Genomic DNA, 72089 nt, shown 5'->3' with positions numbered 1-72089 from the left:
ACTCTAAAATGCGACCTTTGATAAATAACCCCCTATATATATGCCCAGGAAAGCTTGTTCCCACATTCAGGCTGATTTACTATATTTTTTCATTTTAATTTGCATATTAATGACCTTTATTTACAAGTATTAATATTTTTACAATTTATGAAATCCTGAGTTGTGAGCACACAACAGTATTTAGTCATAGAATATAATGAGAATCCATGGAAAAGTCTTGCACACGACATAATATATTTTGTGTATTTTGACATGGGAGCAAATTGTACAATTGAGCAATTGACTGGCCCAGTGGAGCTTACACTCTAAGTTCTGTATCACGTTCACACACACTATGCTCAAATTTATCAGGAACAGTGATGGGCAAATCTGTCCTGTTTAACTTAGCTGAAAAATTAGCAAAATGTCGATAAAATTCGCAAAGAGGTAAAAAATTCACAAAACGCATTGAAGTCATTGGGTGTCAACATTATTTTGACATAAGCGACAATTTTTATATGCGCAACTATATTGTCCAAAAATGCATTAAAGTCAATGGGCGTCCTAATAATTTCGGCACCCGACAATTTTTATGCGCATGTCAATTTTGATGCAGGACAGTTTTTTTTGGCGCGTCCAAATTTTTCACCAGAGAGTTTTTGCCACAGTTGCACAAAAACATTTGCTGGAGGCAAACGCGTAAATTTGGCGCAAATCCATGCCTTGGGAATAAATTCACCCATCACTAATCAGGAACCAATTAACCTGCCTGAATGTTTTTGGAGTGTGGAAACGAATTTTGAATTCATTCATTCATCTGCCAGCACTAGTAGCAATATGTGCATTCGTTTGCGTGATTAGTGAAATTTTGGGGCCTGATCATTTTATCAAGGGATACGCAATCTTCCACATAATGGATCTACAACACCCAGTATTCTTTTGGTAGTGTGAGTTTTAATTCAACAATATTTGAAGGACCTGATTAGCAAAAGTTGATAGATGTGGAATTCCCAGAATCATATCTCAGTATCGAGAGGAGAGAGAGAGAAAGAGCATGGAGCTAACCAGCAGGTCCATGCAAGGCGTCTGATATTTTTATGTCATAGACATCTCATCTATGTGGGGCTCGCAGCCTCTCCTGATCTCCTCTGATTATGCTAACAAACCCCTGTGCTCCACAGCCCTCTGCACGCTTCGCTAGCACTCAAGTCAATTTTCATGTTGCCAGCAGTGAATTGCTTCCCTTTCACAGCTTGTTTTGCTTACACTTCCAGTGGAGGATTTTGTCTTCCCCTGTGCCCTGGGGGACATCCCATCCTCTGGCAGCAGCAATGTTCCCTGTGCATAAGAATCTGCTAACAACAGATCCACTGCAAAGAGCACCAGAAAAGCAACTCCTCTTCACACATTCAGCCTTGACCTCCATCCTTATTCTCCATCCTGCAACAGGCATTTATCATTGCTCCCTTTCCTAGGAGCACCCAGGTTTATGTCCTTGTTCTATTTACATGTGTTTCAGCTATAACATTGGCTTTCTGGATATCAATCAGCAGTGCAGCTTTATCTGTGGCAAACCACCTACGTAGGAAGCCACATACTACATTGACCAGCAGTAAACATTGTTGGTGTGACCTGACACAGGTTGGGAACCAGCATTCAATCTTACACACTTTTTGTGATGTTTTCGTGATATGTACAGTACATAGAACCAACCTTTCTCTCTTCTCATAACATTTTATTCAAAGACTTTTTTCTATTTTGTCAACTTCAGGCCTTGGTGGCTGGTAAAGACTTAGGGGCAAATTCACTAAGATTCGTAGTTGCGCCAGCGTCCGATTCGCCGCACTTTGCCAGGCGTATTTTCGCCACCGCTACGCAAATTCACTAAAATCCGAAGTTGCTCTCAGGGGAAGCATAAGGTTGCGAAGTTGCCCTAGCGTTAATTCGCCAAGCAAAGCGAAGTTACGCTAGCGATGCTTAATTTGCATACAGCGCCAAATTGAAGTTACAACAGAGGTATATGTAGCATCACTACACAAGCCTGGGAAACCTTCAAAACAGCAAATAAAATTTTTATTTTGCCCTACGCATGTGCCCACTGTATAGTTAAGGTGCCATGAATTAGGAAATGTAGGGGGGAAGGAGGGTAGCCCCAAAAATTTTTGATCGTTTTCAGCCTATCACCCATAAAAAAAGAAAAAACGCCAGCGTTTTTTGGGACTTAGAAAAATGTTTAACTTTTTTTGAAGCAATCCCTAACTACTCTATTGCACTTCGCCTGGTCTGAGTTGGCAAATGAAGTCTGGCGTAAAAGGTAGCATCCAGAAAAATTTGCGCATCAGTGAATTTGCGTAGTTACGTCCATTGTGCAAATTCACCAGGCATAAGGGTGCGAAGTAACACTAGCGAGTTTATGCCAGCGTCCGTTCGGCGAATTAACGAAAATGCGCTACGCTAGTGAATTAACGCTAGCGTAAGGCGCTTCGTCCTTTAGTGAATTTGCCCCTTAAAGTCTAGTGAAGACATGGGGGCAGGTTTCGAATTCAAAAAGACCATCCGAAATGTATTTTTGCAGGTGAATAGTCCATATTCATTCGAATTCATCCAAATTCGAATCGTACGAATCACAGTAATTGCGCAATTGAATCATACAATTCGAAGTTTTTCCAAAAAAAAAAACCTTTGATTTTTCAAAGTCCACCAGTTGACTCCAAATAGGTTCTAGGAGGTCCCCCATAGGCTAAAACAGCAATTTGGCAGGTTTTAGATAGCGAATGGTCGAAGTTGAATTTTTAAAAAGACAGTACATGATACATTTTGATATTCAAATTTATGATTTTTTTTTTCAAATTTGAATCGAATTTGGACTATTCCCTAGTCGAAGTATACAAAAATTAGCTCAAAATTCTAATTTTTTTAATATGAATTTTTACTTTGAACTTTGAGAAATCTTAAAGTGGACCTGTCCTTTTCAAATTAAACATGAAATCCAATTACATTTTTTTATTAAAGCATTCATAGCTTTTGTAAACCCATCTGAAAATCTCAGCTGTCAATCAAATATTGTCTGCCCCTCCTCTATGCCTTAGGCATAGATGCAGGGCAGACAATTACTTTCACTTTCCATTCAGCACTAGATGTCACTGCTCTCCTCTGTTCTCTTCACCATTTAATTGTGTAGCCAGTGCATGGGGATGGACATCAGGTCCCCCATTCTGGTGCACAAACAAGATTCAAATAATTTTATCTTATAATTAAAGTTCATTTTGCTTGACTAACTTGATAAAATAGGATTTTGTATATTTGTTTTGGGTGACGGGTCCCCTTTCAAGTATAAATCTAATGCTGCTGGTAACTATACAACCCAGCCAACAACTGGCTAAGGATGCTGGGAGTTTACTGCAGCCAGCTGACTGTAAGTTTGACAGTCTGCAACTCAGTGAAAAGATTTGGCTCTTGATTTTCCCACAGACTTAAAGGGGTGGTTCACCTTTAAGGAAACTTTTAGTATGATATAGAATGACCAATTCTAAGCAACTTTTTAACGGGTCTTCGTTATAATTTTTTTTTTAATAGTTATTTGCCTTTTTCTTCTGACTCTTTGCAGCTTTCAAATGGGCATCGCTGACCCCACCTAAAAAGCAGATAATCAGTATTTACAAATGTATTGTTATTGTTACTTTTTATAACTCATCTTTCTATTCAGGCCTCTCCTATTCATATTCCAGTCTCTTATTCAAATCAGTGCATGGTTGCTAGAGGAATTTGGACCCTAGCAGCCAGATTACTGAAAGTGCTGAATAAAAAGCTAAATAACTCAATAAACTTAAATAATAAAAAATGAAAACCAAATGCAAATTGTCTCAGAATATCACTCTCTATATCATATTAAAAGTTTATTTAATGGTGAACAGCCCCTTGTTTATTTTAAAAAGGAAAAACCACAAGAATTTCTAGTTGAACTGAAACTGGCACAATATAGGGTCCATTTTTGAAGGGATAGACACAATTGCAGGAGTGTTAAGGACTGCAACATTGGGGCCCTAGAGTTGCAGCACTGAAAATCCAGAACAAGACATAGGGTTGCTGGGAACAGTCATAAGTACATGTATAGCTCCTTTCCCCCTGGCACTTCCTTGGCATTCTGAATCACATGCAAGCTATGGACATACAAGGAGACATCCATGTACCACTCACATCTCAACATTATTTTTAACCAATGTTTTATTGAGGGACAGAATACAAACAAGGTTTCCAAACAGTTTAGCAAAAGAGTAAACTTAAAGGGATGGTTAACTTTAGGTATTTTATAGAATGTCCAATTCTAAGCAACTTTACAATTGGTCTTCATTATTTATTTATTTTTTATAGTTTTTAAATGATTTGCCTTCTTCCTCTGACTCTTTCCAGCTTTCAAAGGGGGGGTCACTGACACCATCTAAAAACAAGTGTTCTGTTAGGTTACAAATGTATTGTTATTGCTACAATTTAAATTATTGCTCATCTTTCTATTCAAGTCCTCTCCTATACATATTCCAGTCTCTTATTCATATCAGTGCATGGTTGCTAGGGTAATTTGGACCATAGCAACCAGTATGTTAATATTGTAAACTGGAGAGCTGCTGAATAAAAAACTAAAAAAATACAAATAATATTAAAAACAATTGCAAACTGGCTCAGAATATCACTAACATCATACTAAAAGTTAGTTGTGAACAACCCCTTTACAATACAAATATCAACTTTCATATTGCAATCGATAACCCTGAATAGTTATAATTATATTGTTACATAAGATGGTTATTTAATAAATAAAGAAAACCTAAACATTAAGGGGCCGATTTATCAAGGATTGCAATGAAAACTCTAATTTTCAAATCCGAATTTCAAGTTTATTTCAGTGTAATTCAACTAAGGAATACTCCAAATGTTCCTCAGTTGAATGTATGTGAAGAACATCCTACTAGGTAGATTTTATTTGGCTTTGAGGGCTTGGAAGTCCAGCAGTTTCTCCTTCTCTATGTATCAGGATATATTTAACTTTAAAACTGGCCCATGCTCGGGAATCTGGTTTGGTTTTAAAATGTGGCAGTTTGGGATTACACAAAAGTGGGGTGAGTACTGAGCATTGATTTGGTTGTTTTGGGAAGATGCTTAGAACAATGTTTCGGGCCCACACTACCTCTTTCAAAAGTGGGTTTGCTCTTGTATATGTGCAGCCTCTGTATAAGAGGTTCTTTTGTACCTCATATGACCCCCGTGACCTAACAGTTCCCTAATCAATGGGTTAGGGTTGGATGCGTGTTGAGAATTTCTCGACCCACACATCACTGATGTCCAGGGATGGGGCTGCTCACTGTTTTTCTGTAGTTAATTTGGCAGCCAGATAGTATAGAAAGCAGGGTCAGACTGGGGGCCAAGGGCCCACCGCGACTGCTGTCACAGGGCCCACCTCCCGGCAGTCCCCGGGGCCCCCTCCTGAACTCTAGCCTTCTGTCCACCTCCACAAACGCACAGAAGACGTGAATGTGCAAAAGACACGCCGTCCCGTGGCGTTACCTTTTTTTTGGGCAGCCTCCATGAATGTGCTGTGCATGCTTTGAAGATGCGCCACGGCGTTAACTTTTCTTTTCTGGGGCTGCTGGGGGAGCAGGACTGGGCCGGTGGGGGCCCATGAGGGCCTGGCCCATTTTTTTTCCACCGGCCCAGTCTGACCCTGATAGAAAGAGAATTGGGACCTTGGCTCCACTAATGTTTTTGGCTACCACATGTACAATTATCCAGTGACGTTAGGGAGGAGTCCCCCTGCCAGATTCTATAAAAGGAAGATGATCATAGTCCTCCCCAAACCAGACAAGGATCCAAGAATGTGCATCTTATAGACCAATCTCCCTAATGGACTGTGATGCAAAAATCGAAAATCCTTGTTAGATGCCTCAGTGAGGTGATCACCCAAATTATAAATGTGGACCAATTAGGATTTGTCCAAATAAAGACAACTGATATAAGCATTAGATGCCTTTACACAATCCTTACTGTGATGCATATTAATGTTGGCTCTAGAGTCATTGCCATTCTAGACAATGAAAAAGGAGGTTGACTCTGCAGACTGGCCTTACCTTTTGGTAAATATGCACTGTGTGGGGTTTACAGAAACTGTTATGAAATGGGTGCAAGCACATGCGTTTTTACATCCATGGTAACGCTGAGGTTTTTTAAAAAAAAAAAAGCCAACCACAGCATGAATACACTAGCCTAGAGTGCCATTGCCTAAGCTTAAACCACTTAGCGTATTTATAGGACGGTAGGACTTTTTCAAAAACTGCGGCATGGACTGTGGCGTAAAAATGCATGCGTGTCCATGCCCTAAGTGATCTATTTAAATGTATGTATCCACTTATAGTCACTTACATTCACATACATGTAGTTCTGTGGCATGTAGGGTTTTACTACTGTAGGCTGATGGCACATGGGGAATATTCTCAAACTGCAAAATCCAGACAGTTAAGAAGTGGCCAAAACCTCTCCTGTCATCTCCTATTACATTTTGCAAAGTCATTAAAAGTATACTTAGTTTTATTTTAAGTATGAATTGAATATTTGTCTGGTTTTATAGTCAAACCTTCTTGTATAACAAACAGCTGAATGTGATTGCTATGGATCTATTAATGATGTGTCTACCAAGTAGAAGCATCAGTGGGATCTGTCTGTCTGAGTGCAAATATTTGTTCTTCTTATGTTTATTTAAATCCAGCTCCTCCTATCAGTATTCACAATCTATTTCTGCCACTTTGGTATTTACTGTTTTGTAAAGGCCAAGTAAACCCCATTGGTAACCTTGATTTTCAATGTAACCTCTTAAACGATCCTTCTCCACAATATCCAGTACTTGAGTCTTCTTTTTTGTTCCACCCAAATATAACCTCTACCCTAAGTCTTTTTATTATCATACTAATATCCTATCCCAAATCTCACCCTAATCCTACATTTCGTTATGTCTCCAGTCTGGTTATCCTGCAGTATAAGTGATAAATGATATTCTGACTGCATCCTGGTGTCAGCCTCATGGCATATCAAACTGTCAGTTTACCCCTCCTCCCTCTCTGATTCTAAATTACAGACAAGAGGCAATAGATGTCGCTTGGGTCCATTCTACCATTTCCTTGTTCTTAAGGGGTTAAGCACGGAAAGTAGATTTTTGTTTCTCTTAACTGCTTCACTGCTGGATGTACTATTAACTTAATTTTATCCAACACTTGAATAATAAAGGTCTAGCACCCGTTTATAATCAGAACCAAGTAGTGTGGATTTCTTATTTTTTTTTCTGAGTCTCTGCCCTAGGGTGGAGCTACTGCATTAAGTTTTATGCAATTGGCCAGCCTATAATGCATAGAGCAGTCATCGATTTTCCTTTATTCCACGTTATTTCCCCTGATTGTGTAAATATCATTTATTTTATTTACTGTATATAAAGGAAATATATTTTACGATATGGAGTAGATTCTGTGTTATGAATCACAAATTTCAGTGAGACATCTCTTAGTACTAAACATATAAACAATAATATTGCTAAGCACCTTTTATATAGTGAATAAAATACCCCCTCTTGCAAAATATAAGGATATTATAAGTTACTGAGCAGTTCCATGAACTTATGGACCTCTGAGGTGACTTCTAATATTCTCATATTTTGCAACAGGGGGTATTTTATTAATTATAATACACAAGCGTCAGTGAGTCATGTGACAGAAATGACATCACTAAGCTCTGATGATAACGATGACATCACTAAGCACCGTTTACAAGTATATAATTTACAGGATATTCATGGTACTTGTGTATTATTATGGTATAAAATACATGTATATTCCTAATGTAGAGAGATATACTGTACATGTATTGTATACCTCTAATTACCTCTAATGTAATGTGGAAACCAGTTCCACACCTTAGTTGGGTACCCAGGCAGGTTACGGGCAGGGATAGGGGAATTTTCTGGCTGAAACTTTTCCCTAATGTACCGTTGTGGACCAAATCCAGGATTCTGCTTGGTAGTCTGTCAAATCCCAACAATGTTTACAGCATTTTGATTTGTTAGTGTGCAAATGAACAGCAAATAAAGTGACTTCAAAGTACTGGACAGGTGAATGTGACATGCAATTTTCTTAAATTTGAATGTACAATTTAGGACTTAGATTCAGTTCCTTATTTTGCCAAATTTTTTGTATGTATGTATTTATATACACATTTATATAACGCTACCAGGATATGCAGCAATTTACAATTTTACAATGTAAAAATAGACACGGGAGGACCTGGGCAGTTGTGTCGCCTCCCATCCCATGACAAGTGTGTGGAGTACACTCGCACAAATAGGCGCACACATGCGAACAAGCAGGGTCGGACTGGGCCGTACCCACATTGTGATATGAAGGCTTGTTAACATTTCTCGTGCATGCGCACAAACGCATGGAGCAGCAGCGGGGGCCAGAGGGGGGGCCCTGGGGCAGCAGCCCCAGTGGGCCCCCGGCCCCCCAGTCTGACCTTGCAAATGAGAGCAAGAGTGCAGAGAGGGGACTGGACTAGGGGTAGGCTGCAGAGAACGTACATGTCTGGCACCCCCCAGCTTTGCACCGTAGTGCCTCTTCTGCCTAAGCCTAACCCTAGTTCCAGCCCTGGCATTTGCATTTATATTAACGCATCAGCTGCAATTGTGCCAAGCACAAAGCCCCCTTGCAACAGCAACAATATGTATGTTATTGGAGAGTAGAAAGCTGGAGTACTCAGTAGAAACCCACACCAACATTGGGAGAGCATACAAACTCCTTGCAGATAGTGCCCTGCCTGGAATCCATTGTGTCACTGTGCTGCCCTGTATAAAGTTACTTTCTGTTATCAGGTATTGAAGAAATGTCACTTTCCTGTTATCTATGTCTATCCAAAGACAAGGCATTTCTGAGCCTAAGGAACTATAATATCCCTTCCTGCACAGTGCAACAGTCCCTCTGACATTCATTGGCTGAAATGTCTTTACAGCAAAATGATGCTGTGCCCTGGGAATTACTTTATCATCCAATTACAACCTTAGAACTGCAACAAAAAACAATGAGCAATGTTTAAATAAATAGAAACTTGTAAAAAGTGAATGATAAGTTATAACTACTTTGTGCTAGAAGAGAGTTACATATTTATATTGCTTACGTGTCTCTTTCTTCTTCCTCTCAGCAGCCCTGACATGATGTGTGAGTAAGATTCCAGCTCGACTTGTAGCAGAGTATTCTGTCACCGATGTCACAGATCCCACCAGAAATTCGTTGTTTTCTTCACTGTCACCTTTAGGGCAATGTCACATGAGGCATTTTGATGACACACCTAAGTAGTGAAATTAAATCTAATTCCGAAAACATACAAGCTGCTGTGCAAGCATTCTGTAAACTGTTGATGCCATATAAATAAATGGGAATAAATAAACTTTAGTGTATACTGCTAAAGTTGAGCTTTATTACAGACTTGCAGATATTGCTAAACAATAAAATCATGGAGGTATTTGATGGTGGTGGCGGTGCGACTAATGTCACTCAATTATAGTCAGTGACCTACAACATGTGCCAGTGGGAGTCATGAGAAGTGTGTGATCCAACACATGCCATGGGTTGGTAAGGCAAGTTAGAAAAAAACAATAATTTTTTTATATTCATTTCATGTAAATTTAACCTAAACATAAGCATTTAGAAATGCAAAAAATTGCGCTGGTGGCTGTTTGCAGTTATCAGATGTTTGGCCTTGGCCAGGCTCTCGGCAAATTCCATGCCCAGTCGTCTGGTACATTCTTGAAAGTATTTTGTCTGGATGAAATGGTTGTACTCTTGCCTGCGCCGATGTCAGGTTAATCTGGTTGAAACAAACAAACAACTGACCAGTAAAAGTTATCTTTTAGTATGATGTAGAGAGATATTCTGAGACAATTTGCAATTGGCTTTAATTTTTTATTATTTGTGGTTTTTGAGTTATTTCGCTTTTTTATTCAGCAGCTCTCCAGTTTGCAATTTCAGCAATCAGAATTACTCTAGCAGCCACGCAACGATTTGAAAAAGAGACTGAAATATAAATTGAAGTGAACCAGAATAAAAAAATGAGTAATCTAAAGTACCGTATATACTCGAGTATAAGCCGACCCGAGTATAAGCCGAGGTACCTAATTTTACCTACGAAAACTGGGAAAACGTATTGACTCTAGTAGAAGCCTAGACACAACTACAGCCCTGTCTCCCAGCAGCGCACATTCTGCCAAAGCGACCCCCCCAGCGATCAACCGGACTTCTTTGCAAAGCTGATGGTGACAGAGAATTGCCAAACGGATTACTGTGTGCATTGTCCCACTGTCCCACTACCATGTGCAGAGGGTGCTGTTTGATATTGCCATCACTGTTAATCTTTCGTATAACCAACAGAGGGGCGCTGTGTGATATTGCAGTCACTGTTATTCTTTCATATAACCAACAGAGGGAGCTGTGTGATATTGCAGTCACTGTTAATCTTTCATATAACCAACAGAGGGCACTGTGTGATACTGCAGTCACTGTTATTCTTCCATATAACCAACAGATTGCGCTGTGTGATATTGCAGTCTCTGTTATTCTTTCATATAACCAACAGAGGGCGCTGTGTTATATTGTAGTCACTGTTAATATTTCATATAACCAACAGAGGGCGCACTGTTATTCTTTCATACAACCAACAGAGGGCGCTGTGTGATATTGCAGTCACTGTTATTCTTTCATACAACCAACAGATGGCACTGTGGGATTTTGCAGTCACTGTTATTCTTTCATATAACCAACAGAGGGCGCACTGTTATTCTTTCATATAACCAACAGATAGTGCTGTGTGATATTGCAGTCACTGTTATTCTTTCATATAACCAACAGATGGCGCTCTGTGATATTGCAGTCACTGTTATTCTTTCATACAACCAACAGAGGGTGCTGTGTGATATTGCAGTCGCTGTTATTCTTTCATACAACCAACAGAGGGCGCTGTGTGATATTGCAGTCACTGTTAATATTTCATACAACCAACAGAGGGCGCTGTGTGATATTGCAGTCACTGTTATTCTTTCATACAACCAACAGATGGCGCTGTGTGATATTGCAGTCACTGTTATTCTTTCATACAACCAACAGAGGGCGCACTGTTATTCTTTCATATAACCAACAGAGGGCATTGTGGGATATTGCAGTCTCTCCCCAAGTGAACTGTTGGTATAGGAATGATTAAAAGGGACTGCAATCTCAGCTACTCCGGTAGGGTACCGCTGACCCGAGTATAAGCCGAGGTAGACTTTTTCAGCACATTTTAGATGCGGCTTATACTCGGGTATATACGGTAGTAACAACAAGAAATTGGTAGCATTCGTTTTTTTAGATGGGGTCAGTGACCCCATTTGAAAGCTGGAAAGAATCAGAAGAAGAAAGTAAATAATTAAAAAACTATAAATAATGAAGACCAGTTGAAAAGTTGTAAGGAATTTGCCATTGTAAGCATACTAAAAGTTAACTTAAAGGTGGAACACCCCTTTAAGAGTGCTGGAGACATTGGGTGGAAAATGACTATTATTGCACACAGAAAGGAAAAACTGATCTCTATAAGCTTGGTAATTAAAGTACCACTGTATCCTTGCCACCCCAGGTTGACAACCTTTGTATTCCTTTAATTCATCCTGAAAAAGTCAATTAAATATTTTGCAGAGCACCCAATGCTTAGCCAACCAGCAGTCATGCAATGCAATGTGAGCAAAGACACCTTTTAGTAAACGTTACAAGAAGCCTTACCCCAATGTTATCCACAGCAGCTTCTAGTGATCTCCATTCCTTGCCACAGGCCAGAGCCTCCCCTAAGGGTTAGTTAGATGCATATGCATTACAGAAGAAACAGAAACCTATGCAACAGGAATATCCTAGTGGTCTGGTGTTATTACTGCTTACAAAGCCAGTGAAGTTTTACATTACTGAATTCTCTACACAATAAGTAGCAGTTCATTGTTTCATCTCTTGCATCGAAAATAGGTCAAAATAATATCAGACCGTTGCCCACTTTGTGGTGAAGACAAGGGACTTATATCCTTTTCTGGGGATGTAAGAAATGTAACTTCCTGGTATAAACTACTCTTTTTAATGTCTCAAGAGTTTTCTATGCTTAAAAATGAAAGTAAATCCCTGCACTGTAACTGTGCAAAACACTCCAACATAGTTTGCTTCTGAACAAAGAAAATTATACATTAATACAAGTGACTGACCACATTTGTATTCTAAATCCATATAATCAAACATGCTCAGGCAACATCAGACTATACCAGGGCAGACAAAGCTAGTATTCCATGCAGAACCTGTATGCCTTTTTTAACCTACTATAAGGGCCTGTTTTCATTAACCTTTCCACAATTTCTGTTACAATGAATCCTCCTCCTTCAAAAAAAAAAAAGAGATTGCGTTGAGACCATGAAGAAAAGGATTAGCCTTCTCTATGCAGAACAAAGTACCCTACTAAATAAAAAATACACCCTCCAACCTACTCAATGTAGTATATTACATGCAGTATATTATTAGAGTATTTCATTTGAAGCATTATATTTCTATTTTGTACAGAACAAGGTTCAAACTACTTAGCTGAGTGGAGCATCAGTCTAGTGTCAGCCGACTCCACTCAGTATAGGTTCCATTCAGCACAATATAAACCTACTCCATTCAGTACAGTCTTAGCCTGACTCTATTCAATGCAGAACAATATAAACCTACTCCATTCAGTACAGTCTACATCTGACCCTATTCCATGCAGAAGACTGGAGGTGCAGTTTTCTGTAGCCTGGGAGAATCGATTCAGAGCTAAATATGAAAGAAAGCGTGATGTTTTGTTTTATTTTATTTTTGTTGGGTGATGGAAACTGCAGGAGGTTGGTCCAGGAAAGACTTTTCTGGGATGTTCATTTGGGTTGGTGGTGGGTGAAGGAAGGCCGTATGGACAAACCAAGACTTGATGTGTTTGATGGAAAGTTGCCAATGGACAGAGGGATGGACTCTGCGGGCTGGAGGGCGTATGGGTGGGTTTGTTGGACTTTTGGTTATTTTTGTTTTGTGGTATGATTTGTGAACTGTTTTTAAAATGTTTATTATTTAATGTAAAGTGATTTTATAAATAACAAAATTCCTATTCCATGCAGAACAATATAAATCTACTCAATTCAGTACAGTCTTAGCCTGACCCTGTTCCATGCAGCAGAATATAAACCTACTCGGTGCAGTACAGTCCTGGTCCAATACCCTACAGAACAATATAAAACTTCTCCTTCCAGAACACTATTAGGGGCCGATTCACTAAGGGTCAAATATCGAGGGTTAATTAACCCTCGATATTCGACTAGGAATTGAAATCCTTCGACTTCCAATATCGAAGTTGAAGGATTTAGCGCAAATACTGCGATCGTACGATCGAAGGATTTTTCCTTCGATCGAACGATTAAATCCTTCGAATCGAACGATTCGAAGGATTTTAATCCAACGATCGAAGGAATATCCTTCGATCAAAAAAACTTAGGAAAGCCTATGGGGACCTTCCCCATAGGCTAACATTGACTTCGGTAGCTTTTAGCTGCCGAACTAGGGGGTCGAAGTTTTTTTTAAAGAGACAGTACTTCGACTATCGAATGGTCGAATAGTCAAACGATTTTTACTTCGAATCCTTTGATTCGAAGTCGTAGTCGAAGGTCGAAGTAGCCCATTCGATGGTCGAAGTAGCCCAAAAAATACTTCGAAATTCAAAGTTTTTTTACTTCTAATCCTTCACTCGAAGTTAGTGAATCTGCCCCTTAGTGTCAGGCTCACAGGCAGATTCAGGGAGATTAGTCGCCTGGTGACAAACTTCCTCTTCTTCGGGGTGACTATCTCCCCGAACTGCCTCCCCTGCCTTCCCGCCGGCTGAAATGTAAATAGCCGGCGGGATGGCACTCGACTCAATTCGTTTTCCGAAGTCGCACAGGAAACTACGGGGGAAGGCAGGGGAGATTAGTCGCCCTGAAGAAAAGGAGAATTGTCGCCTAATCTCCCTGAATCTGCCTGTGTGCTCTGACCCTTGGACTCTTCCAAGCAGAACAGTGTTAAGATACTGCATTTGGAACATTTTATCTGTTCCCCTTTGCATAACTGTGAATTATTTTATATTTAAACAAATTACATGTATATATAATCAAACTGGGTAATGTAACAAGATAATTGTACTGTTTACATTTCTAGATTTACTCCAAAAAAAAAAAACCAGCTTCAGAAACAAGAGAAATGATAGTTTTTCCCTTTGTGTAAAAGGGAGAGTTCTATTGTAGTCACTGATTCACTGGGTGGGAACAGTAGGAGGAGCAACAATACTTGGTTTTGTAGATTTCTATTGATCGGGGGCACATGCAGCCATAAATCTGCCTGAATTGCAATCCTCATAGATTAATGTCACTTTAACGGTCTATATTACCACAGAGTAACCCCGTGGCTCAGCGGGGAGCAAAAACCCCTAGGGAGACATTAGGGTCAAAAATTAATACTAATACAATATTATAAATCTAGTACAATTTTAAGAATCTACAGGTCTTCCAGTCCTCCTACACCTAATTATGCCCCTGTCTTTTGTTAGACCGGTAGCTCTATGGGTTATTAGAATCCCGTAGCAAGGGGAGCCCAGAGTATAAAGCAAAACATTTCACATTTTTGTTTACTTCATTGGAAATGGTGCACCTGTCTCTTTACCTGATTACATCTAATTAATATTTATGCTTTTCTAATTATGTAAAGCAAACAAGGCCCGCTAGAAAGTCATCTTGGCGCATAGAGGAGACTGCACTGTTTACCGACCTGACTGTCAATAGCTATTAGCAGAGACAAAGAACGGCAGAAGAGTCGGTCAGCGCAGTTCAGAGGGACAGACAGATTGCAGTGAGCTGTGTGTGAATGTAAAAGAGATATCTGCAGCAATGTGGATGAAAGACACTGTCTGGCAGCATGGAACTGGTTCATTTGGAGAATTATTTAAAACCCAGGGCCACCTTATTAAACCCTTTGCTGCAAACAGTTTCACCGAGCTTTAGAAAGTAGAACTAGTATGGGGATATGATTGGGGAAGGAGACCAGTCCTATGTTCACCCAACTCAAAAGGAAACACAGGAATGGGATTTATTATCCAGAATTCTCGGGACCTGGGGTTTTCCCAGATAGGGGATCTTTCTGTAATTTGAATCACCATACCTTAAGGGGGTTATTTACTAAACTCTGAATGCAAAAATCAAGAAAAATTTGTTATTTTGTCTTTTATAAAATCGGACTTTTAAAAAATTCTTTGGAAGGTATTAAACCCCAAGGATGAAAAAGTCCGAGTATGAAAATCCGGCATCTCAGACCTGTCAAGGTTGCATATAAGTCAATGGGAGAAGTCCCAATGATTTTTTGTACTGGGTTTCGTGCAATACCTCGAAGTTTTCTGAGTTTTCAGGTGAAAATTCAGAAAAAATCGTGAAAATCGGATGAAAAATTTGTGAGTTTTAGAAACGTTGTATCTTTTTCTGGCTGTTCAGTGCAGGAGATCAGAGAGACGGGACATTTCAGTAACAATCCAGGGTTGTGGGTTGAGCCGTCAAAATCGGGACTGTCCCGCAAAAAACAGGACAGTTGGGAGGTATGCAAATGTGTCAAGTGCAAGGAGGACAACTTGCAACTGCAATTATGCTGGATTTATAGGGGGGAACTGTATTGTGGGTAAAAAATATGGTATACATCTGTATAAATTTCCTCCTGCACTTCATTCTCTTCCATTGGCATTTCTTCATACCTGGAAGCAATTGGTGGAACCAGTTGGTGTCTTTTGCCCTTTGCTGGATCTCATTGCTGGAGTTTGCTGCTTGTGTCAAGTGTTTGCGCATAGATTACTGCTGCAAAATGGTTTAGAGAGAACAGTTCAATGTAAATCAAGCATTGTTATAAGAATTCAGTCCCAGTCAAAGGAAATAAATTATTTCCCCCTCTTTATGCATATTTACACATATAATGTCTGCCAAAATGCCTTTCCTTTTCTTGTTGCAAGCAACAAAAAAAAATAAAGTCAGTCTTTGTGCCTTTTTTAATAACCCGCTACGGTCACCTTTCCCCAGGATTGCTGAACTGTTGAATCTTTCTTGAAACTTCCTGCTGCGTTTGATCTACACTCCCTTTATTTATATATTTTCTACATTTATTCTCCGTGCATGTACACTGGTATAGAGGGGAAACATCCTGACATGCCAATAATGTGTAATGTAATATGACAGTCTCTGAATGGAGCGGCATACATGCAAAGCGCAGGAGACTAATGCCTCCAGTATACACAAGGAGAACAGAAGAACACACTGAGGGGTGATTAATCAAGCTCCGTTAGGGATAACGAGGATGTTCTTGCTCTATCTCCCCTTCAAGTTAATAATACATACACTGCTGCCAAATGGTCTCTTACACTGATAAATAAGGGTGATAAATAACCAGCAGAGTGAGAGATCAAAGGGCAGAAGGTATGGCTTACAGAGAGGGGAGTAAGTGGGTAGGCACATGTGTCCAGCACCCACTCATTTTACTATATTTTCTTCCTGCAAAAGCAACCCTTGTTTCAGCCTATTGTCTGGTTTGGTCAGTTCACAAGCTGTATCACGGAGTGAAGCTGCAATATACTTTACAAAACAAATAAATAATGTTGACCATCAAAGTCCTATCACACAAGATCACTAGGCACTCCTGTGGGCATTTCCAGGATTTATTAAGCACAACCCAGAGAGACAGAAGAAAATAATGAGTCTGATGAACGAGATAAAGAGTTAGGGCGGCAAAGTAAAGAATACCAATGAACAGAGAATAAGAGATAATAAAAACAAAAGACGCAAGTCTGTAAAAAGTCATTGATGTACATGAAGAGTCTAAATCCAAACACAGAGAATGACAAAGTCTTGGCTCTCAGAGATTTAGATAAATAGACCCCCCACTGGTGTTATAACAGTATGCCACAGAGAGACTAGGTTTTTGATTTCGAAGCCAATCACGTTTGGTGCTTATACTGTATAATTGCTCTGACAAAAGTGTTTAATCCCAGTGATTATGTAAAATAAAACCGCAGTTATCCCACACCGCACCAATAAATAAATCATTAAAGTCTTCCGATGGATAAATATTTGCCTTCAGTTGCTGCATCTGATTTATATAGAAATATATATAGACTGCAAGCTTTTTGGTACTAAAAGAGAATTAAAATATACCAATTCAACCATGGATTTTTTTTTTTCTATTATGAGATTTAATGTTTGTTCTGCTTTACCTTTGGGGCTGTCCAAACACTCCAGGAACTGTATATTTTGGCCCAGGGTATATGGAAAAGGTTAGAGAGAGAGAGGTTAAGAACACATTGTGCGAATTCATTGGAAAGCAGTGATCACGTTCTTAATATTATTATTATTATTATTATTAATATTACTCTTTGCTTGTGAGTGTCAGATATACAAATATAACACACATACTAAACATATATATAGGTATTGGACCTGTTATCCGGAATGCTCAGGAGCTGGGGTTTTCCATATAACTGATTATTCCATCATTTACTAGAAAATCATGTAAACATTAAATAAACCCAATAGGCTGGTTTTACTCCCAATAAGGATTAATTATATCTTAGTTTGGACCCAGTACAAGGTACTGTTTAATTATTACAGAGAAAAAGGAAATCATTTTTTAAAATTTGGATGATTTCGATAAAATGGAGCCTATGGGAGACGAGCTTTCTGTAATTCGGAGCTTTCTGGATAACGGGTTTCCGCATAACAGATCCCATACCTGCATTTACATGTGTATGCAGTTGTCATGAATGTGTGAATGATTCCTAAACATATATTTGCCTTGTTTGTTCATTTAAAAAATGACAGTATGCCAATGACTGTATTTACAGATAATTTTCATATTAATCTTCTCACCTATCCTACACATTTTGCTTTGTGTTGATTTTCACATGTAGCTTGTGACACATAGGATGGGTGTAATTACACATCAGCACACAATTGAAAATGTGAAAAACGTTATCTCTGTCACGTGATTGCAAAGAATTCTCGGGTTCAGCTACACGCAGTGCTGGCCAACTGGCGGCTCCTGACCCCCCCCCTCTTGTGTGGCCTCCCAACATGAAAGTCTACCTGCCAGGATTACTTACCTTGTGTAAACTTTAAGCGTTGGGGTTGCCTTCCATCTACCTTCCGTATGATTGAATGAAGAATCGACTGCGCTAATGCACTCGCAGCGCTTCGATTTCCGAAGTCACCTGAAGTTGCCTCACGACGAAACTTTGGGCGACTTTGGAAATCAAAGCGCCGCGAGTGTATTAGCACAGGCAATTCTTCATTCAAGCATACAGAAGGCAGTTCGGGGAGATTGCCGATACGAAGAAGAGGCGATTAGTCGCCAGGCGACTAAATCTCCATGAATCTGCTCATCTGCCACAACCCTAAAAAGTATCAGTACTGAGATTAACTGCTCCCTGCATTGTTTACACCTCAAATTCAGTGTGCATTGTTCACACCTGTAACACCCCTAAAGCCCTGGCTTCCATTATCAGCCCTCCACCACTTAGGCGAGAAAAATTCTAAAGCCTTCATTAATTTAATTTAGTTTTCATATTTATAACATAAACACGCTTCCTAAAAGTCTTGTTTAAATGGTCAGGAGGCAACAACTCCGCTTGGGTCTAAAAATGACCCACTGGGTTAACTCCCCTACTGTTCTAGACTTCTCTATTAGGGACTTAAATTCTCTAAACTCACAAACTCTAAAACTATGATTGTCATAACATTTATTCTAAAAAGTATGAACAAAAGATAATGCTCTAAAAAATGTGAATACCTCAAAAACCTCTAAAAATGGAAGTTTTTCTGACAATTCCTACTGAAAAAAAATATGAACATTTCTAAGTCCGAATAGATTTAAAGAGGTCCAATAGGATGAGCGCCACTCCCATTGACTTCTATAGGACCGCAACAACTTTTACCTGGGGAAGTTTTGTATTTGAGGTTTTCACGTTTTTTTTTTTCACCTAAAGAATCAGATGCAGGTGTTACTCTCATGGTGAACACCAGAAATGATGCCGAGCAGACTTTGAAAATATTTGCTCCTGATTTGCAAAGAAGCACACATGTACAGTAGTTGTATCTATTGTGGCAATTGGATCCAGAGAATCGCGCATTGGCAGCTGTAATGACACTGGGATTCTAGGGAAAAACTCTGCATTGTGAGAAAAAACCATGGAGATTGCACTCAAAATTGCACTTTGCTCACTGCATCTAGTTACATGAATACAACCTAATAATATCAGTTAATGCTGCAGTGCACTGCTTTCAGTATTTTACTGTAGCTGCGCAGAGCTGTATTTAAATCCAGTGCTGTCCTAGGCACCAGCCCTCAGCCCCCTGCCCCCTTCCTTAACCGGTCATGCTGAACTGCACAGGTGCCAATCACAGAGAAACAAGGGCCCCTCCAAATTTAGCCACAATTATTCGGCTGAGGGAGGTGGTATTTTATTCCTGAACTTTTTTATTTACCATTATAGGTATTTGAGTGGTGATGAAGCTCTTGCAATATCTATACCAGTGGTCCCCAACCTTTTTTGCACCACGGACCAGTTTCAAGCAAGACAATTTTTATGTGGACTGGGGGGGATGGTGCATGAGGGAGCTGGGATTGCAGGTAATTAGGATATTTTTCATTGTTTTTGCAGCTGTTACAGACTCCAGCTGGGACCAGATACGACCAGTTTGGCACAGCCTGGTGGTTGGGGACCCCTGATCTATACAAATGACCAATACCCTCATGCCTATTGGCTGAAGACACTGAGTGGCCTATTTACCAACAATCTCATTTTAGTGGTTTTAGTCTCTGAAAAGTTGCAGAAAAATCCAGAAAACCATGACTTTTTCAACTTGTCATATTGTCGCACCAAAGTCAGCATAAAAAACCTCTAAAACGGCGAATCAAGGAAAGATCTTCCAGTTGTAAAAGGGACATCTGTCATTGACTTCCACATGATTTCAATAGGTTTTAGTTGGAGTATTTTTGAATTCAGGATTGTCGTAGTTTATTTTAGACTTTTTCAGATTTTTGGCATAAAAAAAAACAGACCCAAAAAAATGGTGGTGTAATTAATCGGAACTATTTACAGAGACACTGCGCTCTGCACCTCCGACTGGATAAAAAAATGATTGTTACATCCAGGGTTCTCATAGCATGCTTTTTTGTGTGTTTCGTGTATAGTGCTGCATACAAATAGGATTGTAATTTAAGGATGAAGCTATCACTATTAGCCTCGTCCGCCTGTTAAAACTCTCTAATCCTAAGCCTTTTTAATATACTTTCATTTCCACTGGGAATATGTCCCCCCTCTGTAAAATCTAAACAGCAGCCTACCTATTTAAGGATCCTTTTAATGTCTTCTTATAAATACTGTCATGGGAATAATTAAGTGCTAGGTCACACGTGCTAAAAAGCCCAAGCCTTAAAGGCATTATTTGTCTCCTCCAATCAAGATGAATTCTGCCTACAATCGTACGTACTAAACAAGTTAAAAAGTTAAAAGGGTGAAATTTAGTATTGGTAAATATGGCCTCTATTCTATTGTTACCTTTAATTTCATCTCATGGAAATATTAGGTAGTCAAGGGGAAGTTAATTCTTTCTTTCCTTATGGATATCTAGCCTTGCCAATGTTATCTCTCACTGCACATCCAAATATGATCAGCGCTGCAAGGCTAACGGAGAAATAAACAACAAGACAGAAAGAATAGGAGCATCTAGTGCAGTACTTATGGTTAAACTTGTTCTGCGCCATAGTATAGACTAGAGACTGTGTGAAGATCAGCAGGGAAAAGAACAGTGAAAGCTAATTAATGCCATTTGTGGTTACTTGATTGGCAATGTTATCTCTCAGACTGGCTGGACATAAACTTCCTTAGGGCTCTTTGGGTAAGGGCACACGGGGAGATTAGTCACCCCAGCTACAAATCACCTCTTCTTCGGGGCGACAATCTCCCCGAACTGCCTTCCCCTAACTTCCCGCCGGCTATAATGAAAAATCGCCAGCGGTATGGCACAACTTTGGGCGACTTCAGAAAACAAAGTGCCATGAGTTCCATACCATTGGCGATTTTTCATTATAGCCGGCGGGAAGGTAGGGGAAGGCAGTTCAGGGAGATTGTCGCCCCGAAGAAGAGGCAATTTGTTGCCGGGGTGACTAATCTCCCCAAATGTCCCCGTGTGCCCTTACCCTTCCAGACAAGCTGTTTTACCTGCACTCCCCTGCGTTGCGCTTTCTTCCATTCAGCCGCAGGGGAGCTCAGGAGTAGACGAGATGAATTATTGTCAATGGGGCTGTACTCACACAGACACATGTAAGTGCCAAACGCAGGTTGGGACGCAGAATGTTGCATTTTACCTGCGTTCGGTGCATACATGCGTCTGTGTGAGTACAGCCCCATTGACAATAATTCAGTGCGTCTACTCCTGCGGCTGAACGGAAGAAAGCGCAGCGCAGGGGAGCGCAGGTAAAACCGCTCGTCTGTAAGTGCCCTTATACTTCCCGTATCCCTCCTATTGTAGTAATATAATAAGCCAGAAGGATGCACTGCCTATGGAAATCAGTGGGAAGTGTGGTCAGCTGAATGGGGATGAAACAGGCTGGGACAACTGCCTGAAGATTCTCTGTAGCCATAACATTTGGGCCTTGAGGGGTCGTATTAAATAGTAGTTTGGGGCCCTGTGATTTTTTATGGGGGCCCTGATATAGGCACAATTCTGCAGGAACATTTGAGACTAAAGTGCCCCTTCTACTGAACCTTGCTTTCACTATATCTACTCAGTCTATTGTTTAGCAAGGCATATCCATGTTACAGTGCTGTAAAATGTTTAAACACTGAGACGTGTGCAACAGAATGTTGACCTTGCCCACAATTATCTGGCCTCTATGGAAACATGCCCCATTTGAATCAAAAACTATGATGGGGTTGCTGTTTATTTTGACGGGTCTGAGCTTGACATTCGCATGGTATCATACAGTAACAAAAGATGGGTAGATGGGCAACTTTCCAATATACATTCAACACAAATGTCCAGTTATGGGATCCATTATCTGGAAATCCATTATCCAGAAAGCACAGAATTAGGAAGTGCTCTCTCCCATAGATCCAAACTAAGATATAATTAATCCTTATTGGAAGCAAAACCAGCCTATTGGATTTATTTCATGTTTACATGAATCCAAATTATGGAAAAATGCGTTATTCAGAAAGTCCCAGGTCCCAAACGTTCTGGATAATAGGTCTCATACCTGTAGTTTTGAATTAAAATGTAATCGTGGGTGGTCAAAAGACCAGGAGGAGAACTGACTTGTGACTTCTGCTACATTGTTTGAGTCAAACCCAGAGAACAGAATCAGTTGAAACGTGTTACTTTGTTTTTGTTTTTTTTAATTGACATTTTCCTTGTTACAGTTAAGTAACTGTTTTTGGGTGGAGTGTCCCTTAAATGGAATTCCGGTGATGTATGGGCCAACTACTGTTTTTCAGTACATCCAATACTTCACTAAATAAATATATTCCGAGGTTTTGTCATCATTCCATGACTTATTCTGGAGTAGCTGGAGTAGATTTAAGAAAATGGAAAAATACTTTCCCTGTACCTGCACAATTGAGAAAGATGTACAAAAAAAGCCAGTGCTGTCTCACAGGCCAGAGACAGGCTCCCAGAGTGCACCTGGTGCATGGAGCTCACAAAAAGATCAGAGCTTTCTGGAAGTGGCTAAATGAGAGACCTGCTGACCCATCTCATGGAACCCTGGGAGACACATCTGTCTACAGAAGCCTTTTTAATTGATTAATTGCTGATCAGTCTGGAATGAGATGGGGTTTATGATCTTTTGCTGCACCCCTAGGTGGTTCCCGCTGGAACTGTCAGCTCTTAATCAATCCTAATGCAGAGACAGGGAGCCACGGAAAGTACTTAATTGCATTGAGGAAATACAACCCTAGCATATAAAGCATAACCAAACCCTAACATATAAAGCATAACCAAACCCTAGCATATAAAGCATAACCAAACCCTAGCATATAAAGCATAACCAAACCCTAGCATATAAAGCATAACAAACCCTAGCATATAAAGAATAACCAAACCCTAGCATATAAAGCATAACAAACCCTAGCATATAAAGCATAACCAAACCCTAGCATATAAAGCATAACCAAACCCTAGCATATAAAGAATAACCAAACCCTAGCATATAAAGAATAACCAAACCCTAGCATATAAAGCATAACCAAACCCTAGCATATAAAGCATAACAAACCCTAACATATAAAGAATAACCAAACCCTAACATATAAAGAATAACCAAACCCTAGCATATAAAGCATAACCAAACCCTAGCATATAAAGCATAACCAAACCCTAGCATATAAAGAATAACCAAACCCTAGCATATAAAGCATAACAAACCCTAACATATAAAGAATAACCAAACCCTAACATATAAAGAATAACCAAACCCTAACATATAAAGCATAACCAAACCCTAGCATATAAAGCATAACCAAACCCTAGCATTTAAAGCATAACCCAAATATCTCTAAGCTTGCAGGTTTTCTTTTAGTGCAAAAAGTGGAATAGAAGCATGCAATAAAATATACATAAAATTCACCAGTACCACAATCTGGCCTGATCAGTGGTATTTGTTTAATCCTACATGCCAACATATGGGGCAAAAACAAAACTTGGCACACCACCACCACTCGAAATGTGTAACCAAAAAAAAAAAAAAGGAGTCAATGCATGCACTCATAATAAGCCATAATGAGCACAGAATAACCCAGAAATACCAGTAAGTTCACTGCAGAAAATATATTTAGAGAATTGAATTAACCCCACACATGCCAGTATGATCAGTGTCCTTTGTTTTGATTTCCCCATTGCACAGATATTCAGAGAGCTAATTAGAATACGGGGAAACAGCTGAGACGGACTGCTCAACAGCCAAGCTTTAAACTCCTGCTCCTTGTCCTGTCTCTGGTGATGGTCTTCGCTGTTTGCCGGCATTGTAAAAGAGCGCTGTGAATATTATTACTATGGGATAGAAAACTTTTCCACTCCCCCTCCTCATATTTGCCCTGAAAAGATCCCTGTCTATGCCAATCTGCCTTTCTCCAATGTAAATGAAGAGAGAGCTGCTTTGCATAGGATGGGATGGGAGAAGACAGTGTGCCTGCAGGCAGCTAAGCTCTCCTCCTCCCTAATAGCACCAGAGGTCGCTCTGATTCCCTTAAAGACAGTTCACACATCTTTTCCTCCTCATACCTCCCTTATCGTTCGCATCTGAGCAGAGTTGCACAAGTGCCTGGAGGAGAGTCGCACATTATACCCATATGAAGTAGCATGAAGAAAGGAGCCCTGGAGCTACATATCTGCATTATAGACTGTGGACAAGGGATACGTGGCTCTGCACCCAAGACAAGCTCCATCATCACCACTCAGTGTTCAGGTGCCAAGTTGGACAGGACTGAGGTGCCAAAGTGGGCAACAGGTGCAATTCCCTAACGTGTATTTTGGGAGACCCTGTACTAGAGGGACTTGCACCAGGAAAGTTTTTCTTTGTGTTCGGCACAAAATAAACTGCCACCATTACTTCCAAAAGTGAAGAGGACTTTCTAGCCCTGGCAGCGTCCAGGCTGAGTCGCAGGAAACGAGTGATTGGTGCAGCCATAGGGGTGGCCATGGTACTGATCCTGCTTGTTGCAATCCCTTTGCTGGTTAGTAGCTCTAAGAGCAGCACCCACTATGAGATGCTGGGCAGCTGCAAGATGGTGTGTGACCCTTACACCCCTCAAACCCATGGGGCAGATTCCAGCCAAGAATTAATCCTAATTTCACCACCACCCAACCTTCAGGTAGGTAAGGGGGACCAGGGCAAGAAAGGCAAATCAGGAATCAGAGGACTTCCAGGGCCACCTGGGCCACCAGGACCTAGAGGACCACCAGGAGAACCAGGCAGACCTGGGCCCCCAGGCCCACCAGGTCCTGGGCCAGGAGGATACGTCTCTTCCTATTACAGCCCCAAGATTGCCTTCTATGCTGGGCTAAGGAAGCCTCACGAGGGCTATGAGGTGTTACGATTTGACGATGTTGTGACCAATGTTGGAAACTATTACGAGCCATCAACTGGCAAATTCACCTGCCCACTGCCTGGGATCTACTTCTTTGCCTACCACGTGCTCATGAGAGGAGGGGATGGGACCAGCATGTGGGCAGATCTCATGAAAAACTCACAGGTAAGTCTTATGGGCTGGCACTGCCGTGCACTACTCATCCCTGGGAACTGGCAAAGTGTTCATATGATCAATGCCCTGTCATGTGCCAGACCTTGAAATCTACATGATGTATGGGAATGCTGTGGTAGCTCCTAATAGCATGATATATGTGCCCTCTTGTGCCAACTCTGCGCACTGACCCTGCCAGCCTGTGCCAAGGTGATATATGAGGTATATCTGGGCTCGCTAAGTTATGTGTCTTGAAGCGAATAGCGCTAGTTGCTACCATCTATCTGCTTCATTAGCACAGGTACTAGATACCTAGTGGGACAGAGATACACAATATGTGGCCTCCTGGCTGTTGTTAAACTACAGCTCTCTGAATCATTAACTTACAGTAAGAGAGTGGTGTGTCAACAAGAGCCAGAAATGTCTGCATGGTGTCCAGACCTGTAGTCACATACAGTCCCCTGTAAGATAAGAGTTCAAGGTAGAACCATGCTTGGCATTATATGCAGCACTAATGCTCTCTGGAGACAAGGTGTGCCAGGCAGGACAATGGCCTTACTGGGTTTGGGCAGTTGGAACAGAAGGCACAGTTCCTTTTGCAACAGGTGTGAGTACAAATAACACTTTTTGTCTCACTTCAACATTCTCCTGTACATGTGCCTCTGCCATTCTGTTTGATTCTATCTATACTTCTATCTATCTATCTATCTATCATCTATCTATCTATCATCTATCTATCTATCTATCTATCTATCTATCTATCTATCTATCTATCTATCTATCTATGTATAGTAATGAGGCTTTATTGTCTCTGCAGTACAATGCATGCTAATGTATGTATATGTATATATGTACATACATGTGTGTGTTTGTATGAGTTAGTGCTGCACATGTAGATATTATGAGGGATCACCAAGTCTTTGCATGTTTCACACATACAGAGGGTCAGAGACAGGAACGGAATCATTTCTCCCCACTGGCACCAGTGCAGCAACGGGACACAGCAAAGGGCCCATTGGCAGTGGGTGCCATACTGTATATTCAATTCATATATATGTGTGTGAGTATATAAAACAGGCTGCCCTATATCAACACTTTGGCACCAGCAGTCATTTTCGTTAAAGGATAAATCCTACCAACACAAGAGGTTGTTTAAAGTAACATTTCTCTTTAGAAAATTTAGAACACATCAATAAAAAAATACATATTTGAAGGCAAGTATAAATCTGGGCACTGCCTGGTCTGTGGCATCAGTTTTATAACAAACGAATAAATAAGAGAGGGGCTGTGATAGGGTTCCAGGGACAAGCAGGAAATACAAAATATCCCCTCTCAGCTGTCACAGGGGTGACCCACTCATGCCTGAAGTATCTTGTCTCTACTCTCCTCCTCTTGCATTTTCTCCTCTTTGTTTTGCTCCACAGGTACTTGCCTCCCTTCATTTCTTTTATAGCAAATTTGCTTATCTCTCTGTCTATCCCATAGTAAAGCAGCAGGAGTTTAAATCGTGGCTGTTAAGCAATCCTCTGTTTCCCCGTATCTAAAGAAGCACTCTGAGTGATGGGGAGGACAATTGAAGAACAGATAGACAAGTTTCCTTGCTCTGAATGGAGGGATCAAGTTCACACAGGGCAAAAACAAAAGGAAAGCCGAGGGTAAATTGAAAAAGATGCAGATAAAACGAAGAGAGAAAAGTGGAGAACATTAAAAATTAGGAAAGATGAGAGCAAACTGTGTGTTTGAGAGAATACGTGTGATTAGAAGAGGATGGGAAGGATAGTTCCTGCATTGATGGGTGGCAGGGACACCTTTCGTTTAATTTTATAGGGCCCCTAAGGTTAATACAAGTTACTGGCAAGTTTATGGTTTATTGAATGCTCTGAATCAATTTTCTAAATATTATGTGATAGTGGGGTGACTGGTTCACATGGTACAGCACCTTTATCTGTTGTTGAAAAGCAGTGCAGAAATCTTACTGGCATGTCTGGGATTAATCTATAAGGAAAACCTATACAGTATTGCAGATACAACAATTAAAAAACAAAATCATGAAATGATCCAGAAATGTGGTAGGAGCTTCTAGCTAGAAACCAATAAAAAGGGGGGAAAACTGTTGAAGAAACAGGAAAAATACAAAAGTTGGGCTGACAAGTATGGTACAATAAAAACACACTTTATTTCATCAATTCATTGTAAAATACAAAGAAACGTTGCACAATAGTGACCAATGATCACAATTCAGCGCAAATCATCAAATGATGAAGTTGGAATTACTGCATGACACCGTCAATGTAAATGCATGCAGTAATGGCAACTTTCCAACTTCATCATTTGATTCGTCTACTATCAAATGATGTTATAAGTTGTAGAAATTCCTTAAGTGAACTACACACACAAACTAGGTTGTGTAACATCAGTAATATGTTTAGAGAATAAGCCTATAAAGATCCCAAAGCATGTCTGGGGTCATCATGTCCTTTTTGCAGTGAACTTACTGGCAGGCCTTGAGTTAAGGCAGTGCTCATCATACATTTTTGTAGTGATCTTGGCATGTGCAGGGTTAAAGGAATACATTTTCTGCGGGGATCTTACTGGCAAGTGTGGGGTTAATGCACTTCTTTGAATTAATTTTCTGCACTGATCTTACTGACATGTCTGCAGTTAATTCAGGGCTCATCACCTGTTTTTTTGCAGTGATGTTACTGGCATGTGAGAGGTTAATTTGATGATTTTAATGCATTTAATCCAGTGGTTTTACTGGCATGTGTGTGGGTAATGCAATTTTCACCATGCATATTTTACAGTGATCTTAATGGCATGTCGAGGTAATCCAGTGCTCAATGTGGCTAAAGTGAGTGCCAAACTGTAAAGAGGGCAGGGACGTAATTCTGCGCTACACATTTATTTGTGGGGCCCCCCGGTTTTGCTTTTGCTTTAGGCCCCATATGTTGCTGAGACAGCCCTGGTCTGCGGCTGCACATTAAGCGTTCAGTAGGGACAGCTGGGCGGCACAGAGACAGATGGATGGCAGGAGACAGACAGGGGGACATAGACAGGTGTCTAAATGGATAGACAGGTACATACTGTACATAGATTAAAATTAGATTGATGGTTGGTTGAGATAGGGGCAGAAATGATTTAGATAGATGATAGATAGATGCTGATAGATAGATAGATGATAGATAGATAATCGTAAACACATATATATTTATTTATTGCACACCAGATAAAAGGCAGTGCAGTGCTCATCATACATTTTTGTAGTGATCTTGGCATGTGCAGGGTTAAAGGAATACATTTTCTGCGGGGATCTTACTGGCAAGTGTGGGGTTAATGCACTTCTTTGAATTAATTTTCTGCACTGATCTTACTGACATGTCTGCAGTTAATTCAGGGCTCATCACCTGTTTTTTTGCAGTGATGTTACTGGCATGTGAGAGGTTAATTTGATGATTTTAATGCATTTAATCCAGTGGTTTTACTGGCATGTGTGTGGGTAATGCAATTTTCACCATGCATATTTTACAGTGATCTTAATGGCATGTCGAGGTAATCCAGTGCTCAATGTGGCTAAAGTGAGTGCCAAACTGTAAAGAGGGCAGGGACGTAATTCTGCGCTACACATTTATTTGTGGGGCCCCCCGGTTTTGCTTTTGCTTTAGGCCCCATATGTTGCTGAGACAGCCCTGGTCTGCGGCTGCACATTAAGCGTTCAGTAGGGACAGCTGGGCGGCACAGAGACAGATGGATGGCAGGAGACAGACAGGGGGACATAGACAGGTGTCTAAATGGATAGACAGGTACATACTGTACATAGATTAAAATTAGATTGATGGTTGGTTGAGATAGGGGCAGAAATGATTTAGATAGATGATAGATAGATGCTGATAGATAGATAGATGATAGATAGATAATCGTAAACACATATATATTTATTTATTGCACACCAGATAAAAATGGAAATAAAATGTTTATATCATTTGTTGTGAATTAGAGTATTATATAAAGGTACCGTATATCTCATGTGCAATATGTTCCACCATCAGAAACCAGTGCATTTTTGGGACAAAGCTAGACTAGCCTTTCTCATTAAGAAAAATCTTATACAATAAAATATAACATATTTTAGAGAGTTCATTTCTTATAAGTCCTGTTTTTATATATCATTTAAAAAATGCTAAGATGTAGGAAAACCCTGCTACAAAAGTCACCCTAATTGTATCCCCAGAAGGGGATGTGGATGTGCCTATTTGTTATTTTATTTGCATGATATTTGTGTGAAAGTTGCTACTAAATGTGTTACATTGGTTGGAGGGGGGAGGAGGGAACAGCTGTTGTCTCTCCCTTGTTCCTCATTATGCTGCATCCGTTATTTATTAGACACCTTATCAACATGTGTATATGCACCCACAACACCCGTCCACTATGTGTAATGGATATAACTGAATCCTCCATTCAGGGTCTAATGTGCAAATAGCCCATTATACCTATTAATATTCTTCAGTTTAATAGGCCAGAGAGATGAGAGGCTCTAATGATAAGCAAACAATAAGGTGTACACAATGAAAGGAAGATTTGGGTTCAGAATCAGCGATGCAAAGAAGCCGTTTTAGGTGGAGAATATTTTATTGGAAAAAAAAAATCTGTATCATTGCATCTTCCGTCATCTTGCAGCTCTTTTGTCTTCTAACTGCCAAACTTTGTTGCGTTTTCAGTTTAATTGCAATCTTTAACTTATTAGTGCCAGCTTCTATGCTCTTTACTATCGGGCTTCCATGCCAGGAAGTATTGTATAAAGCTCCAGCAATCAATCATAGGTGTGTTCTCCCAAAAACACCTTGTGTCTGGGTGATGGTAAAATATATGCATGTAAATAAAACAACTGTCAGGTCTTCTTTAAAAGTCAGAGTTTTAATGTTTCTGTGTGATTAATATTTAGTCTTTATCAAAACCTGACATCCTGTTATTAAATCATAATTATTGGGCCTTATTGTTTAAACGCAAGCAGGATTATATTTTGCCTATTTGAGTTGACAAAGAGAGACAAAAGGGATAGACTGACCAAAGCTAACATTACAAAGATTATATGAGGTTGAAACTGAACTGAACCAATATTATTTATTTGGAAAGATAATTTGCCTGGCAGTAGGTGAGGGTTATACAAAGTGGCATTTTTATGAAGGGAACGCAAGACAAAGAACATATAAATTAATAATATGCAACATTCATTGGTTTTATGTTTTGATTTTTAAAAATAATAAAAACAATTGCTGGTATGTATAAGTTAAACATGACGCCTCTACTCGTTTAACTATTTACTGTAATGGGTAGCACCGTAAAACCCCACCTTCTCTATTAGCGCCAAGCTACATAGAAAATGACAGCAAATCTTTCCGCGTAAGGATAAATGCAGAGATGCGTCACATGTTCCGAATGGAAAGGAGCCAGCAGGGAAAGGGTTGAATTCCTCTGCAAACTGAGAGGTCAAATCTGCAGGTGGAGAGATATAAAGCACAAGGCAAGGGATCATTTATCAAGGGCCTGAAGGGGCACCAGTGACAAAAGAAGGACAATCCACTTGATTTTCTTGCTTGTTTGTCTAAGCTTACAGTAACTCGCATAGAATACCTAACGCATTCATTGTCTCTCGCAAGGCTGCAACTATAAGCCATACCCACATACCCACCATCACCGTCTCTTTGTCATGTTTTAGCTATGTTTTCATTTATTTCCATAAAACTATATTATACCTGACCCAATCACTTTTATTCCATGTATTTCCTTTTTTCCTATTAGTCTCCAGGAGTCCAGCACATGCTATGGAACACTACACCATGAAGCTCATCCTATGTGCAAAAAGCACTTTTTAATGTAACCTTCCTCCCTCCAACTTCTGACTGGGGCTGGTGTTAGCCATACTCCTCTTCTGCACAATACTTCACATAAACTCAGTTCACTCCTCTGATATTTTGATATACTAAAAATTCTTATTATATTAACGTGCTTCCATCCTTCTTGGGAGGAACTCTTTCAATATCTCTGTTTGGGTTTTACACTATAGATAGAGCATTTAGAATGCAATTCAATTCAAAGTGAGGTCTCATCGGCAGCCCTCAAAGTGTCATATAGTCTTCCTAATTGGCGGGCTGTTACAAGTGAGGTTTCAATTAGTGCCCATTAACTGGCAGTTTACTGGCAGAAGGCTCTCCAGACTGTTAGCCTGCATATTGGTCCAAAATGTTCTTAATCAATACAGTTGTGGGGCCTGTTATCCAGAATGCTTTGGACTTGGGGTTTTCCAGATAAGGGATCTTTCTGTAATTTAGATCTCCATATCTTAAACCTACGGAGGAATTTTATTACCAATAGATTTACTGCAATAGTGCAAGCTAGAACACTATATTTATGCTGTAGAATCTTTTACTATACCTGAGTAAAAAGCTCTGGAAGCTCTATGTTTGTTTAGGATAGCAGCTGCAGTATTAGCTTGGTGTGACATCACTTCCTTCCTGATTCTCCACCTGCTCACTTATAGCTCTGGGCTCAGATTACAGCAGAGAATGGATGGGGGGGAAAGAGGAGCAAACTGGGCATGCTCACGCCCAGGGCGAGGAGGTTTAAGCTGAAGGCAAGAAGTCTAATACAGAAGCCCATGTGTACACAATAGAAGGAAAGAAATGCTGTGTTTCTTTTGACAGAGGACTCAGAGCAGCATTACTTTGAGGGTTTACTGGTATATTTAGGTGGAATTTTCTGATAAGGCTTACTTAGTTTTAATCTTTTCTTCTCTTTTAAGTCTGCTAAATAGTTATTTAAACATTGATTAAGCCCAATAGGATTATTTTGCCTCCGATACTGTGATACAATACTGTTTTATAATTACAAAGAAAAAAATGTGAATTATTTCATTAAAATGAAGTCTATGGGAGTTGGCCTTCCCCTAATTCTGATCTCTCCGGATAACAGGTTTCCAGATAACAGATCCCATATGGTATCTAGAACCACATGTAATATAGCAATGCAAATCTCAGCTGATTGCTCTCCATGAGATCACATTGTTAGTTCAAGTTCTGATGAGCCTGACTTGGGCCATCACAAAACCATTTCATTATTGCCAGTTATAAGGTATCCATCCTGGTTTTTAGCTTCTGGTGTACTGACGTTTCCTATTCCAGTTTTGTTGTATGTTCTCATTGGCAAGTAGCTTGTTTAGGTAGTAACTGTTATGAGTCTGACCAGTCAGCAGCCCTTGCACAGCCTTGATTCATTATTCTCTGAAAAGGTTACTACAATGCAAGGAAGAACGTGTCTCTTGGCAGCCATTTGTAGATATATTGGCCTGGTATATATGCGGAAACACTGCGTAAGGTTCATTGCTCATCTGTAATGGCAGCTAGCGCTTTCCAGGGAGGAGGTCGAGTGTGAGCATTTATTTCATTCTCTTGTGACCTATTAATATAGAAAGAAAGAATGAGTGCAGGGTGTGAAGGAGCAGACAGCAGTCACGGGCAGAGCAAAGACAGAAAAACTGCACAGACGCAGAATCAGGATCCCACAGGCTATAATGACTGTTGGCTGAATGGTTAACAAGGAAATAGCGCAATAGAGATACAGGCCTGCAGCTCAATCTGTCTAATGAGGTAGAGCAAAATTAGGCAGCAAATGAGGTAACCCTAATACATGAGTTTACTGTTTGTAGTATGGATTACACAAACATATCTTAAAACCATTTTACTGGGCAATGCATCAAAGTACAGTGCCTACAATTTCCTGCAGCAGTAAAATCAAATTCATTCATAAGAAACTATTTTGTGCTGGTGCCTTAAAGACAGTACAGGTCACTTGTTTCAGTAAAAGTCAGTGAATACCTACTATAGTCCTTTTATTCCAGAGCTAGGGGATGTCAGCCTTGTTGTCTAGTATTAGTACAGAGGAACAGCAGCAATTATCATAAACCTAGCTAACAGGTCAGTTTTCCTAGTGCATATACTTATCCGAGTCTATCCATATGTGTGTGTTCTGCCATCTTCTTTTTTACAGCAAACAGATAGGTCTCATTCATAGACTATGGTAGAAAATAGGTAATTGTTGAGTAAATACGGCTACGCTCAGGTGCAGCTTTGTTTATATAACACAGTCTAAATTGTTATGAATTTGGTTCATTGCTGTGTCTCTAGCTGCTGCAAACCCTTTTCTTTATTGCCCATGATTTACTGCCCCCCCCCTGCAAAGTGGGTTTTTGGTCTGTGGGTTCTTTCTATTTCATATACTCTTCTCATATCCACAGTCAAGCAGCTCCTTGATTTCTAAACCTCTTTTAATTTTTCATTGTATATGAGGTACAGATTTCCTTTTTGAAAAATTTCCATTGGCTGTTTGGTTCATGGTCCTTCTGGTTCTTCTCCTAGTGCTTTTCCTCTCCTAATCAACTGTACAGTACCATATTAAAGGGGTTGTTCACCTTTGATTTAACTTTTCGTATGATGTAAAAAGTGATACAATTTGCATTTGGTTTTAATTTTTTATTATTTGTGGTGTTTGAATTGTTCAGCTTGTTATTCAGCAGCTCTTCAGTTTGCAATTTCAGCAATCTGGTTGCTAGGGTCTAAATTACCCTAGCAATCATGCATTGATATGAATAAAAGATTGCAATATAAATAGGAGAGGGTCTGAACAGAAAGACCATTAATAGAAAGTATCAATACCAATACATTTGTAACCTTACAGAGCATTTGTTTTTAGATGGGTCAGTGACCCCCATTTGAAAGAGTCAGACGATGATGGCAAATAATTAACAAAATATATATATATATTATATATATATATATATATATATATATTATATATATATATATATATATATTATAAAAATAATGATGACAATTTTAATTATTGCTTAGACTTAGCCATTCTATAACATTTTAAATGTTAACTTTAATCTGAGCCACCCCTTTAAAGGAGAACTAAAGCTAAAGAGAAGGAAGACTTAGGCTAGAAATGTTTTGGGCTTCTGTACCAGCCCAAGGCAACCATAGTCCTTTAGCAGTGAAGACCTGTGTCTCCAAAGATGCCCCAGTAGTTCCCCATCTTCTTTTCTGCTGATTCACTGCACATGCTCTGTGCTGCTGTCATTTACTGAGCTTAGGGACCCACTCACAATATACAGTACACATAGAATAGAAATGTCACAATATAAGGCTGATTAGTAATTAATACAGATAATTACTACATGGCAGCACAGAAACAAATGCAATTAGCATCAGAATTTAATTATCAGCCCTGTAACATCAGTTTATATTATAGTCCAATCTCATTTTCTGCTTGATAATTTGTGACGGCCCCTAAGCTTAGCTTCTCAACAGCTGCTCAGAGCCCACTGAGCATGTGAGTGTCGCAGACACTTTCCAAGATGGTGACCCCCTGGGACAGGTTTGAAGTCCTGGATCATTGCTGCTATTGACAAGCTGAAACTTAAGGCTGGTGCAATAAGTTCATTATATAAAATATGGCATTTTTAGCCATATTCATTGTTAGGGTTAAGTTCTCCTTTAAGCTGGCCATACATGGGCTGATTTAAGATGCTGATTTGACTCCTTCAGATGCCATCTTATCTGCCCATGTTTGGGCCCTTCCCAACTGCCTTCCTGATAAGATGTAAATAATCCAGATATCTACAAGGCAGGTCTGATTTCCTTTGAGTGAGGGCCACATCAGTGTCTTGATAGGTGCCCATTATGATTCAATTGTTGGCCAAGAGACCAAATGATCAGATCAGCTGATATGGCCTAGAATGTTGCTGGCCAAATTTGACAAAGATCTTTAAGTGCATGGCCAGCTTTACTCACTGCTCTTCCTTATATCTCTCAAGGGATTCTTATTGGTTGACCTGCCTCTCACTATCACTAGGGGAAGGCTACATAAATTAACTTTTTTCTAATTAATACTGTGTTTAGTCATTATAATTTGTGTGTCTGTTTCTTTAACAAAATAAGTTTTATTTGCTACCTCCCCTGGCTTTTCTTTGCTACTGTTAATGATCCAAGAGAACAGATGCGTAAAAGCCATGAATTGCAGAATAATACGTAAAATAATTGTAAAATTGTGAAATATAAAAGGCCAATAAATTTAAGGTCTAAAATCTAAGAAAAGGGGAATAGGTTTTATTCCCCATCAAATTCAGGTCCAATAACCTTTCCCTCCATATCGTCATCGTCATTTATTAATCTCCAGCAATAAACATTAAAAAATAATGTACTGTACTGTATAACAGTCAGGGATCTTACAATAATATAACAAGTAAGGTTTACAGAATAAAATATTGTATAGAAAAACCCTGCTCACAAGAGCTTACAATCTAAAGAGAGAGGAAACAACCTATGCACAAGGTTTTTGAAAACAATTGGTGAATATTTGCGAAATGTGATCTTCTAATGAACTGGGGTAGATTAAACAGGGTTCTTTAAATCAATGGGTCTTTATAGGGTGTTTGATAGTTTGGAGGAAAAGGGAGTGTCCAGAGACAAGCAGAAGCTTTTTGGTTGGGAATGGGATAAAGTGATGAAGAAGAGAGTTGAAGGTCAGAAACAGAGTATAAGGAACAACATGTTTTTGAGATCAGTGTGACGTCAGTTGTCAGAATTTAATTCCAGAGGAAATTGGGAACCAGTAAAGGGATTTGCACAGGGAAGCAGCTGATATTGACCGCCGAGGAAAGTAAATGAGTCATATAAATCATGAGTCATATCTGTTAAAGGAATGAGTATTAGCTGGATGAATTAGGGCAATTGACTATCCTGTTTTTCTGCTTTAGTCACATTAACACCATTGGCAAAACCAAACACTTTTTTCTTAACCACATTATTGCTAAGATGGATTCCATCACAGCAAATATTAAGTTATGCCCTCATCCTACTTGTAAATCACAGCAGTCTAATATCACCTTCTTTCTTTCGTCATCCTTTCAGCATCTCACCTTTTCCTAGTTCAGTCTATTATCAAGTCTACTGCCAGTATCTCCTCATTCTATCCTACAACTCACCCCAGTCCTTCACTACTCCAGTCTATTTCATGGCATTCCTAGAAACAAAATTCGAATTGTCATTTTTAAACCATTTGTTCTGATGTAACATTAAAATATCTTTATTGGATATGGAAAACCTTTGCCATCTTTAAGACCGTGGTATATCCAGGGGTCTCCTGCATCAATAGACGCACTGTGTAGAATACACAAAAGAAGGTGGGATAGAAAAATTGGCACCAAGTGCAACTATGTGAAAGTGCATGGAGAGGCTTCGGATATAAGTAGCTTTAATAAATGCCATTTTGTTATGCAAGGACTGCAGCTGCACTTGGTAAATGCATCACTGCCCGTATTCACATTTGTTCATCCACAATCTGCCCATTACCTGCATTTTTGTGACCTGCTGTAGGACTCTGTATTCAGTACCAAGACATTCAAAAAAAAATTTTCTCCCCATTGGGAAAAACATTTCCATTTATCATTGACTTTGTTACATCTGAGAAAGCATGCCTTCTGGCACGAATACTTCAATAAATAAAGGATCAGACACATTTTGGCCCTTGGAGTAAAATATTTGTAAAGTAAGTTATTTATAGAAATATTAAGGCTTAGAGGCTTTGTTAGTCGATGCTTCCTCTTATACTGAAGTTTGTACTAATGTTGTTATTTGCACATTCCCTAATCAATTCTTTCCTTCAGGATCACACAGTTTTGTGCTTTTCTCCTTATAGAACAGGAAATCAATGGAATCTTTACAAAGCTCTAAAATAATAGGGCTCATGTGTGCCCTGCAAGTACAGTCGTGGTCATACAAAGTTTGCTGCATTCACAAGAATATATGCCATTCTGTATTAAAGGTACTTAAAGAGATACTGACACCAGAAAATAACCCTTTTTATATCCATCATAACATTATCTTTAAATGCTATTAATAATTTTGCCATAAAAGTATTTGCCTGATGCTTTTACATTACCTTTCTTACCCCCATGTTCCTCTATGAGGGGGCTGCCATATTTGTGCAGCAGGAGTCCATTAGCATTAGAAACTGTAACTGACAGTTTGAGAAGGGACAGTCAGGTTGGCAAAACAGTCAGGTTTACGAACTTCAAGTAACAATTACTTACAAAAGCAGAACTATCGGCAAAAAACAATCAACATGGCCTACTGTATATGTAACTTTTAACGTAGATTAATATTTTGAAAAGAAAAATTTTAGTGCCAGTATCACTTTAATGACTACAAAGGTGAAAAGCAAAGGTGCATACATTATGCACATCTTCCCCTGGTTAGTACAATTACCCTGGAATTATAGGGGAAATGCTGCAATATGGGTATAACATATGGTGACTTGCTCCTGAAATTGCACTTTGCACACTGCATTTGCCATCATAAATAAGCCATAATATCTTTGGTGGCGTACTCCATATAAAACATAAGCATTGCCCAGGTGCTAACAAGCTATACCAAGATATAAATATATATATCCCAATAACAGATACACTCCTGGACTTTATAATGTGGTGAAGAAAAAGTGAACTTTTTTGTCAATGTTTTTACAATTCTAATTTTTCTTCACCGTATTATGAATTCCAGGAGTGCGTCTGTTATTTGGATCTATGTTGCGTAAGGCAGCACCCTGGCATGAAGTTATGTTTTACTGGAGTGCTTTAAATTTTCTATTGAAGGAGACTATTGTTTCAGCTAGCATTCTAGCCTTTATCAAAGTAAATATATATATATATATATATATATATATATATATATATATATATATATATATATATATACTCATTCTAGCAGCTGGAGCACTCTCAATCCATTAGGCAATTGCCCGGGTGCAGGTTATAATCAATCATACATAGAGCAAACAAAAAACCGCACACACAGGACTTATGAAGTGCAAAAAAATAAAAAATTTATTGCAACGTTTCGGCTCCTGTACTCGAGCCTTCTTCAGGTCGAAGGCTCGAGTACAGGAGCCGAAACGTTGCAATAAATTTTTTATTTTTTTGCACTTCATAAGTCCTGTGTGTGCGGTTTTTTGTTTGCTCTATATATATATATATATATATATATATAGATATATATATATATACAGATAAATATATATGGTATAAAGTGATGGCACTCGCAGGATTTGTATCTAAAAAAAAGAGGGTAAAAAGAAAAACTTTATTAATCCAATGTTTCGGTCCTACACAAGGATTTCCAAGGAAATACATATATAATATATATATAGATTTGCTGTAAAGATCTGCACTCCAATTTGCTATTTCATCAAAAAAACTTTTTATTTAGCACATCAATCTGACGTTTCGGCCCACATTTGGGCCTTTATCAAGGATAATATGTGTACATTGAAGTAGTGCTTTTATACCCATCAGTCCCCATTTGAATTTGGCGCTTAGTATGACGTCATTCACATCAAAAAAAAATATATAATATATATATTATAGATGACACCATTAGTACAAACGTCAGTATAAGAGGAAGCATTGACTAACAAAGCCTCTAAGCCTTAAAGTTTCTATAAATAACTTTCTTTACAATTATTTTACTCCAAGGGCCTGTGTCTTATCCTTTAGTCATTGAAGTATTCAGTATATAGTGATGATGATGATATATATACACAGGTATGGGATAAACAGTACCTTGTACTTGATCCAAACTAAGTTATAATTAATCCTTGCTGGAAGCAAAACCAGTGTATTGGGTTTATTTAATGTTTAAATGTTTTTTTAGTAGACTTAAGGTATGAAGAAATGTCTGTTATCCGGAAAACCTCAGGTCCCAAGTATTCTGGATAATGGGTCCCACACCTGTATATATACTGTATATATATCAATAGTTAGTAGTTTATTAACATGAAGCTTTTCTCTAGAAAACTTTCATATTCCACAAATACTACAAGTTCAGAACATATTGGTGACAAAATGCCCTAGTGACATCACAATCCATATTATATTGTATCATTATATCATGTTAACAAAGTTCTTGAAGTAAAGTGTAGAAGAGCAAAAAAGAGGCCGATTATTTATTTTTCATATAATATTAATAGTGCCAATCAATCATTTCAGATAATAAAAGTGAAACATTGTCTACCACTGAATGATGAAGGACACCCTGGTGCTATATAGTAATATAACGTAGATGCTCATAGTACAGTCGGCTAACCTGACAAGAAGATAAAGAGATCACAAAAGTAGAGTAACGTCAGAACCCATATTTCACACCAAGGATCACCTTTGCACAGGGCTCTGAAGGCATTAGAATCAAATGAAACAGATGTTACCTCTGGGATAGGTGTTCTCTTTATTCTACTATCTTCTCTTCTGTGCATCTCAGTTATACAGGGATCACATAACGTTCTCGATATAATGATATAAAAATCCCCTTTCCAAATATAGCAAAACCCATTTTTTATCTTAAATTAATTTGACTTGAGGCATATAGCTCTGCAATGTCCTGTCTCAAGTCCAGTGTGAATGAGCATTAAGGTTTGATTTTGTACTCCTTACTGCTTCTGCACCGTTGTTTTCTAGTTCTACGGTTTAATTTTAAGTACAAGCAAAAAATGAAATTATTGTATCTATTTGCTTAAAAGATGATATAATGAAAGTGGTTTCAGCAAAAAAAGCCTATAAAACTGAGTTTTGGCTATTTATGGTGGGATTTAGTAATGATGTGTAAGGTATAACCATGTATAACCATGCATAGAGTGACCTCTATCTGCATTTATAGGCTATTTCAGCACCATGGACAGGGGCAGGTGTGTTTGGACTGAGAACTGCCAGATGATGTATCAGAGTGAGGGCAAAGTCTTTGCAGGTAGGATCAGGGCAAGGGCTATTCAGGTAGGTTTGAATCAATCAAGGGCTTTGCAGATAGTCTCAGGATTAAAATAAGAGGAAGCAAATGACTTGAAGGATGCCACACAACTGAATGCCAACTGTCAGCATTCTCAAATGGGAATTGATTGTACACTACAGCTGAATGGGCCACAGGTTGGATGTTCCAAAAGTAACCACTTAACTACTACTAAGGGGCAGATGTATCAAGGGTCGAATTTCGAAGTAATGGGAATTTTTTGTAATTCAATTCAAACATTTTCCAAAAAAAAGTCCACCAATTGACTCCAAATAGGTTCAGGTCCCCCATAGGCTAAAACAGCAGTTCAGCAGGTTTTAGATGGCGAATGGTTAAAAGTTGAATTTTTAAAGAGATAAATTTGAAATTCGAATTTTCATTTTTTTTTCAAATTCTAATCGAATTTCACTATTCCCTAGTCGAAGTACACAAAAATTAGCTTGAAATTCAGTTTTTTTAAATACTAATTTTTAATTCGACCTTTGATAAATCTGCCCCGAAGTGTACTACAAATTAATATCTCATGTTTATTACTGTGGATAATTTCTAGCTAAACAACTAAAATACATTATATATTGTCAGCATGTGAGTTAGCCTGCATAGAATCTATGTTTCCAGGCCACGTTAAGGCCAACAACAAAGTCATATTACAAGGCAATGCACTGTTCTCATGGTTAAAGTTTTGAGTGACAGGGAAGGGGTTAAATAGGGAATTCTCCTTAAAATAAATTTTCAGTATGATGTAGTCAATAGACAATGTGCCATTGTTCTGCTTTTTATACGTTTGTATTTCTTTGGTTCTAGAATGCTTGGGGTTTTCCAAATAAGAGCTCATTCCTTCATTTGCATCAGCTTAAAGGGATACTGTCATGGAAAAACATGTTTTTTCCAAAACACATCAGTTAATAGTGCTGCTCCAGCAGAATTCTGCACTGAAATCCATTTTTTTTTATATTCAGTTTAAAATTCTGACATGGGGCTAGACATTTTGTCAATTTCCCAGCTGCCCCTGGTCATGTGACTTGTGCCTGCACTTTAGGAGAGAAATGCTTTCTGGCAGGCTGCTGTTTTTCCTTCTCAATGTAACTGAATGAGTTTTTACTATTGAGTGTTGTTCTTAGATCTACCAGGCAGCTGTTATCTTGTGTTAGGGAGCTGTTATCTGGTTACCTTCCCATTGTTCTGTTGTTTGGCTGCTGGGGGGAGGGGAAGGGAGGGGGGTGATATCAGTCCATCTTGCAGTACAGCAGTAAAGAGTGATTGAAGTTTATCAGAGCACAAGTCACATGACTTGGGGCAGCTGGGAAATTGACAATATGTCTAGCCCCATGTCAGATTTCAAAATTGAATATAAAAAAATCTGTTTGCTCTTTTGAGAAATGGATTTCAGTGCAGAATTCTGCCGGAGCAGCACTATTAACTGATTCATTTTGAAAAAAATGTTTTTTCCCATGACAGTATCCCTTTAACTAAAGGCTACATTTTAACATTAAATAAACCCAAGGGAACTGATTTGCCAGGCTTACACTGCTAATAAAAACACTTTTCAGTTTGTTAATACTGCTTGAAGCTGATTGATTCTTCTAATTTGGAATGTGACTTTGCCAAGAATATGGATTCATGTTCCCATCAAGTACAAGGTACTGTTTTATTATTACAAAAAAAAAACAAAAAGGAAAACTGAAACTGGAGTTGGCCTTACCATAATTAGGAGCTTTCTGGACTTTGGGTTTTGGGATAGCATATACCTTTACTAAAAGTTGATTTAACGTTAACCTTCCCTTACAATGCAGACTGAGTTACCATTTTACATCCCTTTAGTACCTGCTGCTGTTGGCACCCACTAGGGATTAGGGAATCTGTCCTGTTTCGCTTCATCAAAAAAAATTGCAAAACTGTGAAAAATTAATGAAGCGCATTGAAGTCCATAGGTGACAACATTTTTTACGTGCACAACTTTTTTTTCTCCCTCCAAATGCATTAAAGTTAACGGATGTTTTTTCATGCAGTGACTTTTTTTGTCTCTGTAACTTTTTTTGTCCAAATGCTTTTGGGCTTTTTTTGTCCCAGTTTTTCTTGTGGCTTTTTTGCCTTGGCAACTTTTTTCACTGCTTATTTTTGCCGCAGTTTTGAGAAACATTTATTAATAATATGCTCAAACATGCACAGATGATCAGGCAGCAATGTTGGATTGGTTCAGTGGTATCAGTAGGCTTTCCTGCTCACCCAATCATTTGCCTTATATGCCTATACCATGGCCATTCCCCATTTCTTTATGAGAAAAATATACAATATGAGAGGAGAAATGGAAGGAAGAAGATTAGATGATAGTCACTAAGGAGAAGCAATTAATAAACAACAGAGAAGGAGAAATTGATTGGATTGAGTGGGCCAGTAGTCTAATGTGTTCTGGTGGGCCCCTGACACCCCAATACATTTAAAAGTGACCACACAGCCCAACCATAAACCTTTTGTCCTCCATGCAGACAATGCCGCTGAGCTGTTAAAGATAAGAAGAACAGTAATTGCCATAGAAGTTGTGCAAGAAATCTGCTGTAACAGGGTGAATGCATCTATCACATGTGGCTTGCATAAATTTCAGTACACAAGGATAAATAAGGATAAATAAACCCTGCTCATGTAAGAGTAATGAAAATGTCTTCTCTCATTGCATTCTAAACCTTCTGCATGCTGCCTGGGCTGGAGCATCTGCCTTTTATCTCATGGCTGTGTGCATTTGATCACCATAATATTCTTCCAGACGCCCTTCATAAGAACTTAGCACCTTGTTATTATAAGGTGAGATACAGATGGGCAAGGTGTTGGCATCTGCCTTTCGGCCTCACGCGTCCTGGCAGAAGGATGTTACAAGGTGAGGAGCTACTATGCTCCAAGGCAGAGATATAAACAAGCAGGTAGAACATTTTATCAGGGGTAGAAGCTTTTTATGGAATATCATTTTGTCTATTACTCCCTGCTACTGACATTGGTCACATCATATCACCACTTGTGGCCATTGTACTGTAATGTGTCTGAGTGAGATTATGCACCAGCATTCCATGGGCAGATTTACTAAATTGTCACCACTGACCAATTCACACCCATCACTACACTTCGCCAGGAGCAAATGCGCTCAGACTACGCTAATTCACTTAAATGCAAAGTTTCGCCATGGGCACCGAACGCCGGCGACTTTTCGCTAGCGTTACTTCGGCAAGGATCTTGCGTTCAGGTCAATTTGCATAAGGCGGGAAATTTAAAGTTGTATGGACATCTTTATGTTAAATGTTGGTGCACATACTTATAGTGATGGGCGAATTTATTCGCGAGGCGCGAATTCGTGGCAAATTTGCGCGTTTCGATGCCAGCGAATAAATTCGCGAAACGCCTGCGAAAATTTGCGTCAAAAATTCGACGGCGCCAAAAAACGGCCACCGGCGTCAAAAACGGGCGACGGCGTCGAAAAAACGGGCGCCGGCGTCAAAAACAAGATGCCGGCGCTGTTTCGCGAATTTTTCGCCGTTTCGTGAATTTTGCGAATTTTTCGACGAAGCGAAACGGCGCAAATTCGCCCATCACTACATACTTACAAATTACACTTTTAAAAACACATGTCCAGGGAACCTTAATAAAGACAATAGAGTTAGTCTAATGCTATGAGCCCACTGTAAAATTAATGTTCCATATGTTTTCCAATGTATGGGGAAAAACCGGTTCCCCAAAAAAAGTTTGTTAGGTCTTTTGCAGGCAATCAGGCTGAAAAAAGGAAAAGACGCCAGTGTTTTTTGGACTTTGATGCATTTTCGGCTCACAGAATATAATGTAAGTGACAGAAGATTGAGGAAGATCTAGGTACTTTAATGCACTTCGCCTAGTTTGAGGTGGCGAAGGCAACTCTGGCAAAATTTGTGGAGTAGTGTTCGTTCGCCAGAGCGAAATGTTGCCTGACGATAGAGTGTGAATGACCGCTAGCGCCAGTCTCTTTCACTAGTGAATTGGTGCCTCAGCCCCTTAGTAAATTGGCAATGTCCCTGTGGGTGGCAACGCTGGTGAAAAGTCGCTAGCGTTTTTTGCCCTTTAGTAAATCTGCCCCTGTATGTTTTATTGATCCACATTTTCCTTCATAACAGCTTTTCATTTGTCAGAAAGCCTTTCCCTGCAACCTTTGCATGGCTAGCACATTTATTGTATGCTGTGAATAAAACTAACATGCCACAAGTAACAAGTCACGCAAGTAGTATGTGTCATTTAAATCATTGGAGCCAATGTTTCGTATTTTGAAGCACATAAAAAGCAGTCATGTTATACAGTATGAGCAATACTCTCTCTTTCTACCATTTTCTTTACATCAAATAGAAAGCTACTAGAGGTTTTCCACCCCTTATCCCTTTGGTGTAGTGTTGCTATAGTGAAAGTAGTTTTCATACAATAATATGATGTGAAACATGCAGTTCTACTTGTGTTGTTAAACTGTTGTAGTAAAAGGGAGGTAAAGCCACTATAGTAAAAGGGAGTTAACACTGCTGTAGTGAAAGGAGGTAACGCTACTTTAGTCAACGGGTGGTAAATCCCCTACAGTAAAAGGGAGTTAACACTGCTAAAAAGTAGGTAAAACTGCTGTAGTAAAAGGGAGGTAAGTAGGTAACACTGCTGTAAAAAAAATAAGGTAAGTAGGTAACATTGCTGTAGTAAAAGGGAGGTAAGTAGGTAACACTGCTGTAATTAAAGGGATGTAATGATGTCAGATTTGTGGGAAGGCCACAAAGGCCTGAGCATTGGGCGGCACAATTTTAGGGGCGGCATGCTGTCCAGCAGCATTTGGGGTCAGAGCACTGGGGAATGGGCAAGCAGGAGATGTGACAGTTCTTTAAATCAGTGTACAGAGGCCAGGTCACAGGTACTGTAAATCTGGGGTGACCAATGCCATAGTGGGAGGTAACACTTCTGATGTAAAAGAGAGGTAACACTATTGAAGTGAAAGGGAGGTGACAATGCTGTAGTAAAAGTAAGATAAGAAGGAAATATTTGCTATTTCACAAGAAACGTCTGACTTTCCGTAGACCGAAGGGGCACTTGTGTTATCCCTCATGACCAAAGGAATTTCAATGCTGGAGATTTTTCAAGATAAATAACAAAAGCAAGATGAGATATCATGAAAATAAAACAAAGCGCTGATGATGTGAGCTGGACTGTAAAGGTGTTGCTGTCATACATACACAATGTAGCCTCACCTGACCATCTGGCAGGGCACACACAGCAAAAGTCCCAGTCGGTTGGTTTCCAGGGCAACCATTCATTACTGTCGAGGGATGGGAGAGGGGAGGGGGTCACCTGCAGGGGACCTCTCGTTGAATAGTTCATGGGTTCACATCTGGGCTGAGCCCTAGAGACAGCCATAGAGAGGGAGACTACTAAACATCATTCTTTGCATATTAAACTGCACAGTGGCTCTAATATATTGTAAAAGGGAATCTACAGAGTTTAATTAGCAAACCAGCATCAAACTGGCATGAGTAAGCTCATCTGCTGATGTCGGGAATATAGACTGACCACAGGGTTTGTGCATGCCTGAACCTCCGTATTGTACAGACATTCTCATACTAGGAAAAACATAAAAACTCCAGATTATTATGGGAATTACCAAATTAAACTGTCCCCATTCACTTTATATAGCAGAGTAATACATGAGTGGTATATAGAGAGCACAGTAAAACAACATGCAATACAAGAACAGCTGGGGAATGATCTAACAATGTTCATTTTCCTCAGAATTTAATTATAGTGCATATAGTGCCATCAGGTCTGGACTGAGAATTAAAATAGGCCCTGGCATTTCAGGTACACAGAGGGGTAGGCAGAGAACTAGGGGTAGGCAGAGTAGGCACGTGCCTAGGGCGCAAAGCTGGGGGGGCGCCAGGCACGTACCTGCTCTGTCGCCTACCCCGTGTCCGGTCCCGTCTCTCCCAGATTGCCGACTGTAACTTTCACGAAAATGCGCTTCTGCTTCACGCCACTTTGCATGCTCGCTGGAGTGAAGCTTTGAGCATGCGCGCTGGAGCGCGCATGCGCAGTTTTGCACGCACTGAGCCGGCGCCTTGGTCCGCCAGGTTGCCTAGGGCGCCTGGCCGGGTTGGCCCGGCTTTGCAGAGGCCCAATCAGTTCACACAGAGGCCCAAACAGCCCCCACCAGTCCACTAAATACTGACTTTCTATGGGACCTTATAGCAGCCCCTCTGGCATTTGCCAGAACCCACAGATTGCCAGTCCGGGACTGAGTGCCATAATACATAAGAGCTCAGTTATAACTGCTGCAGCCATGCAAGTTTGCCATAGTCAGTTGTAAGCAAATATCCCATTTATTAAAAGTGAATGCGTCAAAAGGCACTCCTTGCACTTCCACCCTGTCCCACACCCTCTTGTGAATCACAAGTGTGACTTACCCTGGAGCTACCTCCACCTCTGAGATCTATCCAGTGTAAAACCCACAAAAACTCTGATACAAAATTTCAGCAATAAAAGCAGTCGAGCTCCCATAGAAGTCAACTGGAACTGATCCTATTGGACTTTTTTTTAGCTATTCAGACTTTTAGAAGTGTGTGAAATTTTTTTCGCTAGTAATTGTACGAAAAACTTACATTTTTATTGCTTCGCTCATTGTTCAGCGGTTTCTTCGTTCATACTTTTTCCATTTGTATCTTTTAATAAATTACATGGCACTTATGGTTTTAGAGAAAATTAGTTTAATTGTGGTTTCTAAAACCACTAAAATGAGAGTGTTTATAAATGAGCCTCAAAGATTTTTAGTGCAACTGCACCGGATCTGCGCTAAAGTGAAAGTGCAACCGAGTGCCCTAGGCTATTATTCTGGAATTATGGTGAAAGCACCACATTGTGGGTAAAACATGGTAAATTGCACACTACACAACATGTTTGTTTTGGATTATAAAGCTACCTTTAAGTGAAATAGCTTCTAGTGATCTAAGGCTAAGGCCACACTAGGCGATAGCGCCGCGATTTGACTCGCGGCGACTTTTCGCCGCGACTTTTAAGCCGCAATCGCTGGGGAAACTTTTGCGCTGGCGTCTATGGGGAATCGCGAAAAATCGCCAGCGTAAAAACACACGCGGCGATCTTTTTTCTATTGTCGCTCGAAATCGCCTAGCGAGGCAATTTCGAGCGACAGTAGAGAAAAGATCGCCGCGTGTGTTTTTACGCTGGCGATTTTTCGCGATTCCCCATAGACGCCAGCGCAAAAGTTTCCCCAGCGATTGTGGCTTAAAAGTCACGGCGAAAAGTCGCCGCGAGTCAAATCGCGGCGCTATCGCCTAGTGTGGCCTTAGCCTAACAGGAGATCTTGAGCTGGTGGATGTCAGCAGCCAAGCATTGCCACATTATTAAGGTTTTTGAAACAATAAGGGCCATTTTTTACCAAAAGAGGTGCAAGTACAAGAACACTAAGGGATCAAGTGTGTGCATCTTAGTGCTCATTCTAGAGCACTGTGCTAGAGTGCTAGATAAAAATCCTCAGTGCTCAGTACAGATAGTATCGTCAGTACCCGGTTCTTACCACCTGCCTTAGATCAGTATAGAGAAATTGTAAGGCTCATTGCCTAATAAAACATAATCTCCGAGGCATGTGCTTCATCTTTTGGAATGAGCTGCATTCTAAATGGGGGGGGGAGTAGAAAAATGGCACTGAGAAGAGTTAGCATAAAGAAACACTGCTAATGGGCTGCAAGTTGATTCTTTTTGTTGCCAAGAATATTTCTCCTTCTATAACGATAATTTGCAGGATATCCCTTTCAGCCACTCCTTCTAATTAGTTCTCTTCTCAGCCATTCATTGACAAGCACATGCTGATATTGTAGACTCAGGAAACCAAGATAGCTCCAAAAATGTATTTATAGATAGATAGATAGATAAAAACGTTATTAATCCCAAAGGAAATTATTACGCCAGAGTTGCTCATTAAACATACAGTAACACAACACATACATATTATACATAAAACAGCATCATAAATAATTAAAAACCTTGCAAACTGCTACCTGCTTAGAAGGGAAGAATTAAAACCAGCAATAGCTGCAGGTAAAAAATTATCTCCAATAGCGATCAGTAGTACACCTAGGTAAAAAAATTCCGATATGATTCCAAAATTTCATGTAAAGGATAAAATCATCATTAGTTTAGACAACATCCTCTTCTCTAAGAGCATCTCTAAGGACTCTAATAATACCTAAAACAGAACCAGTCTATTAAGTCTACTTACATCAGCTGCCTTCAGTCCACTTCCCCAACACAGAATACCATAAAACACAACACTAACTACCACTGAGTGATAGAACACCAGCAGCATTTCCTTACAAACATCAAATGATCTTAATCTTCTGAGGAAGAAAAGCCTACTCATACCCCTCCTGTATAGTACCTAAGCATTTTTGCCCAATTCAACTTATTATTAATAAAATTACCTAAGTATTTACAGTATATTTCTATATTTCTCCACTATATTTGCACCAACCCCATTGATACAAACTGCTTGAACATCAGTTCTTCTAAAATCTGCTACCAACTCCTTAGTTTTGACTACATTTAGGTGTAAACAATTTACAGCACGCCACTCAACAAAACAGTTAATTACACTCCCTGTGTACCCTTCTAATACTATGTGATAATTCAACCGCACACCTGTAGTTCACTTCAACTGCACTATTGGTGCTAGTCCTCCGTTGACCCAGCCAGGGGCCCTTAGCAACAGCAGACGTATTTTAACCGATCCGGTTGTGGCACACCGGTATAACAAACTAACTGGTCACCAACCTGCATTTTCAGAAGTTTAGGCCTAAGCAAAGCAGTGTAAAAGCAGTGTAAGGTGTTAAAAGCACTTTAAAAATAAAAACATTATCCTTACATAGCTGCCTGCCTTCTCCAAGTGTGCACAGTGCACTCACCTTGTTCAATAAGAAGATAGTGGCATCCTCTACACCAATATGGGGCTGCGAGGAAAACTGCAAAGGAAGAATCAAGCAATGACTCCACCACCTTCCTAAGTTGTTATAAAACAAACCGATCCAATACTTTCATAACATGAGACGTCACTGTTATAGGTCTATAGTCCTCAAGAGTACTAGGGTGCTTACACTTCGGCACAAGAACAAGGCATGAAGTTTTCCAGAGAACGGGAACAGTCAAAGTAAAGCAAAAGACCTCACTCAACTGGGTATTACATCACTTTAACACCCACCAAGGACATAGACCATCAAATCTTGCAGACTTCACTCCTAGTCAACACAGCCATTTCCTCTATCTTATTCACAAGTCATCTCACATTTCCCACAATAATCGATGGGAGATATGGCCGAAATCTTTTCCTTCTCAATCATAGTTCTCTCCCCATTCTGCATCCATGAAACCTTTTTCTTAAGAACAGTCATACTAATCAAACTCAACTTAAAAAGAAAGCAAAAGACCTCAATCAACTGTATAGTACATCCCTTTAACACCCTAGGACATAGACCATCAGATCTTGCAGACTTCTCAGGGCAAATCCCGAAAAAATCCCTCCTAACCTCTTCCCTATTAATACACATGCCCTCATTATAACTATTCTTCATTTTCAACCTCAAACCTGTTAAAAACTGGTTCATCTCATTGACCTTTTCAATACCACATTCTAGTCTCTGATCAATATTCTTTCCATGGCCTGTAATAGTATTCATGCCCCTTCACACCTCCTTAATATTCCTCTGTTGGAGTTTCATCTCATGTGTCCTATAAGTCTCTTTCCCCTCCTTGATTTTAACTTTCAACTCCCTCCCTATGATAAAGTGTTTATGACACGAAACACATAAGACTGTGGACACAATAAACTCTTTTCACTTTGAACTTATTGCCTGGTGGAAGTTTGCCTTCTTTTAATGCCTGCTCCAAAGACTTTGGATTGTCCCTCATATTCCTCATTTCCTTCCTATTACCCCTTCCAACACAGATAATTTGGAAATTTACTACAAGCAACCACATATACAAATTACATATATGTTCCTTGATTGTTATGTGTCTAGTATTGCACCATCTATTATTCACATATATCACAAGTCCCCCACTTTTCTTCATTCTCTACTGTTCCTATCCAGTCGTATCAATTGTTAATCCACTAAATTTACTATAGAATGTGATATATTATAATGCAACTTTGTCTCTGTAAAGCACATAATTGAACACTCACGAAATGTCACTTCACTCCTAGTCAACACAACCATTTCCTCTTATTCACAAGTGATCTCACATTTCCCACAATAGTCGATGGGAGATAAATCTTTTCCTTGTCAATCATAGTTCTCTCCTCACTCTGCATCCATGAAACCTTTTTCTTAGCTCCATAGGAATCAACACACCCTAATACCGCCTTGCTCTCCCTCTCCACACAGTCGCACAATCAACTTCATTCCATTCTGGCTTAAAACCCTCCAAGGGAATGGCCCTACTTCACAATCATCGCTGCCAAGCTGCCAATCACTGTGCAGGCTGATACATGCTGCAGTTGTTCAGCCATAACATTCTATGAATAAGGCATCTTTGGTCCATGGCTAGGGTTGCCACCTTTTCTGAAAAAAATACAAGCCTTCTTATATATTTATCCTTTTTCCCTATTAATAACACTGGGATAAACCAGAATTCACCTCATCATTAACATTTTTGGCAAGGATCTAAAGTGGCAACAGATGTTTCCCTGCCAGTGTAAATATGCCAGCAGAGTGAATCCCTGATTTGCCATGCGCATTTTATTATCTCAAGCAGATATCAGAAATATAAAAGTTCATTGTACAAGAAAGAAAGAAAGAATTATCTTTACCCCCATTTTCAGACCAGAAATATTGAATAGGCTGTGTTTAGCCCTGCAGTTACAACATGATCTCAGCTAACCACCTACTGTATGTATTTTTTGGGGCCAGAGAACAGTAGAAACAGTTGTATCCCTATCAATAAAGATACTTTTAAAAGGAGTTTTGGCGCAACTACTATATAAGGTCACTATCAAGGGATAACGTTTATTGTAAGATGCCTTTTATTTTGTACTCTATTCTTTCTTTTATTAGCACTGAAATACATTGTAATGTAAAGTAAATATGTGTAAAAGTGTTTCTATTCTTTGCAGAGAATAAAAAAAAGATATTTATTTTTCATTATGTTCTAGGCCCAGTTTAACTTCGGCCTCATTATAACTGTAAATCTATGTATTCCTTTTACTTGCCATTTCAGCTGCATCTCTACCTCGTAACTGTAGCCAAATCGTTCATTTTTATTATACTTTTTTATACGTACAGCAATATGTCTCACATGCTCAGAATAAGCAAGAATCATAATGATTGTGCCCTAACGCTTGCCGTATACAACTGAATCCCTCTGCCTCCCTGCGGCTAAAAATAAATCACACAGGGCCGGGGCAGGCCAATTTACATGCCCCTAGTATATTTTGTTATTGCCCATTACAGATTCACAGCCACACGTCTTTGAGCTTTATAAATAAATGCTACAAATAATCACAAACGGGAGCCCCCTATTGAAATGAATGGAAAGATTTAGACCATGAATTAATGAGCCTCATATACTCGTTTTCCAAGGGAGGTCGTTGTCACAGAATAATAACTAGGAGCATAAATATCTGAAATATGTAAGGCAGAACTTTAAAGCATAGTAAATAAAATACAGTGGTTTATGTATTGTGCCTTATTATTTGGCCATTACCAGATGATTAAAGGTAGGACACACTAACGCACCTGCACTTGGAGATTAACTAGTCCGGAATGTTCCCTGTGGTTTGCAGTTGACAGGAGGATTTAAATAAAGATAGAAGAAGAAAATTTAGAGTCATTAGACTTAAAGGAAACGTATGATACAATAACTTTATTTAATGCAACACATTTAAATCCTAAAAAGTCCAGCTATTCATCTGAATAAGGTAAATCCTGCAATGGGAGCCTAAAATAGTTATTATGCATGAGGGGCATGGGTGTAATTCAATCTCTGAAATGAGCGGGTTCTGTCTTTTTGAGACGGCTGGGAACTGTAGTACAGTATAGGTGGAGACTGGGAACCTTACATACCTGTCATTTACAATTTAATTTGTTCCCATTGTTAGTTCCATAGCAGTTAATCAACGTTATTGCATGGTGCCAGCAAATTACACAGCAGTTTACAATAATTTATAACAAACAAGGATCTTACAAAACTTTGACAAACAAAGGTTTAAAAAATAAGAATATGATTAGAGGGTCCTACTGCAAGAGCTTACAATCTAAAGTGTTTGTATGACTAAATAATTGTGGCTCTTTTGTTGGTATATTTTGCTACACCGTCTTTACAGGAGTATATACTCATGTATGTCCACAAGTGCAATGAGCAAAGTGCAATTTCAGATTTCCAATAATGCAGTGTTTTTCCCCCAGAATTCCAGTATTGTTAGGGTCAGCAGGAAGGCAGGAATAAATGAGTGGAACGCACCTCACCTCCATGTTACATTTGTGTATTCTTACTCACAAGGCCTGGCCAAATATGACTATCCCTTGATTGATAAAGTTGATGGGGACCTTTAAGAGTACAGAATTAATTGCATTATAACAGAGCGGGGAGCAATCAATGCACATTCTCTAAGAAACAAGAAATGTTACCAGAAAGATAGTTGTAGAAGTGTAGGAATTGGTATGGGAACCATGAAAGACATCAGATATGAGCTCCCTTGGCACCTGGTTTCCCGCATATGATGTTTTATATGTAACAAGCAACACTCCTACTGTACCTGTAGTCCATCCATTCGAATGTGTAGGAATGCCAAACATGTAATAAAGTAGAATATAAATAAACAAAGAAACATATATATCGGGTAGGAGAAGTGGTATTTATTTTAGCTGACCTTTCAAGGAAATAACATTTAGCATGTAATCTGCATCGGGGGAATAAGGCAGTGTTCTTTTCAACCTAAACCATAGATCTACATTGTCTCCACTTTAATGACTGACCTATTGCTGCTTATCAGCCTGTAACATTTGCTTGGACATAGGCATGTAAAAAGCCAGATCCTGACCAGAATTGGGGACACACAATAAACACATAGTGATGTTGACCCGTTTTTGTATGGCTAGTGGGACTTTGATTATGCTTTTCAGTAGGGTGCATTATATTTTATTACCAGGGTTTTAGGACCTCTCTCCTACCATGTGGCCTCAACAACAGGGAGGCCTCACCTGGAAAATATTGTTACAGAAAGCATAAAATACATATATATCTGTAATGACTGTTGGGTGTTTTCAGAATATACAGGGATATTCTACTTACAACCCCTAGCTGTACTCCCAGAGTTCCCCTGGCCCCTTCTTGGGGTTAACGTTTTTGTAGGAATGTCACTACAACATGCCTACAAACATATGTACTGTACATAGAAGGTAGGTATTCTGGTAAGGAAAATGGGAAGTAACAATTTGCCCATTTATTTTTTGACTCATTTCTCATCTGCCATGGGCCATTCTGTCCATCATCAATTCCCTTTTCTCCATCTCTTTTCTTTATGCCCTTAGTTACCACTGATTGCATTACCTTGTCATGTCTTGGTGCCGTTGGAGCTTTTACTCAACTTCCTCCAATTACAATGTATCACTAATCTGTAACAAAACCCCTGCACTGTACAATTTGCCCATTAAAGAACCCCTGTGTTTGCTGATCCATGTAAAGATGTTTGACCTTGGTGTTATGTCACAAATATAAAATAATGCTGTCATACCTAGTGACAAAATTCAAAAGTAAAATTAAATTTGAATGATTAACAAGAAACGGATATGTTTATGTCAGTAATATTATTCCATTTCTTTCCCCTTTTAGGTACGGGCCAGTGCTATTGCTCAAGATGCAGATCAGAACTACGACTATGCCAGCAACAGTGTCATCCTGCACCTAGATGTTGGGGACGAGGTCTATGTTAAATTGGATGGGGGCAAAGTTCATGGCGGTAACACTAACAAATACAGCACCTTCTCTGGTTTCATCATCTACCCTGACTGAAAGGGCAGGTGAACTTACAGCAAGTGCTCCATAATCCCTACCCTGCCAGAGACTTGCAGAGCATTGCTCCAGTAAACACATGCCCTTGATCCATTGCCCTCTTACCTCACGGGACACTGCAGGACATATCTTCATTATCCCCTTCTGTGTTAGGAATAGCCAGCATGCTGATGCTGGCAGTTCCTCTGGCATACAGGAGATTTACAAAACTCTCATTACAGTGTGATCTAATGCAGGACCTTTCAGAATAAAGGAGTTTAAAGTCAGGGTTCCTCTGATGCACAGAAGCTTCTCATGTTCATTGTTTATTGGCTATTTCATTTGGGAGATGATGGATACTCAATGTGACACTGGGGTGTTGGGAGAGCATTGTAGTATGAGGAACTATGAGGGGAAAAGGTACATATGAAAAAGGTGATCTGTCTGCATGTGTGTAATTCATTGTGTGTGCGTGTGTGTATGTCTGCGTGTGTGTGATTGCTAGTACATGGTAACAGAAACCACAGCCTCGCTACTATAGCAACCTGTAGGAATCACACAAAATCTTGGAAACCCCCTCCTCGAAGAATGCTGTGTATTGGATTTAGAGTCTACAGTTTGGAATGTGATTGATGACGTTTTTAAATTAAGATTAGGACTGTGGACAACTTATTCCAAAATGGTGACTATACAGTAAGCATCACATTGTATCACACAGCTACTGTAGAATACTCGTTCAGAGCCACCTCTTCAAAGGTTCGTCAAATGACAAATCCCACACTCGCTTGAATGACATTGCCTTGGTTTTTTGTGGACATGTCAATCACATCTTCATATTTTATACTTGCAAAAACCTCAACAGTGCTGCAATCAAAGCCAAACCCAATCACATCTTGAAACTCGGAACAAGCAGGGTAGCCACATTACACCTAACCATGTTTATTGGCTTGTTTTTGAGAGGCGGCCATCTTGTATCCTGCAATGCACCCTGTGCTATGCTCATGGTCATTTTATTGCTCCAAACAATACAAATTATTAAAAGTCCGGTGGTCTTTATTATATGACCAATATAGATTATCTGCTTCAAAATATAAAAAAATATTGAAAACCAAAGCAAAAAGTTAAGCAGCCTTGCTAAAATACCATAGCAAAAGTAATTTCCTCACACACATCTGCCCTAGTGACTTCAGCAGTATGTACATTTTAAAGCACAACAGGGAAAAAAAACAATATGATTTGGTATTAAGCTTTGCACCGCAGGGTATTCCACAAATGAACAGCTTGTGGGTCTGCTTATATGTTTGCGTGTATGGTAGCAGGAAGCTGTATGTGCGTCACTTCCACTGCCAAGAGGGAGAAGGCGCATGTGGAACCAATGCGATCCTAATGTTATAGCCCTATACTATAGTGCCCGGGTCTGTGCATGCTGCTGAGTTGAGCTTTCACCTCTACGTCTCATGTCTCTTTGTTGTGCAGTGTGAACTATTGGAGTGTTTTGTACAACTGATAATAAAACTTGTGTTACCAGAAAACAATGCTGAGTCCATGTGTCTGAGCTTCAGAATGCATTGGAAATGTACGTCCCTCTTCATTATGGCCTAAATAATAAATGCTTTTAAATTCCACTTGCTCATTACCCTTACTCTTACACTTTTTTGATGTAAAGGTTGTTTATACTTCACAATAAGGGTGTCAGTCTTAAAGGAACAGTAATACAAAAAAGAAAATTGTTGTAAATATATTAAATTATAATTTACTGTTGCCCTGCATTCAGGCCCCGATTTACAAACGGGCCACCCCTAGGCCGTCTCCGCTCATCGCCCCCATATGTCTCCCCCTCTCTGTCCCCCTTCCCTTATGCCTCCCAATCCCAATCAGTGTCTCTCTTCCCTTCCCCTCCCCATCTACATCAACCTCCCCTTCCCTTCATGTCCCGTCCGCTTGTGCCTGCACGTATATGTACATGCACACATCTTAAATATGCGCATATTCGCAACTTACTTGAGTGTGGCGGGGGCGGCATGATGTCCATGATTTTCTTCTGCCCTAGGCCCAGGCCTTTGTGGCCTTGCCACAAATCCGGGCCTGTCAGCATTGGTAAGAGTTATGTGTTCGCTTTAGAAAGCCTACAATAGTTTATGTAAACAAGCTTCTATGTAGCCATGGGGGCCGCCATTTAAGCTGAAAAAGGAGAAAAGGCACTGGTTACTTAGCAGATAACAGATAAGATCTTTAATAGAATAAAATGGTATTCTACAGTGTATTCTACAGTGTATATGTGTTACCTGCTATGTAACCTGAGCCTGCCCCCATGGCTACCATGTAGCTTGTTTATATAAACTATTGTAGTGTTTCTGTAGCAAACACGCCAGTTGTACCATTGTAGGGCAACAGAACATTATATTTAATTACTTTAATGCACTTTAATTTTTTGGTGTTCCTTTAAAGGGGACATATTATGTTAAAAACAAGAATGTGCCAGTGCATTATATCTTTTAAATATAGAATGGATGCGTTTTAAGAAAAAAAAAAGTGGTGTTTCTTATTTTATTTAAAATTTCTGCAAAAACCCTACCAGTCCTGCCAATGTGTTCCACTTCCTGCTGACTCCTTTCCCAGCAGCACTTAGAACACTGCACTGTAGGATACCCAGCCAGGCTGACCTGATAGGGAACTGAAGCCTGTCTTTGATTGTGTGATTGCAGGGCTGTGATTGGTTATACCCCTCCTACTGTGCTTCTGGCAGGGACTGTTAGTAGGATATGTCCATTCTTCCTTTGATACATGGACAGAGGCCTTAGCAGATCTATAGGGAGCTCCAAAAAAGGGGCCTTTAAAAGATAATATTTAATTTTAGATCATAGTAAAGTTATTGCCTACAATGAGAGGATGGGCTTTAAGCTATACTATATGTCGCCTTTAAATTTACAAAAGTCCTTGCTGACATGGTTTTTGTTATGCTATCCCCATGGACATTAGAGGGGACCAATCGATGCAACAAATCCAACCAGTCTATACAAATTGCTTGAAGAAATGATTTGTGTCCAGATGAAACATAAGGAAACAAAACCAGTATCGACTGTGTGAAGCTTATGATTCACAGGCATAGCAAAAGATTATTCACAATAGCACCTTGCTTAGATCAGTAATTAAATGATAATTTATAACCCTGTGATAAACAAAGTCCTTGTAACACGCTTGCATGGTATCCTTTACCAGATAACTAAGTTACTATGTGCATATGTAAAGGATATATAGGTTTTCCTGTTAGAGCAAGAAGCAGTTCTGTTCTGTACACAGAGTATAACTTGATGACATGTTGATCTAGGTTAGTAAGGCTCTTTAGCAAAAAGCATTATTTTGCAGAAATCAGTGGATCAAATTACAGATTTCGTCTTACCAAATATATATATTGTCCCTCTAGTGTCTCCTGCCATACAGCATTCAAATCATGTCTGTCCTGTAATGCAGCTGTCAGCAGTACAATTAAGCCTATAATCCACCTTTGGGGTTTTGTGAACGGAATGCATTATTTTGCATTCTATGTCATTGAATTTTAGATCCTGATCTTTCTTGGATGAAGATCTGTAACAAAGAGATGCAGTATAACTACACATAAAGCTCGCAAGCTATGTCCCTGTAGAATGTAAGGAAATGTTCCAGCAGTGATCCATATCCTATACCCCAATTAGTGTAACTGGAGAGAGGGATAGCCGTCTTTAAAGGAAAAGTAACACAAAAAATGGGGGAAATGCATTTAAATGTAATGTGCTGTAATAATAATAATTAAACCTTGCACTGGTTAAAAAAAAATGTGTTTGTTTCACAAACATTACTTTATCAATTATTTCTATGTTATATAATGAATCTGCTGTGTAGCCATGGGGCAACTATTCAAGCTGAATTGGGCAAAAAGGCATTTTTTCACAACAGATAAAAGATGAACTCTGTAGTTTACAATGGGCTTAACTCTTTCACAGGAAGATAAAGAGTGGATTGCCATTAATGTCTCTACTGGAATGACTAGAAACCTCTCACATATAAAATAAGACAGTCGTTGCCAATAAATAGTTTCATTGTAGGTGCTGGATGAACAGATACAAACTTTTAGGGGGTTACTTTTAGATAAAAAAAAGTCTGACCAAACTAGAATCCACGATTTGACATTATTTATTATTAAAAAAAAATCACAATTTAATTGGTTCAGGTTTAAAAACCTGCAAAAAAAAATCAAAAACCCGAATAATTTTTTTCCCCGAATCATTTTTTTTTCTGGCTGTTTCCCAAAAGGCCCACATTTTTCTGCTTTTTGCCTGAAAAGGTTGTATTTTTGAGCTGATTCCAGCGTAGACCACAGAAACATCAAAATAGGATAGGGACCTCTGCCACTGAATTTTAAACAACTTCAGTAGGTCTGAGATGCTCGATTTTCAGATTCCATCTGTAACGACAGTTTACCCTGGTGGTCTACTGGCGGAGTCTTAGGCGGGGACACCTACTGCATGGTTCTTTGCTCCTTCTGTGTCGGTTCCTCTATGGCGCACTTCCGGGTTTATGCGCCGGCATGATGACGTCATCGCTCAAAATTCTAAGTTATTAAAAGGGCTTTTGAATGTAGGTGATTGCCTTTTGTTAGGTCTAACCTGCTTAGTTCCTGGGTGCTATTTCTACATGAATCTTTTGTGTATCCTGGTTTTGACCCTTGCCTGCTTGCCTGACTGAACTCTCCAATCCTGATCCTTGCCAGTCTGACCTTGCTTGAACTCTGCCTGTACCATTGCTATTCTGTTGGTTCGTCCTGAGTTGCGTGGCCTTCTATCCAAAATCATTGGTAAACAATCGTGCCCCTTTGCCCATCCAGAAATCTTGCTTGGCTCCTCTCTTATTAAGACTTGGCGGCATCTGATTAGCGGAGGGCTCCTCCAGAAGTGAAAGGCGGCTGCTACAGGGGGAAGTGAGCCGAGACCAGGGAGCCTAGCACTTTCTGTTCTGGATTTAGGGTGCCCATCGTGTCACGATCAAATAAAATATTTGGACTTTTTAATGTCACTGAATGTCCATGAACAAAGCAAACTGAAAAGAAAGTTATCTTTCTATAAGATCTAAAACCCGTGCTCTTGCTCTACCAGGGGTGGCACCAAAACTAAAACTGTTGGGTTATGAAATAAAAGGCACTATGTTTGCCCAGGAGCAATAACTCATAGCAACCACTCAGGAGGTAGCATTTGCTGGTTACCTGCTTAAAAAGCAGACATCTTATTGGTTGTCATGGGTTACTACTAATAGTCAAACTGAGTGCCTTTTATTACATATGGGGGATAGTGCATGATGCCTTTTTGATTTGCCCCATACACAACTGATGAATGGCTTTATATTGATATATACGTTTTAATAATGATTTCGTCAGACCAGAGAGGATGATTATTCCTCAGGGTCCTTTAAATCTGATGCCAGTCATGAGCTGAACTGTAGGTTTAATATAAATGTAATTACCCATTTATCTATAATAAGATACAGAAGAAGCATTCCCATGGCAGTCATTTTATGAAATGTTTGCAGTCATTGTTGTGCTTGGAAACCATCAGCCAACCTGAAACCTATTTATATATTTACTTTCTCTCTAAACTCAACACCTGCATTCTACATTCCTCTGACCCTCTATCCTCTTCAATTCCTTCTTGTATTATTTTCCTCTTATTTATATATAGGTCACATGAGAAGTGCCAAAAAGATCGGAGGACGTAGAAACAGATAAATCTGAAAGGCAGGAAAGCAAGGTTAGGCAGGATTCACAAAAGAATATAAATGTCTCGACTCCAGGCAATAGAACACAAACAAGCCCAAAGGTCAGCAAAAAGGGCAAATTTACAACATCGCACACACACACAGCATTTTTAAATATGAAGGCTTAAATATATTTTTAAAGTGCATAACCTTGCATTTATTGACATTGAATCTCATTTGTCTACATCTTGCTGCAAGGATGACACATTTTCGATGGATTCGTTTGTTCCGAATAGTTTGTGACATCAGCAAACACAGATATGTTATTTTTAATGCCATCTTTCATCAACAGATGTAAAACAAATTGGGCCCAATAGAGAAGCACGCTGCTCAGTCCAATTAGAGAACGCACCATTGTCAAACGCACTTTGCACACAATCCTTCAACGAGTGGTTTGTCCATGTACAAACAGTACCACCAAGACTATTAAGTGTAGAAAGCAAACATTTATGGGACACTTTGCAAAGTAGATCACATGTCCTGCAACACTGCTAACTAATGTTAGTCTCACTACATAATAAAAAGCAATCACATTTTTAAAGGGGTTCTTCACCATTGCGTTGTAGAAAGTGATATTGTGTAAAAATTTGCAGTTGTGGTTTTTGAGTTATTTAGCTTTTTATTCAGCGGCTCTCCAGTTTGCAATTTCAGCAATCTTGCTCCAAATTAGAAATAATGGCCTGGCTTAAACCAAACAAAGCTCTCTAACTACTTGTAGGTGTATTCCATCAGGCTTCCAAATGTTTATGTACCTTGTCCTGTGTCACTGTCACTGAAGTTTTTTTTGCCTAAGCCTTCTGTGCATTAGAGTCCTTTAACATTGGCCCCCCTGTTGTTTATAATGAGGAAATTAATTAAAGGGGAACTCCACAACAAATCTTTATTATTTGCATAATGAAAGTAAATATAATTCAAAGTTTTCCAATATACAGTAGAATTATTTTTAATGCTATTGCTATTGAAAGTGATATTGATTTACATTGCAGTTACAAAACATTTTTAATTAATGGATAGTGGAAAGTTACTTAGAATTACAATTCTTACATTATGCAAGAAACAACTGGGATCGATTTCCCATCTGCACTGATTTTCAACTGTCAAGTTTAACCAAAATATTTTCATTATTATTCTACACCTTTGTCTTTTTACTATTAATATTCTTATTTTTTGGGATTTATTTTTCACATGAATCAATCAACTGATAACTGTCTTTATTCAAAAACATTGAATAGAACTGATTATTATTATAAAAGACCAAATAAAATAAAATTACCAGACACACCTTGACTAACCCAAACTCAATTTGGTACTCAGATTAAATGTAGTACTATTCTCCTTTGATTTTTCTTTTTATCTATCACAAGGTTTTTCCTACCGTGCTTCAAAACGATTTTTCCTCCTTTCCCTTGCTCAAGTGTCCTTCACAGAGACACACTCCCATTCCATTGAACAGATACTGATGATGTTCCTTCAAAGACTGCCCAGTAGAAAAATAATAAAGTTGAAAAATAAAAGAAGGGAAGAAAGAATTTGTTTCATTTACAGAAATGTGAGAAGCATAGGCTCACAGTTAATTTAAAAGATTTTAGGATAGCAGCATTAGATGATGACTCATATTTGAAACAGATTTCAGTTCTTTAATGAGGGAGAAGTAGAAAAGATAATAATTGCACCTTTGAAAACATATTGACAGGGATGATCAACTAGGCCCTGAGTAAACCCTTTTGTTTCTAACTTTATTTCTTATGATGATTCCATGTGATTATTTCTTATGATGATTCTATGTGATTTTATCACAACGAGGAAGTAGATATGGCTCCATATATTTTCCATTTTCAATGGACACATATTCTACACCTTTGTCTTTTTACTATTAATTAATTATTATTTTTTTGGGATTGTTTTTTCACGTGAATCAATCAACTCATAACTGTATACTGTAAATGTTTTCAGAGAAAAGCTCCATCACCAATATCTTAAACTACAACATTTCCCCATATCTCCCTATGGGAACAGGTGAAGAGGGATGTTTTGACCACCACTGTTTTCTAATTGATGAAGACAGTGGTCAAAACACTCTGTGTGCCATAGCTGTAAGAAAAACATTGAATAGAACTGATTAATATTCTAAAGGACCAAATAAAATACAAATATGTCATCAGATATGGCAACTACTGTCAGGGATATCAGGGACCTTTGGGTTTCTGGCTTGGTGCCTTGACCATTGGGCCAGGTGAGCAGCCTGAAGGGTTGCTCACTATATGTTACCTGGCCTCTGCAGCCCCAGCCCAGCAGCAGTCTGATTAGTTGCAGTCAGCCAATCAGGGCTGACTCTGCCCTATTTAAGGTCAGCCCTCCAAACACTCCTTGCCTGAGCACTGGTTCCCATCCTAGCAGTGTGGCATTGTCCCTAGCTACAGGTTCCTGTTCTAGCCTCCTTCCTATTCTGCCTTGCCTTATCTTGTCTTGCTTTGCCTTGTCTTGTCTGTACCCTTCCCGTCTTGTCCTGCCTGGCTCTGAACCTAGTCTTGTCTTTATCTGGCCTACCTTCCCCTTCCAGTTCTGCTCCGGTCCTGCTTTAAACCTTGATCTTTCCTTGCTTTAACCTTGCCTTGACCTTGCCCTGGTCAGCTTTCCTTGCTATTCTGAATCTTGCTTTGCTCCTCACTCCAAACCTGATCTTGCCTTGACCTGACTTTGTCTTTCTGGTTCATGCTTCCTGTTCTGATCTGTACCCTGTCTTTATCTTCTATTGTCTCACTCTGCATCTTGCCCTGCCTTTTCCTCCCTCTCTTGCTATCCGTTCCAGTCCTCTCTTGCTAACTGCTCCAGGCCTCTCTTGCTATCCACTCCAGTCCTCTCTTGCAATCTGCTCCAGTCCTCTCCTGCTATCCGCTCCAGTCTCCTTCTGCTCCAGTCTCCTTCTGCTCCAGTTTCCTTCTGCTCCAGTCTCCTTCTGCTCCCGTCTCCTTCCGCTATCCAGTCCTCCTGTTCCCGGTCTCTAGTCTGCTCCTATCTCCTGATCTATGTCCACACCATCTTGTCCTATACTTCTAGTCTGCCCTGCATCCTGATCTGATCTATTCAGGCACCGTCCAGTCCTAATCCAGTCTGTTCCTGTCCTGACCTTCGCCCTCTTCTTCCTGAATAGTCCAGTCCTGATCTTCACCCTCTACGTCCTGTTCTGCACCTTTCCTGAATTCCTGTCTGATTCATTGCCCTCTTCAACCTGTTCCTGCCTTCCCTTTACATGTTCCCTAGGCACATACAGCTCCTGCCTCAAGGACTCACCCTTCCCTCATCAGTCTCCACAGTGCCCCCACCTAATCCTTGACAACTACATACTCAATAAAAATGACTCCAGTCTTCTCTTACTTTTACATTTATAATTAATTTTGTATTGTTTAATATTACTTTCTGGTTGGGGCTTTTGACTAGACAGTGCCTCACAATCTGTGAACAGATCTACCTATCTGTTAAACCTCCAGCTCCAGAACAGAGCCATCACAACAAAAGAACCTGTAATTAACAGAAAAATCAGTCCAGTTCTTAAAACCAAACTGTCCACCTTTCATCAATTCTTTATCATTGTCATATGTTTTTGATACCTCCCTTGAGTAGCATGGAGCAAGGGTCACATTGCTGAAATATGTACCTGGGAAGTCCTAGCCTTGAGATTTTAACATTGTTTCTGCCATTGTTTTCCTTTAAATGTGTCCACTTCTTCCACTACATTCCAAACCCTAGAACCAGGCAAGCAACCCACTGTTTAGTAGGTAGAGATCAAGAAACTACCCAATCAACTCGTTCTATAACCTGTCTTACCTAATATTCCACCCTCAGTGTGCTTCATTAATACCAGTCTATAGCTCTCCTCTCCAATATTTGCTCACGATCTGTTGGGGCAAAACTTGCTTCAGACCATCCTTATTGCCTTTCTCTTTCTTATTAATTCTTGTTCTCTTTCTTAAATGTCTTCCTTGATACTATTACATTTCTGTCTCCTTTTTTTTAACATCATCTTCCCCCCTTTCTTTCCCTGCCAGTGCATTCTCCATCTGCTGTCTATTCTCTCAAGGTCTACAGCCCCTCCCCCCTCAATGCCATTAATTGCCCCTTTATTCCAAAAGGAACCCCACCAGTATTACTTGCAAAAAATGTTCTCTAGGACAATTGCTCCAAGGTCATATACAATCAACAAGAAACACCTTGACTAACTCAGACTCAATTAGATACTGTTCTCTTCATTCTCCTTTGATTTTTCTTTGCACCGATCACAAGGTTTTTCCTACTGCTCTTTAAAACGATGTTTCCTCCTTTCCCTTGCTCTTGTGTCCTTCACAGAGACATACTCCGATTCCATTGGACAGATACAGATGATGCTCCTTAAAAGACTGTACAGTGGAAAAATAAACAAAGGGAAGAAATAATTTGTTTCATTAACAGAACTTTGAGAAGCATAGGTTCGCCTTCAGTTTAAAAGATTTGAGGATAGCAGCATTAGATGATGGCTCATATATGAAATAGCTTTCAGTTCTTTAATGATGGAGAAATAGAAAAAATAAAAATTGCACCTTTGAAAACATAATGTCAGGGATGGTCAACTAGGCCCTGAGTAAACCCTTTTGCATCTAACTTTACGTTTTATAAAGCTGAAGTATCACAACGAAGAAGTAGATATGGTTCCATGATTATCTCAAGTTAAGCACAAATTATAAATAGAATCGGTATAAGGAATCAGCTTTATTAATAGAAAGAGGAATTTGATATTCTTGAATAATTTTACACAGAAACATTTGCAAAATAATGCTGGGCTACATGAGAAAAAGACTTGGAAAAAAACAAAATAAAGACTGAAACAAAATGAACAAAAAATTTTCCTCAACAAAAAGCAAACCAACCCTCAACAGGACTGTTGCCAGTGGCATAACTGGCTATACAGCAGACCACCCACCAGGGGGTCCAGAACATAGAGTCTGCTGCATTACCAGGTACCAGGCACCATCCAGCCACCAATGCTCACCAGCCAGCCCCCGCTCTACCCCCAGCCACCGGCAATCCACCTGGGTACTTACTAACTTTGCTGTCAATTAGGCTGCACCTCCAGAGGAAAAATCAAGATGTTCGTGCTTTCCACCGTGGAATGCAGAGCCATCTTTATTTTTGCTTGGATCTTTTCCGATGTTATCCTGGTGGACCCCCCTGACCCTGCCTTAGCACCAATTCTCTTCAATGGGCGTTACTGCAAACTGCGAATAATATTGGTAAAACCTTACAGTCTCCGAGTTTCACAGATTTCTGTAATTAATAGTCTTTTAATAGTGCAAATAAACCAGAGGTCAAAGCAAGAAGCAGAAACATGCAGAAGTTTGGTTAAAAGGGTAGCAACCCAAAGATCAAAGACAAATAGCGCTGCTGAGACAACAAATGATAAATGCAAAAATCGTAATTATCGATTGTGCCAGTGTTCTGTAGGCCTCAAGTCTGACAGGTTAGGTCTGGCAATGATCAAGCAGTTTGAAATATGAATGATACCATGTTAATTAACTTTATGGATGAAGGTGGCTTTAAGAAGATATGATTTAATGAGGTAAGAATCTTGTAAGTTATTCCAAAGAAAGGTCAATGGTTGATTATTGTTGTATAATATTAGAGACTATTTGCTGGCCCTGTTAAAATGCCACCTGAAACACAGTTCCCACCTTGCCTCAAGGCCAAAACGTTCCTGCAAACACCATAGATACTTCTTAATTAAAACAAAAAGACAAAAGTATGTTTGCACACACACGCCCTATTTATTGAATATAATTTGAAAAAGTGGGTATACTGCCCCTTTAAGGTCTTTAAAGACTGCAATAGTGCAAATGTAAATAATGAAAGAATCGCACTGGCACATGGAGCACATGGAGAAATTCATCCACTTTGTGCCATTTTATTTCTTCTTTTTATTCACTCCTGACTGCATGATTTGTTCAACCCAGTCCTAGGTCAGGGGCAGGTTCTGCAAAAGGGATTCATGGGCAACAGGGTTTACTCCAACATTAATAAATAAACCCTGGCATTCATTTCAAATAAAGTGAAAATATTTCCTTTTGCGGACTTGTGCTGCGGGAGACTGCTGCACCCTGGCAATTTATCTGACATGCTGCCCATCTGCTGGTGTTGGGTTAATTAAGTTTTATACCTCCAGGTACCAAATTAGAAGAGATACTTATTGCTAGATTAGACCTATCCGCTGTATTTAATTACTTCTTTTATTGTAGCTTGTAGGTTCCTTTTAACCCATCTCCCCCCTTTAAGTGTTACCTGAACTAATATGACTTTTATGTTATTTACCCAAGCCCCCAAGGCAATCCTTGTAATAGTAAATAAAGCAAATCAAGACTGAAAATATAAAAAGATATGAATAATGGAAGACAAAAGAAAGCTTTCATTAGATAAACTGCAAGCTTATTGATATTTCCATCCCCCTGGAACCTGTCATCTCTCTGTGTACCAAAATGTCAATATCTTTGTAGTTCAATTAATAAAAGTATTATTACACTTGAATTTGTTCTGTGCCATAACTGGTTCTGTTGGTTCTGTTAGTAATACTGAATGTGTGCCTTTCTTCTGGTTTTTATATCCAGCTTTTATTTTTCTACTTAATTACCTCAATGACTCCTGAGCACATCACCGCCAAACGCCAATAGGCTTATAGATGGAAATAAAAGTGCTAATTTGACACTAACAGTGGAATTAAATGGATTTTCCATCCTTCTGTAATCACATTTAGTGCACATTTAACTACTGTAAAGAGAGCTTATGAAGTAGCAGATGTAAGTGGTTCATGACTGAAACAATTAGAATCCATGAACCACAATATCTGAGAAATTGTGCAGACAGTCAAGTTGGGTTATTTATTTAATGGTCTATGTCAAAGCAAGCGCACACTTATATACCTACCTCTCAACTGCTGTGTATTCCAGTAGCAGTGCTCTAGTTCCAGCAGATAAATAAGGGGTATGGCTTATGGAGCATTTTAATCATTACTATTGGTAGTGTCAATCAAACCACCCACACTAGAGAGCGAATTTATTCACCAGCCATGGATTTGCAGTGAAATTCTGAATTTCATTATGTGCAAACTTTTTCATGAAACTGTGGAAAAAAATCCCATGTGGAAAAATTCATAGAGAAAAAACGCCCGTAAAAAAAAACGCCCATTGACTTTAATGCATTATAACTAAAGTCGCCATAAGAAAAAATTCCATTGACTTTAATGCATTAGGACATAAAAGTCGACATGAGAAAAAACGCCCATTGGCTTTAATGCATTAGGACGAAAAAGTCGCCATAAGAAAAAATTCCATTGACTTTAATGCATTAGGACATAAAAGTCGACATGAGAAAAAACGCCCATTGGCTTTAATGCATTAGGACGAAAAAGTCGCCATAAGAAAAAACGCCCATTGACTTTAATGGATTAGGACATAAAAGTCGCCATAAGAAAAAACACCCATTGACTTTAATGCACTAGGACGAAAAAGACGCCATAAGAAAAAAAGCCCATTGACTTTAATGCATTAGGACAAAAAAATTGCCATTGACTTTAATGCGTTTAATGAATTTGTTGTGCATAAAAACGCCCATTGACATCAATGTGTTTTGTGAATTTTTCACTGTTTCGGGAATTTTTTCTCCATTTCGTGAATTTTTTTGCGAAATGGGACAGATTTGCTCATCGCTAACCCACACCTCTTTAGAGACTGATTGCCAATGACTCCAAACACGATTGCCCTCGCCCTATGAAAGACTTATTGGTGTAGAAACAAAAGCTATTAATCATATATATCATATATAGTATCATAAAAATGCTTTATGGCTAAAAACTTTTCAAAGAGAACTGTAGTCCATGTCAGAGATAAAAGGATTGGTGGTGGGTGGAAATTCAGCCATTTTAAAAATATATATTGTTTTCCGCAAAGGCATGCCTACGAGTACGTGTGACACACGAAATGCGTTAGGTGATTTGTTGGGGAAATAAAGCCTTTTAAAACCACCGCTGATTCGTAAAAGTGCGCACAATATTGGATTTTACTGACTGTCCGCAAAGGCATAACAATCCAGAATGCATGCTACTGGTCACAAGACATCCATAGGATTAGGGCCACAAAGTGCTCATTCAAGGGCTCCAGGGCCCGTGGGGAAAGGCTCTATACATTGGTTCCAAGTAATACACCACTTCTACACTTCCTACTCTTCCTCACACTGCAGTAGACTTTCGTCTAGTTATTGTGAATCACCATAACCTTTACAACGTAAAAACGTAAAATGTTTGCCCTGAAACCCCCTGGAATTAAGTTCTGCATCTGGTTTCTTGGTAAACCTAAAGTATTGTACAACTGTTGGACTTGTTGAGAGCAGGAATGAAGAGCTGATTAACTGTGTTTGGTTCAAAAAAGCTAAGGACCATGGGCTTTATAGAAGGTTTCCAAGATATACTCAAAACACAGGAACTCTGATGCTAGAGAACATCTGGGCGCTAGTGAGTGATAGTGAGGCATTGGTGTAAGTAGTGAAGGCAAGGTAGAATGAAGTGGCTAATCCATGCTTTGTCCTCCAGCCAGGAATCAGTTGAATTGTTTACAAGTCAGCACTCTTTAATCATCTGTAATATTTTCACCACACGCTGCATCCTCCATAAAGCCCAGTGGATCAATACTGGACGGAGCGACAGAGATCAGAGCATTTGAGGATTAGTGCGGCTGTTCTCAATGTAACTATCTCTCACTCCAGTATCCACCACTAAACAAAGACATCGTCTGTGGTGTCCCCCAGGAGAGGCATGTTAATAGGACACGATGTTCACTTTGCTGCTGGTATTCCAATGTTTAACTCCTTCTGTCAGTGCCTAAAGTGATAGATGAACCTGGAGCAATGCGTTTTTCCCCCTTGCCCATTTGTTTTACAAGAAAACACTGCTACTGTTTAACCATTCTCCTGCTGGGAGTTAGAGCAGTGGTTCAAACTGAGAAATGAATCAGTCTGGGCTGGAATACAGCAGCTACTGTTTTATTCTGTATTTAGAAAGGTATGCTGTCTTTTTAAAATGTCACTATATATCCTTTTTTTTTTACTTTTTTACTTTTTCCTGGCAATACATTGCTTTCTATACACTGCTAAATGTATTGTCCCAGAATGACACTTCTTAGCATTACCCATAGGCAGCACATTGCCCTTTCCAACAGAATGAAAAAAGGCTTTAGATTGCATTCTCCCAGAAAAGATCAGAGCAATCAAAAGGCTTCCTGTGCTATAACCCTAAGATAATATTTATGTATATATGGCAAGGTTAATTTTTATACATTTTCTTTTGTCTGCAATTAGCTTTTCCCAAATCTAAGACTGTACTATTTTTATACATACTTCAGGTATGGGATCCAATATCCAGAAAGCTCCAAATTACGGGAAGGCTCCCTTAGACTCCATTTTATCCAACTATTCTAATTTTAAAAATGATTTGCTTTTTCTCTGCAAACAATGTAGGTCTCTATAAAAAGATATTGCATAAAACAGCTCATGTGTAGAACCCTGCTTCATGTAAAGAAACCATTTTCATAATAATATACTTTTATAGTAGTATGTGCTATTGGGTAATCATAAATAGAAAATTGCCATTTTAAAAAATAATGGCCACCCCCTGGGATCATACGATTCCCTGTGCACACAAACACACCAACAAACCATACTTGTTAGGTCACATGAGCCAATTAACAGACAGTGTTGTGTCTTTTGCTTAAACACTTCTTCCTGTTATTAATTATTAACATTATTATTTACAGTTAGAGTTGTAGTATTTCTGGTCAGGTGATCTCTGAGGCAGCACACAGACCATCACCAAATGTTGGTTCAAGGCAAGAGATGTAAATGGACAATATTTACTTAAATATATATACCAGTTTGGTGATATCCTTTAATATGATATAAACTATCTGTTGCTTAAGTATTAATTTTGGGGGTATAGTTTTCCTTTAATATTTAAATGATTTTCCAGTAGACTTAAGGTAAGAAGATCAAAATTACAGAAAGATCTGTTATCCAGAAAACCCCAGGTCCTGAGCATTCTGGATAATAGGTCCTATACTTTGCATTTGCAAAGGTGTAGAATGGTACAGTATTTGAATGGAATGAGTTACTTAGTAAATGTAGTAACTGACGAGAGGAGAAGGGTAAGGAGTGAGGAGCAAGCACAGATGAACAAATAAGCCCCTTGATCACTTCTCGCTCTGCATCGTTGGCAGCAGCAGATCCATATCTTCATGCAACCTTTTAAAAGTACATTTTCCCTCTTTTTCTGCCCTGAAACACAGGCATCAACATTTAATTCCAGCAGTTTAAGTTCTCAGTTTTTCTATAGTAATTAACTAAGTTCAGAGCAGGGTGCAAAGTGAAATAAAAGGGGCATAATCCTCTATGTTTTACACTTTGCATCCTACTGTGTAGTTTTTGGAGTTTTTAAAGGTCTCTCTGCTCCAAAATGAACTGTGAACACCTGCGTCCCCCCCCCCCATGAATATATTGCAGTGTCCTGGGTCGTAGTAAATTAACCCTTGTGAGATTGTCAAAAACCACACACAGGGGAAAATGTTACCTAGTTTGTTTTTTTCCCCCACTGTTTTATTTAGAGGGTAAGGTTACCCTTAAACTCCCTGGTAACACTTATGGGCTTATTTTTCAAAAATCAAATTTGTGAGTTTTTTTCTACCTCAAATACACTCACAAATTCAAATGTTTGCTTATTTATTAAAAAATCTGAAAAGAAAAAAACTTAATTGAATACAATTCTGGAATACCTCAAATGTGAGTTGTGAGTTTATCAGCTTAAAAAACTTGAATTCATAAGTTTACAAGCTCAAAAAAACTCAAAAATTTCGAATTAAAATAATAGGACAACTCCCATTGACGTCTACTTCAGCCCTCAAGCTCTTAGATGCTGAAGTTTTACATTCGAGCGTTTCTAGTTTTTTGTGCTTAATAAATACCTTTTGTCATAAATAAATACCAAACATTGAAGAAAATTTTTGTGCAAAAAATTCAAATTCAAACGTTGATAAATCACCCCTTCATAATACTGAAGTAAGGAACTGCGGGTGAGATTCTATGTGATGAAGAAGACATCTCCTAATTCAATAAACCATGTGAAAAGTTTTTCTCATTGACTTGCATCTGATCTTATCTGTTTTAACCTCAGTTGCTCAACAGGAACCTATACAAGCAAAGTACAAAAAAAACGTGTGTAGAAATAAATCAGATTGTCATCAGCTTGTCATTATAAAAACCGAATGAATCAAATTTATTTAGCAGGGAGAGTGAGCCTCTCACCGGTAAAGTCATTTTTACACCTATGCTGCAAAGTGACAACAGGAAAAAGACATTTGTGTGAGTGTAAATTGCATAGTTGTCCTGCAAATTGAATTAATTCATTGTGCATAACTAACTAGTTTTTAGGAATGTTATTGATATTGTCTATGGCTAAAACTGTTTTGCAAGTATACTTTCTTCCCTTAGAGAGTAAGGGGCACATTTACTATGGGTCGAATATCGAGGGTTAATTAACCCTCGATATTCGACCACTGAAGTTAAATCCTTCGACTTCGAATATCGAAGTCGAAGGATTTACCGCATTTCGTTTGATCGAACGATCGAAGGAAAATTTGTTCGATCGATTAAATCCTTCAAATCGAAAGAAGGTCCCCATAGGCTAACAGTGGTGCTCGGTAGGTTTTAGGTGGCGAAGTAGTCGAAGGTCAAAGTAGCCAATTCGATGGTCGAAGTAGCCAAAAAAATACTTCGAAATTCAAAGTATTTTTCATTCTAATCCTTCACTCGAGCTAAGTAAATGTGCCCCTAAGTATCTCGTAATGTAGAATATATAATGCAATAGAGGCTTACCAGTATGACATTGTACACACAGTGCTACGGTAATGGTTTCCACTGACAAGACATTTGCTGGAGACATTGTTGCTCTATACCGGG

General features: G+C 39.3%; 1 protein-coding gene across 1 annotated transcript; it reads left to right on the top strand.

The window, feature by feature from the left end:
- Positions 1-24150: 24150 nt before the first annotated feature.
- Positions 24151-55819, top strand: c1ql4.L (complement component 1, q subcomponent-like 4 L homeolog). Its single transcript, XM_018247381.2, has 2 exons — positions 24151-25380; positions 54129-55819. The coding sequence occupies exons 1-2, from the start codon at positions 24826-24828 to the stop codon at positions 54306-54308; spliced, it is 735 nt and encodes a 244-aa protein (XP_018102870.1). The 5' UTR covers positions 24151-24825; the 3' UTR covers positions 54309-55819.
- The last annotated feature ends 16270 nt before the right edge of the window (positions 55820-72089 follow it).

This window comes from Xenopus laevis, chromosome 2L (assembly GCF_017654675.1).
Source record: "Xenopus laevis strain J_2021 chromosome 2L, Xenopus_laevis_v10.1, whole genome shotgun sequence".
In the NCBI taxonomy this organism is placed as follows: domain Eukaryota; kingdom Metazoa; phylum Chordata; class Amphibia; order Anura; family Pipidae; genus Xenopus; species Xenopus laevis.
The sequence above is the reverse complement of the archived record's forward strand: the minus strand, read 5'-3'. Positions and strand labels throughout refer to the sequence as shown.

Bases quoted from the DNA above. Each gene is read 5' to 3' on its own strand.
- c1ql4.L (XM_018247381.2), top strand. From the start codon at position 24,826: ATGGTACTGATCCTGCTTGTTGCAATCCCTTTGCTGGTTAGTAGCTCT. The intron at 25,381-54,128 runs GTAAGTCTTATG...TTCCCCTTTTAG, and splicing joins ATCTCATGAAAAACTCACAG to GTACGGGCCAGTGCTATTGC.